Raw genomic sequence first — 72,089 nt, 5'->3', positions numbered from 1 at the left:
TCCGTCAACACCACCAGTGACGTAATTTCATTTTTAAGATTTCTAGTGGAATTTCAGGATCATGCTCTTGTTTTTTCTCTTTCGCCATGTCAAATTTTGCAAATTATCTATCCGTATGCTATTGGTATTCTCTCTGATAAAATCGTAAGAGCCATTGCCGAGCAATCATCTATTGAGGATTTCCATGCCCATTTGCTAGCTAACTTCATCCCGGCTAGGGCCAGGTCCTCCCTGATTCAGAAGTACTATTACCGTGTACAGCGCTTGGATGAAAACTTGGCTGATTTCATTCAGGATATCAAATTCTACACTAGGGTGTTTGCTCTTCACTTCCCTGAGGATCAAATTGTACAAGCTATTGTGGAAGGCATATCACCATCTTATAGATCATACTTGTGTTTTGCGGCATGCCCGCAAACTTTCTCTGAACTTGAAGCGTTGGCCGTCTCAGCGGAAGGAGTTAGATACGCCGATTCTTTGCGTGTAGCGAAAGAACCCCCGCCTTCCTTTAGTAACACTCGGCCTCCACCTCGCCGACCAGTCAATCCCCGTAAATGTTATGCTTGCGGGTCGCCTGAACATCTGCGGAATAAGTGTCCTCTGATCAAGTCAAGTGGGACAAGGAATGGAGCAGAGTCATCACAAGGCTGCTTTAAATGTGGGGCTTTCTCACATATCGCCAAGAATTGCCCAAACTCAAATAGCACCCCCTCCTGCTCAACTTCTGGTGCAAATTCCAGCTATTCCAATAATAAAAAGTGACTAGCGGCTTCGGCTGAGTCGACTAATTCTGCTTTCCAAGGCTCAGCCCCGGGCAAAAGGGTCGAGAATTCAGGGAATGAGCAATCTTCAAATTCTTTTTTTGAATGCCCCAGAGAGTGTCTTAGGATTGCGGCGGATACCCCCGCACCTGTTCCTTTTCTTAAGATTGAGTTAAATAACGAGCCTATAACAGCCCTCTTAGATTCAGGCAGTGTTTGCTCCATTATTTCGGCTGATTGGTATTCTAAATTGAAATCTGTTTGTAAACTCCCTGACTATGTCTCTTCTCCTGTTCAATACGTTTCGGCTAATTCATCTCCATTAGAAATTCTAGGTTCCTTACTGGTCAAAATTCGTGTTTTTAAGTTTACATGAAATGTTAAATTGTTTGTGGCCAAGCAATTGTCTTGCCCCATTATATTGGGAGCTGACTTTATTTCTCACACTGGTCTTGTGCTCGATCTCCGGTCTAGGTCGTGCACATTCAAATTTGCTTCTAGTTATAAAATCCCACTATTAAAGTGTAATTCTGTATCATGTTCATCTATTTCGCCTACCCAGGATGAGATGTTGTTAGACCTTAGACATCTACCTGAGGAGCAGGCTGATAGTATTCGCAAACTGTGTCAGTCGTTTCCCGAGGTGTTCTCTGATACTCTTGGTGTTACTGACCTTATTGAATACAAAATTGAGGTTACGGATTCGATTCCTGTCCGTTTTCCACCGTATAGGCTATCTCCACCTAAAATGAAGGCTCTGAAAGAAATCATCGATCAGATGTTGAAGGACGGTATTATTAGGCCCTCTAAGTCTGCGTATTCTTCGCCTATTTTTCTAGTCCCGAAACCCCAAGGAGGCTTCAGGCCTGTCATTGATTACAGGGCTCTCAATCGGAAGGTGGTGTTGCAATCTGTGCCCCTTCCCGACCTTCATTCTTGCTTTTCATGGTTTCGAAAGGCCAAGTTCTTCACTATCTTGGACTTGAATCAGGCCTATAATCAAATTCCCCTTGCCGAGGAGTCTAAACATCTTACAGCGTTTGCCACGGACTGGAACTTATACGAATACAACCGCGTGCCTTTCGGGCTCCCCAAGGGGGCAGCTGTGCTCACTAGGCTACTAGATAGGGTCTTCTCCGACATCAAATTTGAGTACTTATATCACTACTTAGATGATGTCGTCGTATTTTCCGAAACCTTTGAAGAACATCTAGATCATCTGCGAGAAGTTCTCAATCGCCTTCGTAAGGCTGGGTTAACTGTTAAGTTGTCCAAGGTTGCCTTTGCTAAGCCCTCTATGTCATTCCTAGGGCATATTGTGTCACCTGATGGTGTAGCAGTCGATCATTCTAGAACACAGGCCATCCGTGATTTTAAACCTCCCAAGGACATTAAAGGTATCGCCAGGTTCATTGGCATGGTGAATTTCTTCAGGAAGTTCATTCCTAATTTTGCTAATAGAGCGGCGCCCTTAAACCTTCTTCGTAGGAAAGGCATCAAATTCGAGTGGGGACCTTCTCAACAAGCCGCTTTTGAAGATCTGAAATTAGCTCTCTGTAATGCCCCTGTACTTGCTATGCCTGATTTCTCGAAGAAATTCATCGTCCAAACCGACGCATCGTCGTCAGCAGTAGCCGCAGTTCTTCTTCAAGAGACTGAACTAGGGAGGCGACCCATCGCCTATGCGTCTAGGACATTGTCAGCTCAAGAAGCAAAGTACTCCATATATGAGCTTGAAGGTTTGGCAGTCTTATTCGCCTTAGAAAAGTTCCGTCTCTATCTGGAACACGTCAAATTCGATCTGGAGACAGATAATCAAGCCTTAAGCTGGGTCTTAGGTAGGCCGCGTCGTACAGGTCGTATAGCCCGTTGGGCCATCCGTATTTCTGCCTTCCAATTCGATGTACGGCATATCAGAGGTACTGAAAATGTTGTTGCCGATGGACTCAGCCGTATGATTCATAACGACGTAGAGACCCACGAACCGGTCGACAGTTCATCACCTTCCGAGTCCATACTATCTGGTGTTAATGCCATCTTAACAGATGCTCCCATGCTTTTTAGGGATATTGAGAAATACCAACGTGAAGATCCGACGCTGGCTCCGATAATGGAAACCCTTTCTTCTGGGGAGCATGTCGTCCCTTATGTTCTGAGGAATGGTGTTTTATGTTGCCCTTCGAGGCATGACAAGATGATGAAAGTTGTCGTTCCAGCTGTTCTCGTGCCTATGATCTTCAAATACTATCATGAGACCCCATTGGGGGGGCATCTTGGAATCTTTAAAACCCGTGAAAAGATTCGTGAAAGGTTCATCTGGAAAGGTATGGACGGTGAAATTCGGGAACTTGTAAAAGCTTGTAAATCTTGTTTGATCAGTAAACCCACCATGTCCACTAAAGTAGGCCTTTTGTCTTCTCATCAAGCGTCGCGCCCCATGGAACGCCTGTATATCGATTATGTGGGACCCTTCCCCCAGTCAAAGGGTAATGCCAACAAGTTCATCTTTGTGTGTGTAGATGGTTTTACAAGATTTTCCTGGTTATTTCCGACTAAGCTGGCTACCGCTCAGTCCACCATTACTTGCCTAAATTCTATTTTTGCTTCTTTTGGTCCGTGCCAATATATTGTATCTGATAATGCTAAGGCTTTTACATCTAATCTGTTTCGTAAATTCTGTTTTGACTTGTCCATCTCTCATGTAACTACATCTGCTTATTACCCTCAACCATCTCTGGCTGAACGGGTTAACCGTAATCTCAGGTCCGCACTTATTGCCTATCATCATGAAGATCATTCTAGGTGGGACACGTCCCTGCATTGGTTAGCTTTTGCTTTGAATTCGGCGGTTCATGAATCTCACAAATTTACTCCAGCTTCTTTGATGTTTAAGTTTGTTCCCAACACGCCGCTCTCTAACCTCTGGTCTCTGAATGACATTCTGCCCGAGACAATAGATCCGGACAACATTAAAGATCTTTGGAAGAAGGCTAAAGCCAATCTTAAAGTGTCTCATGAAAAGGTTAGGGAAAGGTATGATCGTGGACGGAGACCCACCCCTTTGAAGGTAGGTGACCAGGTTATGGTCAAGAACTTTGTTCCCGCGGGCAAGCTTGCCCCCAGATTTCATGGGCCTTGTATCATTCTCGATTTTCTTACGCCGGTTACCTTATTGCTAAGTAATCCAGCCACCGAGAGGATATTTAGAGTTCACCTGTCCCAGGTGAAACCGGTGTAATTTCTGTGTTAACTTGCTTCATATTATTTTGAAAGGATATGAAGGTTATATTTTTTCTTTTTTTTGAGTTTCACTTTTAAGGCATTCTGCCCCTTCTGTAATATTTTGGTTTTAGATGTAAGCATGTTTGTGAAACCTGCCCCGACCCATTAAACTGCCATCCTGTCTTTGCCACGGCCTTTACCACGCTCCCGTCTCCTGCTCCACCTTACACTGTGGCTTCATAATAGTAAATGCCATGGATATCTACACGCCGCTGGCCCCTCAACCTCTCCACAAGCCTGTACCCTCAAAGGAAATGATTGTCCAACACAATTCTGCCGCCTAGCTTTAATGTTTCAGCGCCCCCGCAGCCGCGCAGCGCCGTGCAGCGACTGGGGAGGGGGATGGGCCCCCTCCTCTCCAGCGAGGACGACATGTGCACGGCGAGCCGGAACTCTCCTCCCGGCCAAGGCTGATGTGCGGCGCACGACCTGCTACATGCCCGCAGCCTGTATCTGTTCACCGCGGGCGCGGCGTACTTCAACACCTCTGCTCCCCTCATAGTGCGGGCGAGCGGTATCTCAGGGTACTTGAGGGGTCCGAGCGGCCTCCGTTGGACGCAAGCTGCAACGGCCGGTCCGGCCATTCGACTCAATCTACATCAACTACATGGACAGTCACCATAAGCAATAACTACAATTGGGAATTCAACTACAATATTTGGTGGACATTGCAAAATTTTTCTTCACCTTTAGGTATTAAAAGTTTATCTTCAGAAATTCAAATTCTACAAACATAAAGACTTTCATTCACCTGCAACAACAACATTTTGAAACTGAATTAAGAAATCTTGTAAATGCTTCTGCTATCTATCTTCGTATCAACATCATTACTTGGACTTTGTTTCAAACTGATTTCATGTGTCACCCCTGGAGGAACTTTTGGGGGGGGAGGTCTGTACCGGGCGGTACACCTCTACACCGTTTATTTAAAAGTTGCGCCAGTTGAAACTCCTCTTCTGGAGGAAGTCTGAACTTTATCTACACTATTAATCTACTAATTTCTCAGAAGATGTCACCACGTGGAAAATTTTGAGTTTTTGAACTGTGTCACTTTTGATGTGTTTTTGTTTCGCTTGAAGTAAGAAGTGTGAACTTTCTCTTCTAGAGGACACTACTGAAGAATTACAATAGTGCAACCTAGTGCGAAATCAAAGAACTATTTTGTTGGAGAAATTTTTATTTCAAGAGTTTGTTCTTTGTTAAATTTCTTTCTGTCATGGTTTAAGTTGGCTGTATACCCCTCTTTTTCCCCTTATTTTGGATCTAGCCAATCCCGAATTTCTTTAATTAATTTTCCACCAATAATGTGTTTCTTCTTCCTCTATGTAGGGGTTTCTTTTCCCTAGCCAATAAAAACTTTGAGGGAGGGTGTTTTATTTCCCCTAACGCCTAGAATCTTCCGCGAGAGTATTTAAACTGCTGATTTTAGGGTCTCCGGGCCACTTCTGTTCCATCTTTCAGTGTATTAAGTACATAGCAGGAGGCGGGAAGCGCCTCCTTCCTCGGCAGCGATCTACTACCAGGTAATGGCCTATTAATATCTTCTTTTCTTGCTAGGTCGGCAGTTTAACTCTCGCGGCGGGTTCGAAGCGTTTTCCATCATGTAACCTTTTCCTAAAATGTAACTACTCTTTTCTTCTATTCTCTTGTAAAGCTACATTATGGGATAGAGAGTGCTAACCCTCTCGAGTTCCCACTCACATCGTCTTGAGGTGAACTTATTTTTCTCAACCAATTCTCCCGTAATGTAATGTAAATTGCCTTTAAGTCACCTCTGTAGTATGGGATTAGCCCTTGTATTAACGGCCTAGTGCCAAGTAGGTCTTAAGCAAAGTGTATTAGGAGTGCAAGTTCGCCTCCTCTCAAGTTGTATTTTAGAGGTCATGTATTAATCTTTTCTCACCTAATAGACCTCAGTAGGTTGGGTATTTTACCCCTGTGTATATGTCCTTTGAGGACAACTTGAAAGTTGAGTTTGGTGTGGCCTGGGAGAGGCTTAACTTTAAGAGCGAGTGGCTCTTTTCTAAAACTGAGAGTTGTATGCCTCGAGGAGGCTTTGCTGTGTAATTTGGAGCAAGGGCTCCAGGGTTTGAGTGGGGTCTTCTGCCCCTTTTGTTGAAATTGGTATATCGTAAAGTTGAGCTAGTTGCTCAAGAATTGTGTTTTCAGGGCTCGAAGCCCAAATTCTTTAATCCCTGTAATTGTACATTTCAAGTTGTATTTTCGGCTACTAAGTACCTGTTCTATTTGTTGTTACCTAATTTTGAAAAGAAAATATAACCTTGTTAAATTTTAAAATTTAATTTCTCTTTAGTAGCTTGAGACCTATTCACCACCCAGCACCTTCTTTCATGCTTAACTACCACAAAAAACTCGGTAACATATATTATTGTCGTTCGGGTACTATTTGCCCTTCGGTAACATGAATCTGTTGCAGGAAGATTGCATAATAAAAATTAATTGGTATTAAACAAAACAATGAGGTACGTCAGCTTAGTCTCGGTAGATTTACTGGCACGCAAATGAAGTCCTGCGGGACTAAATTCCGGCACCTCGGCGTCTCCGAAAACAGGAAAAAGTAAATACTGGAACTTAAAACTAATAACATTATTAAAACCATGAGCGAATGGGAAATTAGATTAGGTCTACATGTAAAGAAACATTCAAGGAATCCATTTGGGGAAAGGAAAATGAAGATTTGAGGTGAAATGTCTTGCTTTTACGGCGTCCAATTAGGCGATTGGCAATGATGCCGGCTCAAACATTCACTGTAAATCGTCACTCAGAATGTCCCTGTCGAATCGTATGAGGTAATGGACAGCCCCATGTATGGGGATTATGAAAATTTAACACGGCCTACCTGGGGCATATTATGAGATATAAGTACAACCTACCAAAATTGATCATGCAGGGTGAAATAGATCGATGTTGGGGATGGTGGTTGAAGGAAACACTCTTGGCTGTAAAAGATGACGGGATTGGACAGGACTAGAATCGAATAGACTGATGAGGACAGCAGAACATCGTGCAGATTTCGCTGTGGCTGAGGTCAGCCTCTAGTAATGGACTACAAGAAGAACACTCCAGTCCTTGTGAATCACACTTCGTCTGTGACTGACTTGGAAGAAGTATTGTGGGTATTGTGCCCGTTGGTTTAGAAACACAATTCCCTCCTTTCTGGAGAATCTCCGTCTTTCGGGCACTATACGCGTTACACATGATATGGTCGAAGGCGCAACTCACCCAGAACCCGATGCACTGCCCAACGGGACCAGTGTTGCCAACTTAGCGGATTTTCCGCTAAATTTGGCGGAATTATAAGTCTGTCGGCGGAAAAATATATCATTTAGCGGACAGCGGATTTTTTGGCGGAATTCTAAATTTATTATAGCGGAATTTAGTGTTTCATCCATTTAACGTTTTTTTATTAAATTTGTACTCCAGTCTGTCTCCAAGGTATTCCGTATTTCTTGTCAGGAGCTAGCAGTCACATGAGGAAAAACATGTTATTTGGATTTGATGTTATGAGATCATGGTATCATAAATTTGTAATTTGTAGAGAAAGGTTACTTATCTCTTATTTGACGAATGACGACAGATAATGAACCTGTGAGCGTGTAGCATTTATATTTATGTTATGAAGGAAGACCGTTTAATGAATTGGCCTGTTCTGTGTGTATCCCTTAAGGTAGGGGATTCACCTAGTTTGCACCCGGCACTAAAACGCCTACAAATTTTAGCTCTCCGGCTTCGAGGCAGGGGGTTAATCCCAGTGAAACTCACAGATCAGGTGAGTGCAGACATTTACTTTTATTATTTATTTATTTATTTATTTATTTATTTATTTATTTATTTATTTATTTATTTATTTATTTATTTATTTATTTATTTATTTATTTATTTATTTATTTATTTATGTATTTATTTATTTTTACTGCTCATGTCCGGCTCCATGGCTAAATGGTTAACGTGCTGGCCTTTGGTCACGGAGGTCCCGGGTTCGATTACCGGCAGGGTCGAGAATTTTAACCTTAATTGGTTCATTTCGCTGGCACGGAGGCTGGGTGTATGTGTTGTCTTCATCATCATTTCGTCCTCATCACGACGCGCAGGTCGCCTGCGGGGGTCAAATCAAAAGACCTGCACGTGGCGAGCCGAACTTGTCCTCGGACACTCCCAGCACTAAAAGCCATACGCCATTTCATTTCATTTTTCATTGCTCATTATTTGAGATCGGATTTCTTGGCGGAATTATAGCGGATTTTTAGTAGTATTTAGTGGATCTTGAAAATATAAGTTGGCAACACTGAATGGGACACACCAGAATGTCGGGCTCTACTGCCAACACTTGTTGCGATCTATACTGACGACAGTCTTGATGGGACTGTGAAACACTACCTGTATCACGCATTCGCTGGAACGCAGCAACTAACGTTCACCTATTGGGTGTGTGGTGATCAGGAAAACGTTCTCTGTGCAGTTGGACGGCAGCTTCTAAATTACAATGTGTTTCACCGTAAATAAGAGGCATTTCCGAAAATTCTTTTGTAGAAAACTCAATTTCTTCAGTAATAAGATACCATAGTTTTACCGTGCTTGTAGTCCATAGGCGGGTGTAATCGGACTGAGCGAAATATTTCAACAGCGTATGCAAACAGAGCGAATTCCACTTGCCCACGTCACGTAACTCAACTCCAACTCAAGCTAATTTCGCTCAGTTCGTGTGTTTGTTGGGAAAACCAGTTTCTGTTCAGTCGCTCAGTTCGAGTGTTTGTTGGGAAAACCAGTTTCTGTTCAGTCGCTCAATTCGTGTGTTTGTTGGGAAAAACAGTTTCTGTTCAGTCGCTCAATTCGAGTGTTTGTTGGGAAAACCAGTTTCTGTTCAGTCGCTCAATTCGTGTGTTTGTTGGGAAAACCAGTTTCTGTTCAGTCGCTCAGTTCGTGTGTTTGTTGAGAAAACCAGTTTCTGTTCAGTCGCTCAGTTCGTGTGTTTGTTGAGAAAACCAGTTTCTGTTCAGTCGCTCAGTTCGTGCGTTTGTTGAGAAAACCAGTTTCTGTTCAGTCGCTCACTTCGAGTGTTTGTTGGGAAAACCAGTTTCTGTTCAGTCGCTCAGTTCGTGCGTTTGTTGGGAAAACCAGTTTCTGTTCAGTCGCTCACTTCGAGTGTTTGTTGGGAAAACCAGTTTCTGTTCAGTCGCTCAATTCGAGTGTTTATTGGGAAAAACAGTTTCTGTTCAGTCGCTCAGTTCGTGTGTTTGTTGGGAAAACCAGTTTCTGTTCAGTCGCTCAGTTCGAGTGTTTGTTGGGAAAACCAGTTTCTGTTCAGTCGCTCAATTCGAGTGTTTATTGGGAAAAACAGTTTCTGTTCAGTCGCTCAGTTCGTGTGTTTGTTGGGAAAACCAGTTTCTGTTCAGTCGCTCAGTTCGAGTGTTTGTTGGGAAAACCAGTTTCTGTTCAGTCGCTCAATTCGAGTGTTTGTTGGGAAAAACAGTTTCTGTTCAGTCGCTCAGTTCGAGTGTTTGTTGGGAAAAACAGTTTCTGTTCAGTCGCTCAATTCGAGTGTTTGTTGGGAAAACCAGTTTCTGTTCAGTCGCTCAGTTCGAGTGTTTGTTGGGAAAACCAGTTTCTGTTCAGTCGCTCAGTTCGAGTGTTTGAATTTAGCTGAGACAGGCAGAATTCGCTCAGTTAGTGTGCGCCGCCAAAGTATCCCGGCCCATTTGGGGATTTTAACCGTAATTGTTAATTTCCACAGCCACGGGGGCTGGATGTGTGTGTCGTCCTCAAATAGAAAAGGAAAAGAAAACAAGGACAAATGATAAAATAATAAAACTCAGTAAAAATCTTCTTTTTTAAGAGACAGACAACGTCCGTCATCAGTCTAGCAATAACCAATTCGTGAGCTTGTTACGATTCACTCTACTTCTCTGACTTCATCCAGGTGTGTTGTATTTCTTACAACAGGTCGCTAGGTCGCTTGACCTTGCGACTGGAATGACACACAGCATCCAGAAGCAAGCCACTGTACTGCTACAAGTACTCTTACCTACTGTAGTACTTTAAATACAAGTATTGTGTTGTACACCGTCATGCCCGTCTCATCCCAGTACCTACATATGTCCGAAAAGCTAAAATGGTTTACACGTGTTCCTCGCAAATATCATTCTCTGCTATCCCATACGATCGCATTACAATTTTCCATGTTTACCACCTCTTGATATTCCTCGACACTCGTTTCTTGTAACAGACCAGCGTAAAATGTAGGTCCCAAAGAAGTCTCAGTCTACTTCATAGTTTTGGCAGTAGAGAAGCTGCTGATATGTAGGTGGAGCCGAGTAGGGACTAATGTTGAGTAACATGTGCACTAAAGTCCCAAAATATGCATGCAAATATGCGCTAAAAAGTTGAGTTTGAATGCTTATTATTAGGGCCCGGATGTTTATGCAGTAATAGGGTAGAGTGCAAACTTACTGAAGCGAGTAGCAAGTAGAGTCTACCTGCACGACGGTAATGTTATATGGTTTGCATAAACATGAGGGGTTCGGCCCTTTATAACCCCTAATTACCGTCGTGCAGGTAGACTCTACTTGTTACTTGCTTCAGTAAGTTTGCATTCTACCCTATTACTGCATAAATATCCTGGCCCTACTTATTATTGTAGGAAACGAGGAAAACCATCAACATATCATTCAAGTTTTAATAATAATATTTGAATAGAAGATAATTAAACTAGATAAGACAAGGCATACCATGCCTGCAGAAAACTGTATGGTTCAAAACATGTATCGACGAATGTCAAACTAAAACCCTACAATGCAATAGTCAGACCACCTATCCTCTAGGCAGCAGTTTGTCTATCTCTAACTAAAAAAAGACTCCACTGAAAGCCTTCAAAGTATAAGAAAGATAGTTCCTGAGAAAGATAGTGAGACCAAAGATCCTATCAGGTGAAAGGCGATGGTACAAACTAAACTGTGAACTCTACCAACAAAAGAAACCGTCATAGATGCCATCAAAAGAAGATGGCTGGCTTCCTACGGATACCTGTATAGAAGGAATTCCTACAGGCTGTCCTATAAGAACATCAAAGTAGCCAGGAAGGGTAAACCACTGGATCCCTGTGGATTCAGCAGATGGAGAAGGATCTCTCAGAACTTAGTATTAATCACGCCACAATAATAACAGAAGAAACTATCGTTCAACTATCAAAACCAGACCCTTCCTAACATCTCTTACAAAGCAAACTACAATGCGACCAGAAAGTTGTCCGAGGAACACAAAAGAGATTTCAGCAAGAAAATTAAGAAAAGCTCAAGGTACCAACCAATTAGAAAACAGCAGGAAAACCTACCATTAAGAACAGCAGAAGCAGCAACCATTGAAAAGAACACAGCTAAAGCACAAGCACCATGGTCCTAAGGCGACCCCAACGAACTAAAAATGAATACGAAAGTTATTGGTTTTACGTCTCACTAATCACTTTTTACGGTTTCCGGAAATGCCTAGGTGCCAGAATTGAGTCCCGCAGGCGTTCTTTTATTCCCCAGTCAATCTACCGACACGAGGTCGATGTATTTGAGCACCTTCAAATACCACGGGACTCTGCCAGGATCGAACCTAGGATCAGAAAGTCAGCGCCTCGACCGTCTGAGCCACTCAGACCGGCTTTCAAGTTCTTAATCATAAAGATATGATCTCTGAGAACTCATATTTTCATGCCTGAATGTTATAGAAACTATGCGGTGACTGAGTAAATCCTGTGGCTGACAAACATGTTGGTAATGGCGTTCCTAGCTGAATGAGTTGTGCATGTAATATGTCTTGTGCTCTCTTGTCACGCACCGTATTTTCTACATGTAAAATAATGTGGTTTAAATCGGCGACGGATGGGGTGGTCATAAATACAGAGGGGTGAGTCCAACACTTTTCATTCTTTTTTTTTTTTTTTTGTTATTTGCTTTACGTCGCACCGAAACAAATAGGTCTTATGGCGACGATGGGAAAGGAAGGGGCTAGGAGGGGAAGGAAGCGGTCGTGGCCTTAATTAAGGTACAGCCCCAGCATTTGCCTGGTGTGAAAATGGGAAACCACGGAAACCCATCTTCAGGGCTGCCGACAGTGGGGTTCGAACCCACGATCTCCCGAATTCTGGATATTGGCCGCACTTAACCGACTGCAGCTATCGAGCTCGGTACTTTTTATTCTATAGGGATGACTGGGGTGGCTGCCCTGTCCTAGTATCATACCGATGATAGACGTCAGATGTCGTCGGCTGAGCTTGATATTGGCCTACCAAGTTTTATTGGGTATTGTGGGTTGAAAATCGACGTAGTGTCGTCCTTTAGAAGATTAGAATTGAAAGTGTAAGGTAAGGGTATATTGTGCCCGAAGGCAGGTCCGAAACTCCGCAGAGGTGTGCCTGAGCCGGAGTTTACGTACGGTAGGGTGGTCAGTTCTTTCTGCTCCTCCATTCTCACGGGATCCGATGTTTCAACATGGCTACGGCCGTTGGCAATTGAAAGTGAGGAAAAGACAAAACCAAGTCTCACGGCGCTAGAGCCCCGAAGGGCCATCGCCTACCAAGCGTCCGCTGCTCAGCCCAAGGGCCTAGTAAGCACATTGAATCCTCTCGGCCGCTATTCTTTGCTTCCTAGACTGGGCCGCTATCTCACCGTCAGATAGCACGTCAATAATCTAATCATGTAGGCTGAGTGGACCTAGTAGAACGAGCCCTCAGATCCAGGTAAAAATCCCTCACCTGGACTGGAATCGAACCCGGGTCCTGCGGGTAAGAGGCAGGCACGCTACCGCTACACCGCGGCAATAATAATAATAATAATAATCTTTGGAACAAGAAGCCAACAAGCCGGGTTCATGAAATCAAGAAAAATTTTGAAAGAAAGAAGAAGAAGCAACAAAGAGAGAGATTTTAAAAATAGTGTTAAAATGTAAGAATTCCAAGGTCGGAAATGGAAAGAAAACAGGCTCAAAATTATCCGAGCGGAGGAAGAGGAGACATAGTGAGAAGATGGAGTAATGGAGGAAGATGAATGAATAACGAAGGATGAACCATTGAAAATGGCACGTGGTCCCTAGAAGATCCTAACGGGGTAAGAAAAACAATACTGATCGAATTGGCCGTGCGGTTAGGGGAGCGCAGCTGTGAGCATACATTCGGGAGTTGGTGGGTTCGAACCCCAATGTTGGCAGCGCTGAAGATGGTTTTTCACGGTTTCCAATTTTCACACAGGCAAATACTGGGGCTGTACCTTAATTAAGGCCACGACCACTTCCTTCACCCTCCTAGCCCTTTCCTATCCCATCGTTGCCATAAGACCTGTCTGTGTGGGTGCAACGTAAAAACCACGGAAAATCATCTTCAGGGCAGCCAACAGTGGGGCTCGAGCCCACCATCACGGTAATGCAAAGCAACTTGTTACAAAAAAAAGGGGAATAAAAAATGTTTACGTCCCAACTTCTACTTTTATGTTTTTCGGAGATGAATGCATTATTTGCATAGTAGCTCAAGATACTAATGAGCGCACATGGTATTGCTGTACACTTTTCTTAGAAACAATTGAATCTGTATGTGTATTTCTTGTGGGTTTTAAAGTAATTATAATTAACTATGATAAAGTATTAAATACGAGGAGCACATAATATCATGCATTCATTCTCTCTTTGAGCAACTATACACACATAGGCCGTCAAGAAATTAATTTTGCCTATTTCACTTATTGCAAAGTAAACGTATTTAGCCGCGAAATGTGGGCGTGCGCGACAGATCTATGACGTAACAATCATGTTACCGGCCGGACAAGTCCCGCCTGGTGTCAGTAGCGCAGCAGCAGTGGCTCGAAATGGCGGTTCGTATTCTTTCTCCCACCACTGCGAGGTTCGGTCTGTGATAAAGTTTCTACGGAAATTGGGATGGGCCTTTTAAAACAAGAGTTGTGGAATGTTTAGTGCAGGTATTGTGCTGATCTATGGCAACGCTCACCAGCATAAGTTTCAGCACTCAGCAACTGTTCTACAAGTGTTCGGCTGGGAGGTGGTTGATCATCCACCGTACCGTCCTGATCTTGCTCTCAGTGATTTTCATCTTTTCTTGTACCTCAAGAAACTCCTGTCCTCCTATCAGAATTTTCACTTGGACGAAGAGTTGAAGACGAATATCATTCGCTGGATCCGTTCCCAGACGGGAGACTTCTACGTTATAGGCATACCCAAGTTGACAAGTGTCTCATTTCTGGTGGTTATTATGCCGAAAAATAGCTCCTACATTTCCGTCCCTGAGGCCAATAAAGTTTTCCATGTTACTATATTATCTTTTCTTTTACCGGTAATTAATTATTTCTTTCAAATATGAGGGTTTGTCATTCAAAAAGTAATACATTATTATCAGTAAAATATTTTTTTAAATAACTGTCGAAATAAATATTTTTTATTTATTTGGATCAGTCAAAATATTAGAGTTCTGAATGCTTTACGTATCTGAATATGCGAAGCTGTATGATTACTGTGGCATCTGCCGCATTTCAATCTTAGGGACGTCCTTGCTCACGAATTCTTTGAGGTAAACAACGTTTTATTTGAGTTACTGTAACTGTAACAAAAATAAGAAAAAATAAACACTTGAAGATCCTAAATTTATATAAGTATTCTCATTCAGTTCAACACAATCTTATGTATTGTTCATTTTTATAATATTTCGTAAGTTTTGTTTATTCATTGATGTGGTGTATTAGGACACAATACTTCTTTGAATTGTAAAAACAAAAGATTGTGTTCCATTGTTTTATTCTTTAAACTGACCACTGATGAAGGGAATGGTTGACTTCCCGAAACATGTATGGCTAAATAAATAGTTTTCTTTCATTAATAAGTGTATTGACAAGGCAGATTCAAATAAAACTATTTTAAATAGTTCTGTAATACATTACCATAGTAGTTTAATATTTTTCACGTTACTTTACGTAGCACCGGCACAGATAGGTCTTACGGCGACGACGGGAGAGAAAGGGGATACGAGTGGGAAGAAGCAACGAGTGACCTGGTGTGAAAATGAGAAACCACGGAAAACCATCTTCAGGGTTGCCGACTATCGGATCGAACCTACTATCTCCCTAATACTGGATACTGGCCGCACTTAATGTTTAAAGTTTACACCACTGCAGATGATTAGCAACTATAAAATAAAAGATGATTCATTTTTAATACACTACTGACCCCTAGCGAGTTCGCCTGCAAGGTGGAAGTAAATGTGCACTAGCAAAATCGTAGAGCAGATAATGTATAACAGGCAAGTAAAATTCTCCTTTGCACATATGCAATGCTGTGCACTTAAGGGTTAATATCTGGATGGCCCGTGTAGACGTAACAAGACAATTTATTTCATACATCACCGAGATGTCTATTTACTTATCCAGGAATGCAAAAAAGATCCGAGGAAGATTGGTATTTCAGACCAAGAAATTCATGACAGGAACGCATTCAGAAGATTGGTGAACAACTATCAAGGTTTCAAAATGGCATCAAACTGGGCTCAGAAGATACTGGCAGGAAGTCAAAGCGGGAACAAGAACAAGACCTATACACTAAAATGAAGTTGGTTGTTACCAAACAGTCCATAGAGGCTCATCTCGATGTATAAAAATAAAAATGAAAAATCATAGAAATATTTACCGTCAGCAAAAGTTCCCTCATGCTACAATCAGTATTTTCTTTCTGTCACTGCTTTGAACTTCATTATATTCGTAGGATTATGAATAGTTTTTTTTCGCGATGCAATATCCTACCCCAAGGAAACATTAAAAAACTGCGATAAAGCTTCTAAAGATAAAAGAACAGAGCCGGTGTAGGAATTATCTCATTAGCCGCAATCGTTTTCTTCATTTTATTTCACACAGTTCCCCCACCTCTTTGTTCCGCATATATTTTATGCGAGAAATGTTAAATGCTCTAGGAGAATGAACGGGTTTGTAATTGTATTGAACAATCTGCGTTGCTGAGATAAAAGAAAGGAAAAAATAACTTTAGAACTGTTTTCTTTTTTTAAGGTAAATTTTGTCGGTACAATGACATCTCCATCCCATTTTGTTCTCTTCTCCATTATAAGATGAAACAAAGGATATGAGATAAGTATATATCCTCCTGGGCTCTCCACAAGTTATTATATGGGAGTAAGAAGGCAAGTTCTTGACATTTTTATTGTTACATGAAGCAGTAATAAAAAAATCTAAATATTTCTTAGAGCTGAGTAGAATATACCGCACGCCGCACGCCACAAGCTGAAAAGTCGTTTTAGAATGTCTATTTTACTAAACACATCCTTATAGTCAGATATACAGAGTGTAGCAGAAGTATACCGACAGAAACATCAGGGATAATCTTCCTGTTATGCTAAGAACACGAGTATAATCGGATTGGCGGAGAATAGTTTTCTTTTTGAAGAATGAGGTTACCTTTTTACTTCCTAACGCGCGATTCAAATTGACGAACTCGCCGTATTTACTATGCTAAAGAGCCATACGCTATCTGTTGCTTTGTGTCAGAGGAGGAAAGGGAAGGGAGGGGAAGTGGAAAGTGGGATGTGGGAGACAGAGGTACTGCTCTGTACGAATGCACAAGTTTCTCATTCGTTTCGCATAGTCGCTTCCCAGCCCCAGAAGGCAGTGTACAGTTTGTTCTGGACAAATTTACTACTCCACGAACCTACTACGCTGGCGTAGCAGGGAGAGAGGTGATACTCCCACGTGGCGCGTCCAAGGAGGCGGATACGGGGATCCTAAACGGCTTGCCAGCGAACTTGAGCGAAATAAAATAGCTCTCGCGGACCAAACACACAACTCCCTGTGGGTAGTAGGAGACGCAGACTAAGAACACATCCACGGTGTTCCCTGCCTGTCGTCAGAGGCGACTGAAAGGGGTGACCAAGAGATGATGGAATTAGAACCACGCGACTACTTGTAATTAATACCATTACGCGGGGAACAGGATTGGTCGCCTTTAATTGCGAGTAGTACCACTATGTTAGGTACGCAATAGGTTCCGTTTGTGATTAGTAGCAACAGAGTGTGAATCAGGGTGGGATTTTCAGTATCCGTGAAAAGTACCGTAACATGCGGAACATCATGGGCTTGCGTTGCCTGTAGTTTGTACAAAAAAAAAAAATCCAAAGAAAAGCAGCTCGATTTGTTCTCGGTGATTTCCGACAATAGAGTAGCGTTACAAAAATGTTGCAAAGTTTGGGCTGGGAAGAATTGGGAGAAAGGAGACGAGCTGATGGACTACGTGTTATGTTCCGAGCTGTCCGTGGAGAGGTGGAGTGGAATGATACCAGTAGACGAATATGTTTGAGAGATATGTTTAAAAGTAGGAAATATCTGAAGATAAAGCTGGAATTCAAGAGGACAATTTGGGGCAAATATTCGTTTATAGGAAGGGGAGTTAGGGATTGGAATAACTTACCAAGGGAGATGTTCAATAAATTTCCCATTTCTTTGCAATCATTTAAGAAAAGGCTAGGAAAACAACAGATAGGGAATCTGCCACCTGGGCGACTGCCCTAAATGCAGATAAGGAGTTATTGATTGATAATTGAATTCAAAATCCAACTCTTCTCCATATGTTAGTACTAGACGTACTATTATTTTATAAATGCGGATTTGTGTGTGTGCTGAAACAACACTCTCGATTCCATTAGCTATTACTAAGCATAAAACTTGCTGAAATTAATCGGTTTTTACCGTTTAATCCAATTGTTTTCCTCTTTTTGATTTGATTTTGATTTTGGACTTTTAAATTGTCATTACATTTCGTACCATTAGAGGCCGATGACCTAGATGTTAGGCTCCAACAGGAAGGATCATCGTCATCATCATACAATGGGAACTATGTATAAAGAAAAGATGGACGTGTACCATCAATACAGGCAAATTTTCAGCCATACATCCTGAACAGAGTCCAAAGATCTCTAATACACCGTTGTGAACTATGCATCGAAGTAGGTGGGGGGGGGGGAGAATATTGAACACATGACCGGGCGAGTTGGCCGTGCGCGTAGAGGCGCGCGGCTGTGAGCTTGCATCCGGGAGATAGTAGGTTCGAATCCCACTATCGGCAGCCCTGAAGATGGTTTTCCGTGGTTTCCCATTTTCACACCAGGCAAATGCTGGGGCTGTACCTTAATTAAGGCCACGGCCGCTTCCTTCCAACTCCTAGGCCTTTCCTATCCCATCGTCGCCATAAGACCTATCTGTGTCGGTGCGACGAAAAGCCCCTAGCAAAAAAAAAAAAAATGAACACCCACTGTAATCAAACCATTGGGCGTATTGTTTCTTTCGTTTAGTATTTCATTCCATTTACAATGTTGTGAGTGAAGAAATACACAATCGTGGGACGACAGCATTCCATCATCGAGCATGTAAAATAATAATGTTCCTCCAACCAATAGACCTGAGAACAAACGATCTGGTGAATTCCTTGACTGACAAGTGTGTCTTAACTACAGTGTATTCTTGTACTGTGGATGTTGCATCTAAGAGACCGGGACAATCCGGTGTGAGACGAACGAGGAAACTTGTGCATACGCGTACAGCATTATCTCTGTCTCCATCCTACACCCCACTGCCCCTCCCTCCCCATCTCTTCCTTCGCGGAGCATTATCTCTGTCTCCATCATACACCCCACTTCCCCTCCATCCCCGTCTCTTCCCTCGCGGAGCATTATCTCTGTCTCCATCCTACACCACACTTCCTCTCCCTCCCTATCTCTTCCTTCACGGAACATTATCTCTGTCTCCATCATACATCCCACTTCCCCTCCATCCCCATCTCTTCACTTGCGGAACATTATCTATGTCTCCATCATACACCCCACTTCCCCTCCCTCTCCATCTCTTCCTTCGCGGAACATTATCTATGTCTCCATCATACACCCCACATCCCCTCCATCCCCATCTCTTCCTTCGCGGAGCATTATCTATGTCTCCATCATACACCCCACTTCCCCTCCCTACCCATCTATTCCCTCGTAGAGCATTATCTCTGTCTCCCTCATACACCCCACTTCCCCTCCCTCCCCATCTCTTCCCTCGTGGAGCATTATCTCTGTCTCCCTCATACACCCCACTTCCCCTCCCTCGCCATCTCTTCCCTCGCGGAGCATTATCTCTGTCTCCCTCATACACCCCACTTCCCCTCCCTCCCCATCTCTTCCCTCGTGGAGCATTATCTCTGTCTCCCTCATACACCCCACTTCCCCTCCCTACCCATCTATTCCCTCGTAGAGCATTATCTCTGTCTCCCTCATACACCCCACTTCCCCTCCCTCCCCATCTCTTCCCTCGTGGAGCATTATCTCTGTCTCCCTCATACACCCCACTTCCCCTCCCTCGCCATCTCTTCCCTCGCGGAGCATTATCTCTGTCTCCCTCATACACCCCACTTCCCCTCCCTCCCCATCTCTTCCCTCGTGGAGCATTATCTCTGTCTCCCTCATACTCCCCACTTCCCCTCCCTACCCATCTATTCCCTCGTAGAGCATTATCTCTGTCTCCCTCATACACCCCACTTCCCCTCCCTCCCCATCTCTTCCCTCGTGGAGCATTATCTCTGTCTCCCTCATACACCCCACTTCCCCTCCCTACCCATCTATTCCCTCGTAGAGCATTATCTCTGTCTCCCTCATACACCCCACTTCCCCTCCCTCCCCATCTCTTCCCTCGTGGAGCATTATCTCTGTCTCCCTCATACACCCCACTTCCCCTCCCTACCCATCTATTCCCTCGTAGAGCATTATCTCTGTCTCCCTCATACACCCCACTTCCCCTCCCTACCCATCTATTCCCTCGTAGAGCATTATCTCTGTCTCCCTCATACACCCCACTTCCCCTCCCTACCCATCTATTCCCTCGTAGAGCATTATCTCTGTCTCCCTCATACACCCCACTTCCCCTCCCTACCCATCTATTCCCTCGTAGAGCATTATCTCTGCCTCCATCATACACCCCACTTCCCCTCCCTCCCCATCTCTTCCCTCGCGGAGCATTATCTCTGTCTCCCTCATACACCCCACTTCCCCTCCCTCGCCATCTCTTCCCTCGCGGAGCATTATCTCTGTCTCCCTCATACACCCCATTTCCCCTCCCTACCCATCTATTCCCTCGTAGAGCATTATCTCTGTCTCCCTCATACACCCCACTTCCCCTCCCTCCCCATCTCTTCCCTCGTGGAGCATTATCTCTGCCTCCATCATACACCCCACTTCCCCTCCCTCCCCATCTCTTCCCTCGTAGAGCATTATCTCTGTCTCCCTCATACACCCCACTTCCCCTCCCTCCCCATCTATTCCCTCGCGGAGCATTATCTCTGTCTCATCATACGCCCCACTTCCCCTCCCTCCCCTTATCCTGTCTGAAGCACAGCAGCGGCTTGTTATCTGGCACGATAACGGCGAGTTTGCCAATGTGAATCGCGTGCCCCGAAGTAACAGAGTAACCTCATGTTCTTAAAATTTTTGTCAACCAATCCGATTGCGCCATCTTTTTTAACATAACGCGAAGAGCATCCCTGATTTTTTTTGTCGGTTTTGTTCTGATACACTCTGTATAGAATTCGGTTCATAGATATTTTTTCACACTTAACCTATCTCATTAGTGACCGCAGAAAATGGCATTTGGTGTCATTGTGTTTTGTTATGCAGGGCAGGTATTGCAAATTCAAGAATGGAAGATGCATTTCGGAAAATTTGGGTTTAAATTAAACCTGAAGAAAACGAATTACCTTGAATGGGGTGACCAAACTGATCCCAAGATCACAGTGTATGGAGTTAAACTTAATAAAGTGACCCAATTCAAATACCTAGGATCGTCACGCATCACCTTGGATAGCAGTACGATTCCCGATGTCGAGGCATGCGTCAGTTCACATGGATGAAATGGTACCTAGTTTCTGGAGTCTTGTGCGACAAGAAAATTCCATTGTATTTAACATCTAAAATCTACCACACAGTGATCAGACCGGTGACACTTTCTGGAACTTAATACTGGCCTACAACATCGAAGAATGAACAGGCAGCGTATCATGAATGGAAATGAAGCTGCGATTGTTGCAACAGCTTGACTCGACGATACCATATCAGGAACGATGGTGTGTGGAAGAAATTCAAGTTTGCCACTACCGCAGAGAAATGTGGTGGTATATTCTCCGTAGCAGTGAAACCTCAGTTGCCAAAGACTGACCTTCAACTGAACGTGGAGGGTCCCCGACCTCGAGGGTCACCTCAAACATGCTGGCTGGACCGGGTTAGAGATGACATATGGTTCACAAAATTCAGTCGCGCAGGATCGATTGATGTGGAGGACACATTGCAAGAAGGCAGACTCGATGTAAATGGGGAAAATGAAAAGAAGATTAATAGTAAAAATAATAATGTGGTTTCCAGGAGACTGGGGAAAAGGAAAGGGATGTCCTGTACGGAAGAGCAGAAGAATAAAGTTGGAGAAAGGATGAAAATATATTGACGGATGAATAGAGTAGCGCTAATCACAGAGAAAATGCGATGATATGGGCATGTGCTCCGTAGCAGTAAAACCTCAGCCTGCAAATGACTGCCCTTCAACTGAACGTGGAGGGCTAAAAGTATTGCGAAGATTATCAAACATGGTTCATAGACGGCCAAAATGAAAATAAAAGAAACAGATAAAAACAACTCCGCACAATAGACCAGACATAACATTAACAAACAAAAGGAATCAACACATATATCTCACTGACATAGCTATCCCGAATGACCACAATATGAACCAGAAATACAGGGAGAATTTCAATAAATATACTCCTCTGGCTGTGGAATTAACAAGTATCTGGAAAGAAGACAGAGTCATAATTCTCCTCTTTCCCATTGGACTCACACCGACATCATTTCCAGAAAACTTAATGATACTACAGCTCCCCATCTACACTCACAATGTGGCACAATAGGCTGCAAATTTGAAGCTTCCAACATCGTCAGAATATTCCTAAATGCTCAGTACGGACCATAAATAGAAAAGGCTGCAACCTCTATAACGAAGAGAATAATGAAGGCGTGTATTGGAAGTTATGTAAATTATGATTAAGCAGTATTTCATATATGTAAAATATCGAACTACGTGCTATATTGCAACTATATAGTTGTGAAATAATAATAATAATAATAATAATAATAATAATAATAATAATAATAATAGTAATAATAATAATAATAATAATAATAATAATAATAATAACAATAATTTCCGGTGGCTATTGGTAACCTTATCCAGCTCTCTCAAAGTGGACCCTCGGACAAGGGCGGGGTCGTCTGTCATGTATTAGAAACTGAGTGTTAATGTGGTGGAAGGTAGTGTTGTGTTAGGATGTGTGTTTCAGCAATATTGAGGTGAGCACAAACAACCAGTCCCTGAGGCAAGTGAATTAACTGTTTAAAATTAAAATACCTCGACCTGACCACTGCAACTAGATTACTTCGACAATACCGACCCCCCCCCAGTCCCAATGGCACTACAACCCTTGAAGGGCCTTGGCCTACCAAGCGACCGCTGCTCAGCCCGAAGGCCTGCAGATTACGAGGTGTCGTGTGGTGAACACGACGAATCCTCTCGGCCGTTATTCTTGGCTTTCTAGACCGGGGCCGCTATCTCACCCTCAGATCGCTCCTCAATTCTAATCACGTAGGCTGAGTGGACCTCGAACCAGCCCTCAGGTCCAGGTAAAAAAGCCTGATCTGGCCGGGGTCTCCGGATAAGAGGCAAGAACGCTACGCCTACATCACGGGGCCGACTCGACAATACGGATCACATGGAGCGAATTCTACGTCCAAACTTTCCTATGACCGTGACACTGCCCTCTACTGAATGGCTGGCTCTGTTTCTAGAAAATAGAACTCAGAGAATTAGAGTAGGTGAAGCTTTATCTGTCCCTGTAAAAATTAAGAGGGGAATTCCTCAAGGCAGTATTATTGGACCTTTATGTTTTCTTATATATATCAATGATATGTGTAAAGAAGTGGAATCAGAGATAAGGCTCTTTACAGATGATGTTATTCTGTGCAGAGTAATATATATGTTACAAGATTGTGAGCAACTGCAAAATGACCTCGATAATGTTGTAAGATGGACAGTGGGCAATGGTATGATGATAAACGGGGATAAAAGTCAGGTTGTGAGTTTCACAAATACGAAAAGTCCTCTCAGTTTTAATTACTGCGTTGATGGGGTGAAAGTTCCCTTTGGGGATCATTGTAAATACCTAGGTATAAATATAAGGAAAGATCTTCATTGGGGTAATCGAATAAATATGATTGTAAATAAAGGGTACAGATCTCTGCACATGGTTATGAGGGTATTTAGGGGCTGTAGTAAGGATGTAAAGGAGAGAGCATATTTGTCTCTGGTGAGACCTCAACTAGAGTATGGTTCCAGTGTATGGGACCCTTACCAGGATTGCTTGATTCAGGAACTGAAAAAAATCCAAAGAAAAGCAGCTCGATTTGTTCTGGGCGATTTCCGGCAAAAGAGTAGCGTTACAAAAATGTTGCAAAGTTTGGGCTGGGAAGACTTGGGAGAAAGGAGACGAGTTGCTCGACTAAGTGGTATGTTCCGAGCTGTCAGTGGAGAGATGGCGTGGGAGGACATCAGTAGACGAATAAGTTTGGATGGTGTCTTTAAAAGTAGGGAAGATCACAATATGAAGATGAAGTTGGAATTCAAGAGGAAAAATTGGGGCAAATATTCGTTTATAGGAAGAAGAGTTAGGGATTGGAATAACTTACCAAGGGAGATGTTCAATAAATTTCCAATTTCTTTGCAATCTTTTAAGAAAAGGCTAGGAAAACAACAGATAGGGAATCTGCCACCTGGGCGACTGCCCTAAATGCAGATCAGGAGTTATTCATTGATAATTGAATTCAAAATCCAACTCTTCTCCATATGTTAGTACTAGACGTACTATTATTTTATAAATGCGGATTTGTGTGTGTGCTGAAACAACACTCTCGATTCCATTAGCTATTACTAAGCATAAAACTTGCTGAAATTAATCGGTTTTTACCGTTTTATCCAATTGTTTTTCCTCTTTTTCCTGCAATGCTTTAAATTATTCTACACTGTCAACAGCCAAGTGTCCTAAGGACGAAGACCATAAAACAATTTTAAAAAATTAATCTGGTCAGTATCGCTCTTTGTTTTCTGTTTTTGTAGGATATCACCACACCATGGCAGGTAAATTAATCTGCTTTTTGAAAGTATCAACATGGGATTTAAATACCATGGTATGATTAGTTAATATTTTAAATTGTGCTATTAAGTATATTACTCCTCTTCTAAAAAAATGTGCCGGTATATATATAATTTTTAAAAAGTGCATTCAAATGAATGTAGCGCCATAAGGCTTAGTGTAATCTTCTTCTTCTTCTTCTTCCTCTTAATCCGTTTACCCTCCAGGGTTGTTTTTTTCCTCTGATTCAGCGAGGGATCTCACCTCTACCGCCTCAAGGGCAGTGTGCTGGAGCTTCAGACTCTGGGTAGGGGATACAACTGGGGAGGATGACCAGTATCTCGCCCAGGCGGCCTAACCTGCTATGCTGAACAGGAACCTTGGTGGGGGATGGGAAGACTGGAAGGGATAGACAACGAGGAGGGAAGGAAGCGGCCGTGTCCTTATGTTAGGTACCATCCCGGCATTTGCCTGGATGAGAATTGGGAAACCACGGCAAACCACTTCCAGGATGGCCGAGGTGGGAATCGAACCCGCCTCTACTCAGTTGACCTCCCGAGGCTGAGTGGACCCCGTTCCAGACCTCCTACCACTTTTCAAATTTTTTGGCAGAGCCGGGAAACGAACCCGGGATTTCGGGGGTGGCAGCTAATCACACTGACCACTATACCACAGAGAGAAAGAGAAATGTTATGTAAACGCTATAGCAAACCGTACTCAATTATATGGACTGAGATGAAAATGAAAATGAAAATTTGACAGGATTTCTTCAGCACCATCACTACAATATCATCCCTAAGACAGCAATAGTAAGCCGCATCTCTTCCTAAAATCTTCATAACCAGGCGAGTTGGCCGTGGTGTTAGGAGCGCGCAGCTGTGAGCTCGCATCCGGGAGATAGTGTATTCGAACCCCACTGTCGGCAGCCCTGAAGATGATTATCCGTGGTTTCCCATTTTCACACCAGGCAAATGCTGCGGCTGTTCCTTAATTAAGGCCACGGCCGCTTCCTTCCCATTCCTAGGCCTTTCCTCTCCCATCGTCGCCATAAACATATGCGTCGGTGCGACGTAAAACAAATAGCAAAAAAAAATCTTCTTAAAACCTTGGTGTGGTACCTCGACAGAACAAAAACATCGATTGGTTCAAAGTTTTCTTTGAAGAAATTTTCTACGGATTCATATATACTCTTATTTTGTTAAAGTACCTCTGTATCATTTCAGTTTCCAAACCCAAGTCTTATTGTGGGATCCATTAACCTAATCGTATCTACTACATTTATAAAATCTTTCTGATTCTTATGATCATTAATCTCATTTCCCATTCTTGTCCTGTGGTTTTCATAGCTTTTGTTTTGGTTTCCATTTACTAGTTATTTCTTGCACCTAATTGTACATACTGCAATAATGTTATAGCTCTGTCAGCTGTTGCTATGTGATTTGTCCCTTTTAATTGAGCTTTAGCTCTCAGGGACCTTGTGTTCAGTTAATAGTCAATAAATAGTTAAATAGTACATTTGCACTGCTGTGCTGTCAATGTGTCCTCCCCCCCCCCCCTTACTGATTTCCCTTTGGATTCTGCGGGCACTAACTATTTTATAGACAATTTCTAAACCTACAATTACATCAATGGCAAAGATGAAACCTCAAAACAAAATATTTAACATTACTTGTTGTAACGTGGAAATCCTTTGCAGAAGAATATAACAGAGTGAATCCTGTATATTAGGGTATGATATACTTTCAAAGAAGAGATAAAGCTTAGTTTTAACATTACGTTATCTGCAGTATCAAAGTTCAGCTACTTTCCGCAGTGAAATGTTACGAACAAGTTCGTTCCTTTGTATTTCCTCTCCGCATCTCTATACTCATTATTCTCATGGAAGAATATCTGAGCCTTGAGATATTACAAGTAGAATACCATCAACTAAGTACTGCTTTAAACTACATGCTATGCAGTAAAATAATGTGGTCACCAAAACTGGTTGTAAATACAGGTGATAGCTAAATTTTATGTAGAGTAAGTCCGTGTAATTTGGACCTGTGTGTAATTTGGACCGATAATACTTTTGGTATTTGAAATTTTGGTCACTGAGGGAAGATCACCAAGACAGCGGAGGGTAGCTTTCTTCCTGGAAGTTTTTTAACTAATGGACTTCAGGTTGAAAGGGGAAGAGGAGAGCAATCTTAATACTTTTTTTTTGCTAGGGGCTTTACGTCGCACCGACACAGATAGGTCTTATGGCGACGATGGGTTAGGAAAGGCCTAGGAGTTAGAAGAAAGCGGCCGTGGCCTTAATTAAGGTACAGCCCCAGCATTTGCCTGGTGTGAAAATGGGAAACCACGGAAAACCATCTTCAGGGCTGCCGATAGTGGGACTCGAACCTACTATCTCCCGGATGCAAAATCTTAATACTAACATTCCTTGTAATCGAAACAGACTTACAACCTATTAGGTCGTGTTATGTATATTTAGTACGTGTTGAAGCGATGTTAAATACAGAACAAATATGGCTAACCGGATACCAGTGGGATCCGAACCCACAATCTCCCGATTTCGCGTCGGTTGCTCTACCAATTGAGCTATGGTGGTCTAGGCCATTTTTGTTCTGTTGGAAAGGATTTAAGCTATAGGTCTGGCACTGCTGCTAGCACACTGTAGAGTGCGTTTAAGTCGCCCGTTGAGGGCCAAGTCAATGAATATTGAATTTCCACGACCGCATTGTAATTGAAACCGACTTTCAACCTATTCCTTGTAAGCTTATTTTGTACTTTGAAGTAGTTATTTCAGCCAAGAGGGTGTTTAGCTTTTACGAGTACCGATGAAATATCTAGGTAAGTTTTAACATGTTTCATTCATAAATGTTAAATACTTTGCATATTATGTAGTTCTTTTTCCGGGTTGAACCGTGTTGTAGTTTTCTGTATATTACGTACAGTTTGCAGGCGTTTCGAATACTTTTCAGTATTCTTTGTCAAGGCGACTGAAATACCCTCACAATACCCTTACTGGATCTATATAGATTAAGACATACAACATAAACACGCAGGTCGAACCTTCTATTACATAACAGCGCGGGCAAGTCGCACTACCTGGCTGTGACACATACTTTCCAGAATTCTCACGAGACAGCCAGGGGGCTTACGTCAGCCAGAAAGGGTAGGATATACAAGGCCAAGGTCAGGAACCACTCTCGTGGTGTGATTGCTGCTTGGCAGACTGATTACCTCGGATCGAGGAGGGGTATTTTAAATGCCTTGACAAAGAATACCGCAATGTATTCGAAACGTCGGCAAACTGTTCGTTATGTGCAGAAAACAACAACACGGTTAGACCCGGAAAAACAACTAAATAATTCTACACACCGTGGAAGATTCACTTCTAAGAATTTGCATGTTATTTTAATTTTCGTTTCTGTCGTCTGTGGACCACGTTTGACAATCCTTGCAGTATTTTTGGACTTGACTGCCTGTGCTCCCTTGCAGTATATATTCATCCTTTCTTTCTCCTTCTGCTCTTCCGTACTGGACCTCCCTTTCCTTACTAGGTTTTCCCCAGTCTCCTGGAAACCATGGTATTTTTGGACGAGTTGTCTAAATAGATTTATGTCCGTGATGTAATCTTCCGGAATCCCTATCTTAGTCAAGCGCAACCTCACGTCTCAGAAACATTTCACCTCTTTCTTGTTCTTTATGAGGAAATCAAAGATTCTCTTCGTCATTGTGTTACTGCCCATCCTCAACAAGTGTCCATAGAACTGTAACCTTCTCTTTCTCATCAGTTCAACCACACCTTCAGTTCTTTGATGCAGATCTTTGTTAGATTTTAATCTCCTCTCCACATTTTTAACATTTGGGCCTGAATTTTTCTTAATCCTTGTTGGTGCTCAGTCATCCTCTTCTGTGGTCAGGTACAGGATCCTGCTGAATCTATGACTGGTCAGTCAGTCAGTCAGTCAGTCAGTCAGTCAGTCCTTAGTAGCATTTTCGTATCTCCCTTCCGGATATGTTCAAGTCCACCTGTTCCAAACACGTCCAATGTTTCCGCAGCATACAGGTACTCAGGTTTAACAACGGTGACTAGGTTTCTCAATTTAGCCCAATAAGATACAACCTTTGCATCTTATTTAATTTTTATTACATCCTTGCATATCGTGTACTTTCTACTGACCAAGAGAGTGTAACTTGGACCGTTCAAACGATTATAAAAATAAGAACTTATTTTTTTAAAGCTGGATCAGCCGTGAAAGGGCAGCCTGCCTGCCTCTTACACGGACCCCCGGGTTCGATTTCCGGCCAGGTCAGGCATTTTTACTTGGATCTGAGGGTTGGTTCTACGTCCAGTCAGCCTACGTGATTACAGTTGAGGAACTATTTGATGGCATTGTATGTGGCAAGTGTTATGACGATTGGATTCAGTGCAATAATTGCAAAAATCGGGTTCATGAAAAGGGCTCGTGAAAACTGCGCCAAAATTCAGGAAAATTTGTTTCATCATTGTTCGACATGTGAAAAGTAACAACCACAATTCCTAGTGTTGTATTTTTTTGCTTAGTATTGCATAATAAATACATCAGATAATTTATAAGTGTTTATATATACCAGTCCAAATTACACGATCATCTGTTCTAAGTTACAGTACATGCTGTGGGTCCAAATAACACGATAACAAATTTCAGAATAAATATTACTTTAAAACAAATCCTACAGATAATATAAACATTTATTTTCACTAAATAATTTCATGTACGCCTCTGTGGTGTAGTGGTTAGTGTGATTATCTGCCACCCTCGGGAGACCCGAGTTCGATTCCCGGCTCTGCCACGAAATTTGAACAGTGGTATGAGGGCTGGAACGGGGTCCACTCAGACTCGGGAGGTGAACTGAGTAGAGGAGGGTTCGATTCCCACCTCAGCCATCGTCGAAGTGGTTTTCCACTTCTCCTCCAGGTAAATGCCGGGATGGTTCCTAACTTAAGGCCACGGCCTCTTCCTTCCCTCTTCCTTGTCTATCCTTTCCAATCTTCCCATCCGTGTCAATAATTGATTCACTTTCCTTGTAAATTACTGAACTGGGTAAAAGTCACCACTGGCCATCAACGTGTTGCTTTTTATTCATAATTGTCCGGAGAATTCTTCTATCCACTTTCTGCAGTTTATCTGTTATTGCTTGGGTATTAAATTTGAATAATGTTTCATTTGCATACGTTGCTTCTGGTTTGATGACGGAGTTATAATGGCGAAATTCATTAATAATAATAATAATAATAATAATAATAATAATAATAATAATAATAATAATAATAATAATAATAATAATAGTGCATGGCATTTGCATAGGCTTGGTGGTGAACTAATGAGGATAAAATGAATGGCCAAGACGTTGTAAACACCCAATCCCAAAGCCAAAGGTATTAAGAGTACGAAGGTGTAAATACTGAGAATTGAACCGGGACCATCGGACTAAAGGCAAGCATTCTATCCATTTAGGCACAAAGCCAGATTTTAACTTGATGAACCTTAGGATACCACCTCCACTGATCAGGTGTTGATTATTGACAGTAACAGAAGCCAGGGCAGTAGCATGTGAAACAGCCTTGACAACACAGCAGGATACTTCGTTGGCTGTTGACTGCACCTCAAAACGCTTAAAGGCTTGACGTTCACAAAGAAATTAGCAAAAAAGGGGTAATCTAAGTCTAGTGGTAGCCCACGTCTTGATCCCAACATACGCCACTGCTCGAAAATATGACTTCTTAACAAATCTTACCACCCTTGTGTTGTAAGTATTAGACGGTGAAAGGAGGAGCATAAAATAAGTCGAGGAAGAAAGGTAGAAGCGGAGAGCTAGCTATATAATTACAGCCAATAGTGAGAGCATCGCAGTGTGCTAACATTTTCAATTACCAATGTCGAGCTTTCGTATCTGTTATCGTATCGCCCAACCTCCTGGCCATTTGCTGGCAGCTAACGCTAGAGTGCAAGCGAGACAGGGGAATAGATTTCTAGTAAAGAGAAGCGAACGTCAGAGAGAAAGGGAGATTGTAATAAAAGAAATAAAAAATATAATAGATATATTTTTATTGCAGCAAATTAAGGGGTTATGTTGATAGCGTGAAATTACAATAATCAAACTGTGTATAAGCGGGGAATGGGAGACAGGGGTGAAGAGGAGATGGAGGGAACATTGTTTGAGAAGGGGATAAATTTAACCCTTCTGGATTAATTCCACGTTATTGGTAGCTGGCCATTTATATCGACCCTCTTCTGTATTATTTTTCAACTTCTAGCTAATCATCGTTCCTCCACGGCACGTAATTTGAGTAAATATTGTTTTCTCTTATGCAGAACGATATTATTTCTATTTTACCACAGGTAGGTGGTGTGAAATTCCCTGCGGGTGGTGGACCTACATGTAGAACACACCCGCGGTATCCCCTGCCTGTCGTGAGAGGTGACTAAAAGGGGCGACCAAGGGATGATTGAATTAGAACCATGAAACTACTTTTGATTCGTACCATCACCACGGGTTGCCTATACTTGCGAGTAGTACCACGAAATTAGGTACGAGATAGGTTTGTGATTCGTAGCAGTAAAGAGGCTGACCTGGGGGTTTCCAGTACCCGTGCGTCGTACCCATGTGAGCAACACCGCGGGTCTAGGCGTTGCCTGTGAGTTGTACCGCTATATGAGCGACACCGTCGGTCTGCGTTGCCTGTGATTGGTGCCCACTATGTGAGGAACACGACGGGAATACCGGCGCCCGTGATTAGTACACCTAGGTGAGGAGCCTCATCGGTTTGCATTGGGTGTGAGTGGCGCCATTGTGTGCGAAACACCATAGGTCTGCGTTCCTTGTACAAAGTACAATACTTGTGAGTAGTACCATCTTGTGTGGAACACCATGAGTCTTCGCTACTTTTGATTAGTACCCCAATATGACAAATACCATGGTTCTACTTTACTCGCGACATGTACCTTAGACATGGATTTTGCACCCCCTTTAGACATCAAGCATCATTGTGCTTTATAAGTTGTCCCTTGGTCAGTAATACTATTATTTACGATCTTTTTTGAATCTGATCCTCTGTTTTTTTTTTGTTTCTTGTTGGGTTCATGTCCATCCATTCATTCTTCATGACATTTTTTATTTTATTTTGGTCAGTGGATGAATTTGTACTTTTTGTTATTTCATTTCGTACCATTAGGGTCCGATGACCTCGATGTTCGGCCCCTTTAAACAACAAGCATCATCATCATCAGCAGGTGCTGTAAATATTTTCCTCATGCTTTAGCCTCATCACTTCGCAATGTAAGGTCAGATTTCGGCATGCCGTTACATATTCCGATACGGAACGTGTAGGTTTAATTTCCAGTAAGAGGAGAAGTGGTGTTAGCTTAACCTTCTCGTGGCTGATAACAAGACGCCAGGGTAAATAGGCTCTATACTTATGTGAGTATTATTTCATTAAAACATGTATGATGTTCTTTAGGACAATCTGAATCAATTAGAATGTCCAGGAAATTTTAATTTTTCTATAAATTACTTTTAATTCAGAATTTGATGAAAATTCACATTTTAATTCAAATAAATGATAATGAAAAGTTAAGGTGATTCAAAAAGCAATTAATTCTGACTGTTAAAGGAACCTATAAGGCTATAAACACAGAGTTCCAGGTCATGAATTTTAGTTGACCTGCCAAGGTGCATAGTTTTAGTGAAGCAGTAAATAGTTATAGCAAATTATAAATGATAAATAGCAACATATTACGCAAAACACACCATTTATATACATCGTTCGAAAAATCAGGATTTGATAAGCTGTTTTACATGATTATACTGGGCTGAGTGGTTCAGACTGTTAAGGCGCTGGGCTTTGCTGGTTAGTTAGTAATGTTTATTTTACCTGGCAAGATTAGGGCCTTCAGGACTTCTCTTCCATTTAACCACGCAGTGAAATATACGTATATTACTTTGCATTACTTTACAATACTTACATTTAATAAAGTTTAAATTAATAATAATACAAGAATGATGAGTGACGAGATAAAATGAAGATGATCCTGGCTAAGTCTGCTGGTATTTAAAGGTGCTGAAATACCTCATCCTCGTGTCATTAGATTTACTGCCACGTAAATGAACTCCTGTGGGATTAAATTCCGGCACCTCAACGTCTCCGAAGACTGTAGTAGTAGTCAGTGGGACGGAAAACCAATACCATTATTATTATTATTATTATTATTATTATTATTATTATTATTATTATTATTATTATTAACGTGTTTGTGCCAAGCTTTGAAATTACTCAATTTGTGACTGGTCATGGCAAATTTGGTTACTATTTTTATCGATTCAGTGTTAATCGTCCTGATGGCTACGTGCGTGTTTGCACATCCTCACAAACGGTGGATCACCTTTTGTTTGAATGTGCTGCATTTGAAAGAAGAAGGCATGACATGAACTCTCATTTGAATTATTGCAACATTGCATTATCAAAACCCCTGTATCATTTGTTTAAGAAGCCGTGCTGTTACAAATATTTTATTAACTTCATCCACTTCATTTTCCGTCGATTAGATACATGAATTATTTTTCATTGTAAAACTGAAGATGTATTTTAACTACAACCCTAGTATACTATGTAAAGTAGGGTTCCAAACTGCTTTGGATATTCAATATTATTATTATTATTATTATTATTATTATTATTATTATTATTATTATTATTATTATTATTATTATTAGTTTTAGCAAGTTATTTATGTTCTTATCAGCTTGTTTTTCTTCTCTTTAACATATTCATTCTTCGAAGGGTCCATTTCCCCTTCCGGACAATTCACTGAGTTGTGATATTTGTGTTTCATGTAACGTCACGTAAGCTCACAATCTTCCATAGGATGTGTGTATTAGTTGTCCCAATGATATGTATGTGTCTATCAACGTACATATGCGAGTACCCTTTGTGGGTGGAAGACGCAGAAGAAGAATACAGCCGCGGTATCTCCTGCCTGCCATAAAAGGCGAATAATAGGTGGCGAACAAGGGATGATACTTTTTGAACCAGAGGCAATCTGCGATTAGTACTACTACATGTACCTGGTTGTGATGACTATTAGAGCAATAAGCCGGGCTGAGTGGCTCAGATGGTTAAGGCACTGGCCTTCTAAACTCAACTTGATAGGTTCGATCCTGGCTCAGTCCGGTGGTATTTGAAGGTGCCTCGTGTCAGAATATCAAGCGAAATGACGTGAAGTCGCAGGGCATTCGTTTCCTTCTCCTCAAAGCAAAAATCATTACCATTATCACCATTACTCAACTTAAACCTAATCATTCTTAATATAGGTATACCCTGTTTCCTCTGCTTCACTTATCTCTGCTAGATGGGATTAGTGAATATTCCCAATACATAAATACGCTAGGTCTACTCTTAGAAGGAACCTATCCTATTTCAAGGTCCGGTAATCAGAATGTTTTGACATCACTGCAAACGCCAGCCAACATCTAGTTTGCATTCGCAATATTAACTGTTAGGCTGATGACAGACGGAGCGGTTTTTGCCGAGTCGGCAGCCGAGTCGGCCGCCGAGTCGGCGCATGTTTCTATTGTATCAGATGGGATGAAACAGACACAGCGGTGCTCGCCGACAGGCGGCAGATTTGCCGACTCGGCCTGTCGTTTAGCTGGCGGTGCAGCGAGCGTTTTGAAGACTTTGTGCGCGCTCTAGCTCCATTGATTTAATACATTCAGCTGAATCAGGGCCGACTTGATGCGTCGCTCTAGCGATAGATCCAGTCGGCCGTGGCTGAATTTACGCGGCGATTGCATCATTGGTAGGTATTCCTGTATTAGATATCATGAGGTATCTTTGAAATTCAATAATATACACGTAAAAGGACATATAGAGTAAGTAGACTGTTGGAATAAGAACAATAATTTATTTTTATATGTTAGCTAACTTCCTCACCTAACGTCGCCCCCGCTAATGTGTTTTGTCCACTGCCAGCTCGATACGCACTCGATGACTGCTTATAAGCAGTCATTTTAGGTGCAGATTGAGCAGGCAGTGGTTTCGTCACAGTCGGCAAAAACCGCTCTGTGTATCAATCACAGGCGGCTGCCGACTCGGCAAAAACCGCTCCGTGTGTCATCAGCCTTAATGGTAATTATGTTCTAACGAGAAAAATAGAAAGTTTACCTTTGCGAAAAGCAACCAGCTCTGATTAAGGAAATGATCTACAGTATAAGAGAAGGCTGCCACACTTCATTGTCAGAGTTCATTGAATGATGAAAACAGATTTTTACATCGCACCATGAACAGGGGAGGAATAACGAGTCAAGTTACGGATCACAGAAGTTCACTTGATCTATGCCACAATAAGTACGTGGACTGGCGCCTAGGGAGCAGACAGCCACGCAATACGGCGTATTCTTCCTTTGCGCCATAAATTATATCTCAAAATAGTCACCGTTGGCTGTTATACACGCCTGCCAATGTTAGTACGGCTGTTGAAATGTTGGAAACACTACTGGCAGACATTGACTGAAAGATCTTGTACGTCTATTCTTGTTGCATTGATGATATCGCCGGTGGAATTAAATTTACGTCCAGGTACCTTTACTTTCCTTGAAAGAGAAAGAAGTCGCATGGAGCGAGATCCGATGCCAGTTCCTTTGGACAAGCACATGTTAAATTTGAGGGGCGTTGTCGTGAATCAACAGCCAGTTTATCTTAATCCAGAGCTCAGGTTGCGTGCGAAGAATTGTATCACGTAGACGACGAAGGACCTCCCTGTAACTGTTATTGTTTATCGTCGCTCCCTGTGGGACTAATTCCCCGAGCACAATTTCCTTTGAGTCATAAAACCTGTTCATTGACCACCTTCTATTTTCTTCTGTCATAGAAATTTCGGATTCATGTTTTGAAAATTTGGCTAACGGATTTGCCTACTTTGTGGACAGAACTTGACCTTTATCCATTTCTCAGACTGCGACAGTCTCGCCTTCACCGCTCGCATTCAACTCGTCTTCACAACAGAAACCGTAGTTCTGCTTGCACTGTATGAACGAAACTGCCTTTTCCCGTGTCGAGCAAAAAACTGTCACAGCACCATTCCTTGATGGATCCTATCTACTCTACTGCGCTTCATGGAAGCTGTGTTGCAAATCTTCGAACTTAATTACTTTAAGAAAATTGAAAGCGAAATGTTTTGTTGTGTTAAAACATTCAGGGCGATCACTTCTTGTCTGTGGTTGGTGCCAAAATTCTTCAAGTTTCTCTCATTTTTGTAGTAATTAATATTATTGCCATTATTAAAGTTAATCAGTTAATTAAACAACTTTCATTGGTATTTAGTAGTCCTCATGGCCAGATGTTTCATTCCAGCCTTGTGTCAATGCAATACCTTAATATGTGTGTACCCCTGTTATGTTATGTGATCCTCTCAGACTGATTCTGATGGTCCCGTCAACTTCCGCCTCGAACGCTAGCGCTGTACCGCGTCCGGGGAGCCATCTGGTGACGAACGAACGTACCATTTCCACTTCTATTGGGTAACGTCTAAATTCAAACCTCATTGTTTTAGAAGCCTTTCTCGTAGATAGTCGAGATTTTCTTCTGACGACGAAGAGCAAAGTTCTCTGCGAAACGTAAAGAATTTAAACTTTTTTCTTGACACGGCATAAGCCCAAAAGCCTATATCATGTGTATACGCACGGGCCGTGAAAGCATCAATGGCAAAATGGGTATCGTTGTTCAAATTTTGGAAGTCTTCCCATTATAATTATAATAATGGCGTGTGGCCTCCGATGAGGCCTGGTGCAGGTCTTTCGAGTTGACGCCGTAGAGGCGACCTGTGCGTCTGTGAGGATGGACCCTACCTATGAGGAATTCTAATGATGAAGACGGCACATAAATCCAGTCCCCGAACCATCAAAAGTAACTTAATAATTTTGAAATCCCCAACCCGACCGGGAATCGAACCCGGGAACCTCTGGACCAAAGGCCAGCACGCTAACAATCTACCTATGTATCCGGACTAGTATTTCCACTAAAAATAGGTATCGTTGCTCATCATTTTGAAAGCATTCTACATAACACTGATTTCATCACATTCGGATTGCACACTTTGGGTAGTGAGTCATATTACACCACTACTGCTTCGATGAGAGTAGGCTTTAATTCTAGGACATACGTCATCACGTAGTTGCTCTAGGAAGCCGGTGTTAATTGCTCCGATCGGGACGGCTGTTTGTCACGTGACAAGAGAGCAGCGGACAGGCGGGTTGCATACCATGCCTGTACTACACCTTTGCGCCACTGGCCAGCAGTACATACTACATCATGCACTTCCCCTACTTCTTCCCCTCCTTATTTGCTAAGCTGCTCTCATTCCTCGAGAGCGGGGAGCAAACTGGCTCCGAAGGCATTTCGCTCTTGTTTGACGATGCCTCTTCTAGAATACCGCAATATAATATCATGAAACTCCCTCAATTCTTATGTCACTTGGACGGGAAGGATCTTAATAGACATAGGCTTCGTTCACAACAAACACCGCTGGTAAGAAGCAAATACCTGTGTGACTCAGGCTTTGATCTGGAACAAATTGAGGGAAGAGTGAAGACGTAATGATTAAAAAAACACTGAAACGTATTGTGGGGAAACCACCTGTTCATCATGTACATCACAGACTTAGTATTACTACAAGCAGGAGCCGCACAAACCATGATAAATGCCCTGACAATCTTCAATTAGGGTAGGGAGTTCTCTTCAGAATTTCATTGCAAGAAAGACAGATAAACTATTCGTCTTATTGTCCATGAGTGCTCTTTGAGATCATATCAAGGATGCTTTATGGCAGGCCATTCTAATCCAGCGTTTGAGAGCCTAGGGAGCCCTTACCCAGACCCTTGTCTGCTCAGGGCTGACCTTTACTTCTCCTTCTCGTATGGTTCGCGGCGATGTAATAACGCAAACGCAGCTTCCTGACCGTACAATTTTAGCTAACATTACTAATCATTTGAGTGGTTCAAATGATTCTTTGCATGGCAAAAGTGTGTTGACTGTTACTTCGTGATATTAAGATGGAATTTTCACTTTTCAAAAAACAATTACAGAAGAAAGATTCCGAAGAATTTCCATGTTTAAAACCACGACTTGTCAGATTGTAAAATTTATAGTTACTAAGAGGCCAGCTCTTTTCCACTTACTCACTATTTCCCTCCTTCGGCGTTGCTCTCAGTCCTTACCGCCCACGGCAGGTTTAAAGTTCTAAGATGAAATATTTCACACAGCAATTTTCGCAGGCGCAACGATGATATACAGGGTGTATCCGTGATGATGTTACAAAGTTTTGGGGATGATGGAGGACCTCAAAAGGATCAATTTGAGGTAAAGAACCGTAGTCCGGAAACGTTCGAGGCAAACTTTAATAATAATCAAAGTTATTCTTCCTCCCCGCCTAAATAGAGCAGTGTACACAGTGGTACTCATAGATGTACTACCCACGTTCCTGGAGCACATCCCACTTTCCCTTCGTCAACCGATGTTGATACAAAATGACGGAACGCCACCTCATTTTGGACTGAGGGTTCGTGAACACCTGGATAAGACATTCCCTGCAAAGTGGATAGGAAGAGATGGTCCTCTTTCGTGGCCTGCTCGTTCACCTGATCTCACCCCACTTCATTTCTCCTTGTGGGGCCATGTGAAAATCCTTGTGTATGAAACACCTGTCGAGACTGAAGAAGATCTCTTGGCAAGAATTCTCGCTGCCTGCGACGTTGTTCAAACGACACCGGGGATATTCGAACGAGTACGACAGAACTTCGTGCGACGATGCCATGTCTGCATTGACGCAAGGGGACAGTTTGTGGAACTTGTGCAGGATGTTTCTGGGCAGATTGGTGACAGTCTTAGTGACAGTTGGAAACGTGTACATCATGTTTGTAGTGCGAAGGCCTACAGATATAACTTTAAAAAATCCGAGCCACACGGAGCAACAGCCCCGAAGAGCCATGGCCTACCAAGCGACCGCTGCTCATCCCGAAGGTCTGCAGATTACGAGATGTCGTGTGGTTGGCACGCAGAATCCTCTCGGCTATTATTCTTGGCTTTCTAGACCAGGACCGCTGTCTCACTATCAGAAAACTCCTCAATTGTAATCACGTAGGCTGAGTGGAGCTCGAACCAGCCCTCAGATGCAGATAAAAATACCCTACCTGTCCGGGAATCGAACCCGGGACCTGCGGGTACAATTAAAACTTACTTTAATTATTTATTTGTAAAGAGCAATTACTTCCCAAGAAATCTCGGTCGACACCGGGACAAAGTTTAATGCGAAAGTAAATATTCTCAAACTAAAATTAAAAACCTAACACTAATTCTAAATCTACAAGGGATTTATTAAAATATCAATACATGTCACAATAATGAAATCTACAAAGAATTCACTCCACACATGTAGTACAAATCCTGAAATTAAACATTCAAGGAAGTACCCGAACAGAGCTGGGTAGTACAGCTGGTTAGCTATACATTTCCATTGATATTTGTGTGTAATTGCGACAGTAACTAGTATTCCTATGTGTAATGTGACATACCATATATGGGATAAATCTCTCTCTCTATATAGAAAGCTAACGTACATGTTTCACAAAACTCAAGCTCTTAAACCAGAGGGAGTTAAAAGGTGCGATCTGTAGCAAAATCTGCCGAATCATCTCAATCGTAGACGAAAATTCTTGCGTTTCTTGGGACGATGGGACAGGGAAGGGCTAGGAGTGGGAGGGAATTAAGGTACATCCCCAGCATTTGCCTGGTGTGAAAATGGGAAACCACGGAAAACCATTTTCAGGGCTGCCGACAGTGGGGTTCGAACCTACTATCTCCAGAATACTGGATACCGGCCGCACTTAAGCGACTGCAGCTATCGAGTTCGGTCTTGGAAAGTTAACCGAAATATATTTATTTTCAAAATCTATCATGAGATCAAGAAATCATTAAATGATCACTCCAATAAATGCAGGCGAGCGCTTACCGTAACCCGCAATACATTCTCTACTTAGCAGGTTGCTAGGCGACTAAAACTTCGATTAATATTCTGATATTTATGTGATTTCATCCTAAGTAATGTTATTGCAGGCAACCATGTTTCATTACTACCTGTCAAGCCAGAGAATATATTATACTTCCTGCGATCACGGAAGAGTACTATTTCATGCTAGATAGTCTTTTTATTCTCTAAACCTTCCCAGCTTCCAAATATATTCAAGAGATGGCAGAGCGTTCCTAATAACTTACATGCTGCTAAGAGAAAAAAAGTCTACGTACAAACAGACCCCATCATGACATACGCCTTAGACATTATATAGGAGCACCTATAATCTAGCTACACTAGAATGAATGCTATGTATCTTAAAAAAGTTCTCTGCCAGGCAAGAAACGCTAATTCGTGACTAAGCTCACAAGACAACCGTTCTATATAGAACTGCTATTAAAATTTCCATTGCCTTCTCTGACACAATATCAGGCTTTACACCAAGAATTGCAGGATTAAGAAAAGCGAATGTATGGATAGATTTTTACCAATCAGGCGGCATGATGGCGTCAGTGTCACTACGACAGGCATATCAAGATGAATTATCTGACCTATTTATAACGAGTGCTGTGGACCAGCAAGGGTCCTCTATTATATACGAATATCATATTAATTTTTATTACAAATGCTGCCTATGTCACGACCCATTGTTTTGCAGTGGCCTTAGCAATGTTTACCAAGCCATCTTTATAGATGATGCAGCCTTGGATGGCTTCGAGCGTTTTGTGAAAGCTGCTTTTCAGTGCATCCCTGATCTGCATTATCCTCCGTGTAGTCTAGACTGTAATAAGAGCAGACTGTGGTATGATGTTGGTGAGTGCAGGTAGACTATGAACCGCAGCGTATTGAAGCGAACCAGTAATGATACGCATGGTTTGTCCTGGCTACACATCAACTGATCAGCTGTGGAAGCCTGTTCAACCAAACATTGGAGCATTATTCAGTTGAGGTATTAACAGAGGATAAGGCTATGGCTCGTGAATATCATCGTCATCTGCATCCCAAGATTTTCTGATCCAGTAGTTTTTAACCTCTTCCAGCGAAGATTCAGAGCCAATTAGGTGCTCAACTTTCACCATCCATGGCCGTATTTTAAAATTAAGCACTGTTACAATAGTTAGAGCATAGAACGCAGTTATATTATATTATATTATATTATATTATATTATATTATATTATATTATATTATATTATATTATATTATATTATATTATATTATATTATATTATATTATATTATATTATATTATATTATATTATATTATATTATATTATATTATATTATATTATATTATATTATATTATATTATATTATATTATATTATATTATATTATATTATATTATATTATATTGTATTATATTATATTATATTATATCTGATTTTATTGTATGTTGGTTTTGTTCTTGTTTGTGGTTTTTGTTTTCGTTTTGCCCGTCTGTGGACCATGTTTCACAGTCTTTGAAGTATTTTTAGCCTTCTCTTCCTTCACTCTCTACCTGTATCTTTTCATCCTTTCTCCAACTTCCTTCTTCTGCTCTTCCGTATACGACCTCTCTTTCCCCTCTAGCGTTTCTCCAGTCTACTGGAAACCATGGAACTTTTTGACGAGTTGTCTAAATTGATTTCTGCCCAGTATATAATCTTCTGGAACCCACATCTTCGTCAAGCCAACCTCATTTCTCGAAACCATTTCATCTCTATTATTATTATTTAGCTCTTTCTTCCTCTTCCGAAAGAATTCAAAGATTCTCTTCGTCAGTATGTTACTGTCCATCCTCAACAAGTGTCCATAGAACTTGAACCTTCTCTATCTCATCGGTTCAACCACTCCTTCTGGTTTTTAATACAAATCTTTGTTAGGTTTGAGTCTCCCCTCCCCATTTTTAACATTTGTGTCCAGAAATTTTCTTAGCATTTTCTTTCTCTCTTCCGGATATCTTCTAGTCAACCTTCTAATATATTATAAAACTAAACCAAACCCTATGGCGCAAAAGCCCCGACGGGCCCTAGCTTGCCAAGCGACCGCTGCTCAGCCCGAAGGCCTGCAGATTATAAGGTGTCGTGTGGTCAGCACGACGAATCCCCTCGGCCGTTATTCCAGGCTTTCTCTACCGGGTATGTGATGTGATGTGATGTGATGTGATGTGATGTGATGTGATGTGATGTGATGTGATGTGATGTGATGTGATGTGATGTGATGTGATGTGATGTGATGTGATGTGATGTGATGTGATGTGATGTGATGTGATGTGATGTGATGTGACGTGATGTTAGGTTCCAACTAAAAATCCACCGCTGCTCACGCAAACGGTCATATCTCACAATGCTATTCCTATCCATTATTTTCCTTAAGACTGGTCACGCCTCGCAGCCACGTATGGATTTGCAGTCCATCAGAACAACATTCGTTGTGTTCATTTTCGTATGCTAACGTGTAAAGGAATATGAGCCTGAAGTACGCTATACTGTAAGAGTGTGTAAATAAGTCGTGCAAAGATACATTCCTAGAGTGCGGTACGGTAAGATTCATTTTCCTTTACACGTAAGCATAGAGAAATGAACACAACGAATATTGTTCTGATGGACTAAATATCCATATGTACCTGGGAGAGGTGACCAGTCTTAAGGAAAATAATGGGTAGGAAGAGCATTGTGAGATATGACCTTTTGCCCGAACAGCAACGAATTATAAAATAATCTCAACATATGAAAGGCATGACTAATAACCAGGGAACACATTTCTGTGGAAATATATATCTATTAAATATGATTTGTATTATCTTTACGAATAATGGCATGTGGAGTTGAAAAATGCTGTGCTTGTTTTCCATATTATTCCATATTTTGAAGTTCAGCACACATGTTCCATATTCTTAGTCATTTAGCTCAATATTTCGACTTAAAAAAATTAAATTAATAGACCTTTCAACAATCGAGGAACAAATTAACAATAAACTTTAACATTTTAACTTGTGAAGCTCAGCAATCGACAGTGTGCCACTGGTTTCCCGGTTGTATCGTAATTCAGGCATTCCCTTTTATTGCTTCATGGGACTCTATTAAAAAAGTTCTGCATACCATTTACTCTGAAGTTCCACCCTCAACTAAAACTGAAAAAAAAACAGAAGTATGTGACACAATGTAAGGAATGACTTAAGTTACACTCAGCATACTTTGTCATGCATCACAAAAACACTCAAAGGACTTGCATCTGCCATTTCCCGAAAATTTCGAAAATTTGAATAATATTTTGATAAACGTGCTCACTTTCTTATTCTTTTTACTACTGATTTTCCCACACCTGTGGAGTCTCGCGTACGAACTGCGTCGCACATGTGGATTTGGCCCTGTTTTACGGCCGGATACCCTTCCTGACGCCAACCCTATATGGAGGGATGTAATCACTATTGCCTGTTACTGTGGTGGTTGGTAGTGTAGTGTGCTGTGTTAATATGAAGAGGAGAGTGATGGAACTGACACAAATACCCCGTCCCCGAGCCAGAAGAATTAATCAGAAGCGATTAAAATTCCCAACCTGGCCGGAAATGGAATTCGAGACCCTCTGAACCGAAGGCCAGTTCACTGACCGTTCAGCCAACGAGTCAGACAAACGTGCTCACTTACTTTCGGCTTCCGAAATTGGAGTAGTGCTTAGAAACCGTGAGTGCAAGTGATGGTGTAAATTATTTCACAAAGGAAAAAGTGTGGCGCTATTTTTTTTTATCAAAGGCTTCTTTCTGTCTAATCTGTAATGCTTGAAGATCTTCTTTGGTGTTTCTAAACCAAGGCATCGTGTTTTTAGGTTTTGAAGCAAATAGGAGAAAGATCTGTTTGGGCAACCTGTTTCCGTTCATTCGTTTGAGGGGACCATCAAATAGTGCCCGTCTTTCGCGGAACGTGTCTGTGATTTTCTCTGTTTTGTTATAGCCTTCCGTATTGAATCTTTTTTGGTGGATGCCATTCTTGTAGTTGGATCCCATAATTCCCCTAATTATTTTGCGCACCTATTTATTTATTTATTTATTTATTTATTTATTTATTTATTTATTTATTTATTTATTTATTTATTTATTTAGCTATTTATTTATTCATTTATTCTTCTTTCTTCTTTATACCCAATCAAAGAGAGTGTTTGAACTTGTTCGTTAGCTTGATGGTTTTCGCCTTCTTATCCTCCCAAAATCTCTTCATGAATGCACTGTGTTGTATCTTGAGTTCTGTAGAACAATTCCTAACAGTTTTCTTGATAGGTTTCTCCACGAATTTTTGCTTAGCTGCTATTGTACTAAAGGGTCCACCGTGATTTATTTATTTATTTATTTATTTATTTATTTATTTATTTATTTATTTATTTATTTATTTATTTATTTATTTATTTATTTATTTATTTATTTATTTATTTATTTTACGTCTCATGTTGACGCGGGAATTGGTAAGGGCTAGGAGGGCAAAGATGGCGGCCTTGACCTTAATTCAGGTACAGCGCCAGCGTTTGCTTTGTATGAAAATGAGAAACCACGGAAACTGTCTTTAGGGCTGCCTATGGTGCGAGCCTATTATCTCCCAAATGTAAACTCACAGGTACGCGCTGGTACCGGGTACCGCGTGGCTAACTCGCTCGGTTCATGGTCATGCCGAGGAATATTCGCATACAGAAATAATACAGTTTTGGAGATGTGATGGTGCTTCAGTTATGGATAAATAATGAGTTTTTTATATTAAAAAGTAACTACTCTATAAGTTAACTACTTGTGTCTAAACCCGTTAATGATCAATTTAGTGGAGTCAATCATGTGTGTGTATAGTGTTTCTTGCTTAATATTAAGGATAAATTGTATAGTGGAATTAACGGGTGTAGTTGCCCTGCAGGACTATACACTTTGCCTAGGAACACATGTTTTCACTATATTATCTTGTTACTTCTCTGGAGACTAATAAGTGTTCTGAGCTTACTCCGTGACGTGAGTGGAGGCGCCTTCCACCGCAACCGCCTGCTTCCTTTGTTGAAGCCTTTGTAGAGAAGAGAGACCTATCCCGGCTTTAATACTGGTTGGTTGAGAAGTGGCGTGTTGGTAGGGGGGGGGGGGTGAGAAGAGGGAGAGGGTTGCTCCAAAGAAGCTCTACTATATAAGGTACTAATGGTATCGTCCTGACGCCAGTAGACGCCCCCCAGGCCGGCGCCAGCTGACCGTGAGAGACAAGACAGAAACTAATTAGCTAAGTTTGGAGACGGCCTTACCTCATTACGATGTCAGTAATCTCATCACAATAAATGAGCACGATCTGAAATATTAACAACACTGGTCTTATTCAGGTTTGAACGGCTTGGGACTTCCTCCTAAGAGGTCTTAGGTTCGTGGCGCAACGTTAGCACCTCATTAAGAATGCCAGGAATTCCATCAGTAGAATTTTTCTGCAGTAAGAGGTTAGAATACGAACGCATCTTTTGACAGACAGCAGGTGTTGTCTTGTCCGCTTTACGGTCATGTTTGGAGAAATGCATAAATTGCAGGCTTACATGTATTGCCTGTATCTCTAACGTTTATGGAAAACTAGCCGTATTACCCGGCGCTGCCCGGGCATTTTATTGATTGATTAATTCAGATAATTTATTACCTGTTAATTACGTGTGAAGCATTATTTTTTAGATTTCCTTATTGTGACGTTGACTGATATTTTAAGAAATATTTTATTTTTAAGAATTATTCTTTTGTGTTTAATTTCATGTTTTATTAATAAATTATTTTGATTCTCGTTAATTAAACTAATCTCGATCAGTTCTTACATTTTCTTCATCACCACTTATCACCATGCCTATACAGCTGAACTGATACTTAGGTGGCATCCAGAGTGTCACAGTACATCGGAGAGGTCACGGGAAGTATGAATTCGACGCTAATATTGGTCGTTTTCGATTATTATTGTATGTCATTCCCTCCCTAGGACTGTTAGCGGTGTCTTTCCCCTCCAGTGTATTTTATTTATTTATTTATTTATTTATTTATTTATTTATTTATTTATTTATTTATTTTATTTATTTATTTATTAATCTGCTTACCCTCCAGGGTTGGTTTTTCTCTCGGACTCAGCGAGGGATTCCACCTCTACCGCCTCAAGGACAGTGTCCTGAAGCTTCAGACTCTGGGTCGGGATACAACTGGGGAGGATGACCAGTACCTCGCCCAGGCGGCCTCACCTGCTATGCTGAACAGGGGCCTTACGGGAGGATGGGAGCATTGGAAGGGATAGACAAGGAAGAGGGAAGGAAGCGGCCGTGGCCTTAAGTTAGGTACCATCCCGGCATTTGCCTGGGGGAGAAGTGGGAAACCACGGAAAAGCACTTCCAGGGTGGCTGAGGTGGGAATCGAACCCATCTCTACTCAGTTGACCTCCCGAGGCTGAGTGGACCCCGTTCCAGCCCTCGTACCACTTTTCAAATTTCGTGGCAGAGCCGGAAACAGAACCCGAGCCTCCGGGGGTGACAGCTAATCACACTAACCACTACACCACAGAGGCGGACTGTACCTTTTCGAGATAGTTATTCGTATTTGGACGAAGTTTGGTTGAGAACTATTCCGGAAGGTGCTGTACACACAAAACCTAAAATTTCGGCCATTTTGGTCCTTTTCACTTTCACACTTTTACTTTTAAGATTTCTATTAGCCACTTGAAGTTATTTTTTATATTTTCTTAATTTTGACTCTGATTGGTAGTTTATGAACACTTGTCTACATTTAGAAATGTTGTCATGTGTATAGTTTTACGTTTCAGTTTGAGATTGTTTTGCTTCCCATTAAAGTATTTCCTTTCGGCAGCCCAGATTTTCAGTGAAGGGAAAGTAGTTGATGCTTTAAAAATAAAAAGTAAATTATAATGTAATGTATTTAAACGTTGCATTAGGGATGTAATTATTGGGCGAGTTGGCCGTGCGGTTAGGGGCGCGCAGCTGCGTGCTCGCATCCGGGAGATAGTGGGTTTGAATCCCAGTGTCGGCAGCCCTGAATATGGTTTTCCGTGTTTTCCCATTTTCACACCAGGCAAATGCTGGGGCTGAACCTTAATTAAAGCCACGGCCCTTCCTTCCCTTCCTAGGCCTTTACTATCCCTTCGTCACCATAAGACGTATCTGTGTCGGTGTGACGTAAAGCAAAGAAAAAATATGTAATTTACAGGATTCCAACTGTCACTGGAACTGTCACCAATCAGCCGAGGGACCCCGAAAACTGTGTAATCAACACTCACCCTGGTCAATTTGCAAAGTTTGTTTTTCACCCCTTCTGAATCACCATGCCGATGGGTGTTGAACTTGGAATTAAACGACATCCAGAGTGTCACTATTCATCTCAGTGACCCCGAAAACTATGGATTCGAGAGTAATATTCGTTTTTTCGAATATTTTAATGTCATCCCCTCAGCTGGGGGTGCTATGGGTATCTTACCCTAGATAAGTTTTTTACCAGTATAGAAAGTCATATGTTCACCAAGTTTAATTGACGGCACTGCTGGAATATAACACGTACATCCATCACCTCGGCCATTAATAGTCACCCCTTCTCAACCTCCAATCCGACTAGGCATGAACTGTGACTTAAGCGGCATCCAGAGTGTCACGGTGTTAGGGGAGTCCTGTCCCCGCAACCATTTTTTCAGATAATGTGCCATACCGTCGCCGCTGTTTCAGAACCTTAAAAACGTCCTACTCTAGGATTGGGTAAATATGTCATGGAAATATACATTCCTAGAGTATGGTACCGTAAGGTTAATTTTCCTTTAAACACTCGGATTTTGTTCTTCACGTTGTGAGGCTTGAAATGCGTTTTTTCCCTCTTCCTTGTACGACAAATTCTAAATTTCACCTATAATAGCCTTTTCTTTTTTTTTTTTTTTGCTATTTGCTTTACATCGCCCTGACACAGATAGGTCTCATGGCGACGATGGGAGAGAAAAGGCCGAGGAGGTGTGGAAAGGAAACGGCCGTGGCCTTAAATAAGGTACAGCCTCAGCATTTGCGTGGAGTGAAAATGGGAAACCACGGAAAACCATCTTCAGGACTGCTGACAGTGGGATTCGAACCCCCACTATCTCCCGGATACAAACTCACAGCTGCGCGTCCCTAAACGAATGGCCAACTCGCCCGGTATTAGCCAAAGTTAATGTGCAAAAGGGCCTAAACATAGGCAATGGAGACGACTGTTAAAATTTCTTGTAGATTTCTACACAGAATAACTTAAAAAATATCGCCAATTAACAATGCACTGAATAGTTTTGAGACCACAAACAAGGTATATCTTATTAGACAAAAGATCATAGAACACATAGCTCGAAGGAGAAAGTATAACGTTCGTCATTATTGCTAATGTCGGAGAAGTAAAATAACATAGCGTCGTGAGAGACTGATCTTTCGGGTTGTGGGTTAACATTTCAAATGGTGCTCACCCGGCCGGGAATCGAACCCGGGACCCTCTGAACCGAAGGCCAGTACGCTGACCGTTCAGCCAACGAGCCGGGCATTTCTCTTAGATAATTGGTGTTTGTTATATTCCTAAAGGGTAAGTGTGCAAAATTTTGTTCAGATTGGAGGAGCGTTATGGAGTTGTACCACGGACAGACAGACAGACAGACAGACAGACAGACAGACAGACAGACAGACAGACAGACAGACAGACAGACAGACAGACAGATATTCTGTTTTATATAATTATAAATATTACATTGCAGACTCGTTGTGCGGGCTACTAGCTTCAGGAAATTCGCATTTTAACGTGTTGCTATACAAAAATCCAGGCTCTAGCCACCAAGGTATAAACATTAATATCGTCATCATGCCTGTTTTTTTAATGACATAAGAGTAGCTCTTAACAAATGTCAGGGATCGTTTGTAGGCGTTTTCAGCTCGTATGTTGGTACGTCACAATTTGGTGAGCACCATTTGAAATGTTAACCCACAACCCGAAAGATCAGTCTCTCACGACGCTATGTTATTTTACTTCTCCGACATTAGCAATAATGACGAACGTTATACTTTCTCCTTCGAGCTATGTGTTCTATGATCTTTTGTCTAATAAGCTATACCATGTTTGTGGTCTCAAATCTATTCAGTGCATTGTTAATTGGCGTTAATTTTAAGTTATTCTGTGCTAAGCTTGTCCGTCTTACAGACTGGAATATCGCGTAACGCAGTACGTTATCATTGCAAAATAGCTGTTAGGTCAATTTGAGGTTGATTTCTCTTAGATGAAATGTCGTATGGCTTTTAATGCCGGGATATCCCAGGACGGGTTCGGCTCGCCAGGTGCAGGTCTTTATACTTTATACCCGTAGGCGACCTGCGCGTCGTGGTGAAGATAAAATGATGATGAAGACAACACATACATCCAGCCCCCGTGCCATTGGAATTGACCAGTTAAGGTTAAAATCCTCAACCCGGCCGGGAATCGAACCCGGGACCCTCTGAACCTTAACGGCCGGGTTCCGCAGCGGTCGGCCGAGAGCAGGCATTCAATTAATTTCATTTTATTCAATCATTCATCAATGAATGTTCTCTCCCCATTTGGTGGCTATCCGTGACTGGGTGAGAAGTGTGTTTATTCATTAATTCATTCGTGTAGTGCATTCAAAATATATATGGTAATTGTAGGATAATTCGATAAAGACTTATGCTACAAAAGTAAGCACTAATACAAATTAGAGAGTGCAAGATATATGTTTGTCCTAGACTGTATAACTCTGTTGACATCTACGACAAAAATAAATAAATAAATAAATAAATAAATAAATAAATAAATAAATAAATAAATAAATAAATAAATAAATAAATAAATAAATAAAACTGAAGGCCAAGGAATGGAAGATTTTGATAAAGATCTTAGGTCCCATCAAAGACAATGCGGATTACAGAAGACGGTATAACGACGAACTATATATACACGTAGAGAAGATTACCGATACCATCCGGAAAAGAAGAATTACCTTTTATGGGCACGTCGCGTAAATGCAGGAAACAAAACTGACCAAACGCATCATTACCTTCTTTCATTAGAGGAAAACCGAAGGGGCTTGTATCATTGAGATGGATAGAGACCTTGAAGAAATGGGAATCACACGTAATGACATCCAGGAGCGTGTCCCACTTAAGATGAAACGTCAACCGTTCCAGAGTTTCCGAGACAGGACAAAATTAAAAAGAGGAGAGGCTTGGACGCAGAAGAGGAAAGAACGCCACCGAGAACGCATGCGTAAGTATTGGGTAGACATCAAAGCCAGAAGAAGGCAGTTGAAATGACGTGGTCCAAAGTTGGCCGATACGACATGAATGAATTAAATAAACTATCAAGAACTACAATAAAAAATTGGCTGAAAAAATTAATACGTTTAATTGTTATGCTTAATGTAGGAATAGATACATATTAATAAGAAAAAGATCTCATACATCAAACACATTTTCGGTTACAATGAATGACTACACCCTACCCAGCTTCAGGGGATCCGAAACTGTGGAATGGGAGTATTCTATTCTATTACATTCCGCAGATATAGAAAATGCTTTACCTGTACTGCAACGACACCAAATATTGTTGATTTTAACGCGAGATTGGAAGAATGGACGAAAGAAGATAACGATGAGGTGGCAGTGAATAACCCTTCGGAGCCAGCTGCAAACTCAAACTAGAAAAATATCTCCACAAGTTATTATTCGAGGTCTCCCTGCCTCTGCTAAAGCCTTGGGTAATCTTGAACTTCAAGTTCGTAATTCTGACCATTTTTATGTATTAGTTAATACATTTAGAGAGCATGAATGTATTGCAGAATGCGTTTCTATGGTTTAAAATATGTTAGCATGAGCTAAACATGGCTACACAAGTCCGGTCTCTGAGACCGATCTCACTGTAAGTGTTATTTAGAGAGATCTTTCGGGTAGAGGGCCTTCGTAGACTCCTCAGATATGAGGTATAACCAGGTAATGTTTCCTGACTTCTCACAACTTCATTACTCATCACATTCAATAATATCTGTGTGAACTATTAAGCACAGTCGCCCTGCTAGATCTGAGCAGCATAGAACATCCCGTACGAGATTTAATTTCTAGTCACGTTCAAATCGCTTCACTGCCAATAAACTTGTTCCCATCGACAGGACAAGTAATAGCACTTCTTTTTCTTGCTCATCTTAGGGTTTAGTGAGTCATATCTTCGATATAAATCCTTGAATCTTCAATACATTGCGTTCTGAATAACCTTATAATCTGTTATCACTATAATAAAGAATTTCTCAAATGCTCAGAGCTGTTATAATACGATACCTATACTGTTTTATGCATAATTAAATTCCCAGTGACACTACCCGGAATTTCTCTACTGTTTGCTCACGGAGTCATTCTCTGATATACTGCTTTAATTTTTGCGAAATCTGACTCAGCACTATTGCTATCTCGTAGTACCTTTTTTCTTTATTCAACGAACGTCTTTACGCTGTCATTATTCTTTACAAAATACGAGATCGCCTCAAGATTAGTGTAAGACACGGACATGGAGATTTAAGTGGGAACCTACACCTTTGAACATAGAAAAATGGGGTGTATTTAACTTTTTTCCTTCAGCAATGAAAACGAACACTGAAAGGAAACTTAGTATGACAAACACATTATTTCTTACAAATATGCCTGCATATGTAGAAATCATGTAAACTTATGCCATTATATATAATTAATTATTCAAAATGGCGGTATAGCATAGCCATTGGTTTTCCGTTTCACTGATAATTTCCAAATACATGAATATTATTCTATGATATACTCTTTATTAAAATTAGTAATGTTATACCTACAACATGTGCTAAAATGAGTGAAATCCATCAAGTATAATATTTTCATTACGTTGTTTTCAAGTAATCAATTTGTCCATTAACCTTCATTTGAAAATATATTTTTAAAACTTAACCGATGAAGATAACTCAATAATTTTAAAATATATTCTTGTGCTTTGTGAAATATACATGCATGCAAAATTTCATCTTAATATCTTAAAAACTCTCAGAGTTATCAGGGAAAACAAGAGTTGGTGGGAAACAAGCAACAAACTTGCCGATAAGAGCTTGCTTGGGTGACAGGTCTTCACGGTTTTGGTCGTAACTCCGGAAGTATTGGAGATAATAACAAAATTTTGCACTGTTATAAAGAGAAAAATTACATTTAAAATGAAAAAGTAAACTGAAAAATCGTATTTTTCGTCGGTCAAAGGCGTTGGTTCCCCCTCAAAATTGTTCAGTGTGTAGCGATGAATGACATTAACAGGGGCATAGTTCAAAAGCACAGAAAGCCTTTGTCACCAGGTGTCGTTTTGCAGTTACCAAGACAGAGATCTCCGAGACGTATTAGTACGTTCAAAGGCCATATGACACGTGTTGTAACGAGCGTACCGGTACGTGAGCAGTGATTAAAAGGTTAAATCCAAGTAAGTGCGCTTGAAATAGTGAGACACCTGTGCAAATTGCGAAATGTGAAATACCTTCGTTGCGCCTGCGAAGAAAGCTATGCGAGTCGGATGTGAAGGAGATACTGACCCGCAACACATACGTCATCAAGAGCGAGAATTTTTTAAAGTTGGAAACACAATAGTGCACCTTAAATGACACAAACTTACCGGCAAAAGTTCTAAGCTGAAATATTTCACATAGCCGTCTCTCAGCGCAGTGACTTTTCCTCCTTCTCCTCCTCCTCCTCATCATCATCGACTCCTTCCACTTGTTTGAAGCTTTAGTGACTCATCTATAGCTAAATTAATTGGGGAGCGATTTTTTCAAATGCTAAATAAATAAATGGCGTATGGCCTCCGGAGAGGTCTGGTGCAGGTCTTTTTCTAGTAGAGGCCTATTAGGCGACCTGAATGTCTGTGAAGATGAGAGCCCTACCTAGGATGGTTTCTAATGTTGAGTACGCCACACACACCGAGCCCCCAAGCCTTTGGAATTAACCAATTAAGGTTAAAATACCCGACCCGGTCGAGATCTGAACCGAAGGCCAGTACTCTGAACATTCAGTCAATGAGTCGTATTTTCAAAAGCTGACAACTGCATGAAAAGTAGTTTGAAATATTTCAGTTTCTTTACAAAAAAGCATTACCCTTTGCAATGGCATTTCTGTATTTCATATGTTACGAAGGCCTGGGCAAAATATTTCAAGATAAAGTATGTTGTAATTTAGGCAAGAACTGTAGTATTTAAGTCTGCCACGAGCAATCCTATGATCTTTAGACACCAGTGTATTAGCTGACACATAATTAACACTGAACACCTGTTGTACAGTGAGAACTACTTCGGATGAGCTATTTAAATGGACATATGATTATGACTCCGTGTGCATTTCTATGCACATGCTATTATGATAATTTGGTATGACTATTATTGTCCGACACAGCCCTTGTCATGCAGACTCTCCGATGATTGTGGGTGGCATCTGCCTTGTATAAGAATATTTGTGTCATTTACATTTTTCCATCCCACGTCCGAGTTAACTAACACATTTCCCACCATTCCAATCACGAGTTAATTTTGATTTCAAATGTTACATTCTCTTGATTCGAAAACTGAGAAAAATAAAAAAATCAGCTTGATTTGTTGTGCGTCATTTCCGACAAAAGAGTTGAGTTTCGAAAATATTGCAAACATTGAATTGGAAGACTTTGGAGAAAGGAGACCAGCTGCTCGACTGAATAGTATGTTCCGAGCTTTCACTGTTGTGGAATGACATCAGTGGACGAATGAGTTTGAGAGCTGTTTTTAAAGGCAGGAAGGATTACAATATGAAGATAAAGTTGGAATTCTAGAGGACAAATTGGGCCGGGCTGAGAAGCTCAGACGGTTGAGGCCCTGGCCTACTGACCCGAACTTGACAGGTTCGATCTGGTTCAGTCTTGGTGGTATTTGAAGGTGCTCAAATACGTCCACATCCTGTCGGTATATTTATTGGTACTCCTGCTGGACAAAATTCCGGCGTCTCGGCATCTCCAAAAACTATCAAAAATAGTTAGTTGGACGTAAAAACAATAAAATTATTATTTATTAGGACACAGTGGGGAAATATTCATTTATAGGAAGAGTAGTTAGGGACTGGAGTAACATGTCAAGGGAGTCGTTCAATAAACTTCCAAATTGTTAGCAATTATTTAAGAAAAGTCTAGGTAGGGATTTCACATCGGGGCGACTGCCCTAAATGCAGCTCAGTGGTGATTGATTGATTGATTGATTGATTGATTGATTGGTTGATTGATGATTGATTGATTGATTGATTGATTGATTGATTGATTGATTGATTGATTGATTGATTGATTGATTGATTGAACACAATTCTCTGGTTTAGTCCGACGCTGGAGTTTCGTTGTTCAATACGAGATGACAGATCTGACAGTGTCCTGTAAATAATAATGGCGTATGGCATCTGGAGACGTCCAGTCCATCTCTTTCTAGTGTACGCCCATGGGCGGCCTGCGTGTCCGTGAGGATTGGGTGCTACCTACAATAAAGTCTAATAATGAAGATGGCACAAACACCCAGTCCACGAGCCTGATAATTTTACTATTGAAGGTAATTTTACTACGACCGGGTGAGTTGGCCGTGCGGTTACGGGCGTGCGCCTCTGAGCTTGCATCCGAGAGATAGTGGCTTCGAACCCCATTGTCGTCAGCTCTGAAGACGGTTTTCCTTGCTTTCCTATTTTCACACCAGGAAAATGCTGGGGCTGTACCTTAATGAAGGCCACGGCCGCTTCCTTCCCACTCCTAGGCCTTTCCTATCCAATCGTCGCCATAAGACCTATCTGTGTCGGCGCGACGTAAAGCAAAGTATCAAGAAAATATATTTTCCGTGGTTTCCCATTTTCATACCATCTATATTCTGGGACTGTTCCTTAATTGAAGCCATTGCCACTTCCATTTCAGACATAGCCTTTGTCTTATCCCTTCGTCGCAATTAGTCCTGTCTGTGTCGGTGCAACTTCAGGAACAAATACAAATAGATATTCCATTTGGTAACATATTGGAAATTATTTTATTAAATCTCAATGGAATTTTCAGCTAAATAGAAGTCAATATCGTTATGACTTGCAAAATGAGGAATCTTAGTAAGAGAATTTCTCATGAAATATGTCAACGAAAATGTATCGTCATGCCTCACGGCTACCAAAACACAGGGTAGAATAGTGAGTTGTATTTACTTGACTATCTCCACTAAACCTGCAGTAAATCTTAAGAAATTGATATGAAGATAAAAATAATGGCATTGTTCTTCAGTAAATTTCACTTGGACAATTCTCGTTTCCAAACTTCTTTCCCTATGTGAACCTCTTTCGAGCTCTGCTATGTTATATATTTCTACTTCGTTGTTGGGCGTAAAAAGGTGGATGTAGACTGTTAGCGAGTGAGAGAAATAAAAGTAAAAGAAACCAGAGTACGGTTCATCCAATTTCTTAGCGGGTGATCGTCAAACTCGCTCCGAAAAATACAAGATGCTCACTTGCCACACTTTCGTCTGCACGTAATGAAGCGTCCGTGAACGGAGAACTGTCGTTAATTCTGAGGGCTGGAAAGAAGACAAGAGCCGCATAACACAGCCATAGAAAACAGCGAGAAAGATGGTCACACTTTTACTTCGATATTAGAGAACGACCTTAACCTCATGTACAGGATGGTCGAGAAGTCCCCGTACCTCTGTAACTGTTTAGTATCAAACGTTATTTAGGTTACGTTACTTACGAATTAAGTGTCCAAAATACCTGTATGTTCCTCATCATGATATAAACACAGTTCTATACGCTCCCATGTTCTTCTTCACATATTTCTGACCATGTCCGGTGTTATAGCACGCAATGCATCCTCAACAGCATTGCGCATTTCTTCGTTTGTAGCATAACGGCATGCGCCTTAATGACTCCCCATAACGAGTTGTCAGGTTTGGTGGACTTTGTGTCCATTTCAAACGAGCTAGTGTTGCTAGTGAACCATGACCTATCCAACGTCCTGGGAAATGCTCGTTTAGAAACTCGCCCACTGCAAGAGCGTAGTGAGCAGGCGCTGCGTCTCTTCTGCAACCATATGCGTTCTATGAGGACTCTTTCCTCAATCTGGGGCATTAACCATGTTTGTAATATGTGTAAATAATTTGTGCCATTACAGTCCCTTCAAAAAAGTGCGACCCAATCAGATGCTGCGATGTCATCGCTGTCCATATCATTACGTGAGGCGGGTTCCTTTCCAACTCAACTATGTAATGAGGATTCTCTTTGGACCACACGACAACATTTCTAGCACGTGACCTGCGATAAATATCACATTCATCTGAAAACATAACCTTGGAACAGCCCACTGCATTTGGGAATGTAGTTAACAAAGCACGGCAGGCTAAGACGCACTCATTCCGATCGCTATCCGATAACTTGTTTACGAACGTCGGTCGAAAAGGTCTGAACTTAATGTCTTTTTTAATGTAATCTCGCATTGTTGTCCTCGGTATACCGAGTTCCAAAGCACGTTTACGCACCGACTTCATAGGAGATTGTTCAATCGAAGCACAAGCCCCAGCATATGTTTCTTCTCAAATCATTTTCGTTCCACTCCGCTGCCTGTCTTTAACACTGCTCCAGGGAAAAGGATGTCTGTTCCAATCTAAAAGTGTTGCTTTTTGCCGTGGAGACTTATTAAATCTTTACCTGGAATGCTCCCATAATTTGTCTCATTGTCTGCCCTGTGTGTTGTCGTTCGTGCACACCCACACACTTGCAACTAACCGCTCCTCAGTAGTGTAAATCTCACCGCTCACATCTGTCGTGGCTTCTTACTAACACTCGACTGCGACAATATATATTCCAACACTTGATTTCAACAATTAATAAGAAGTAATATAGCTGCCAACCTGCATAAATAACATTTGATACTAAACAGTTACAGTGGTACGGGGACTTCTCGCTCACCCTGCATATACAGAGTGGTCGGAAACAATGTGAACAGAATATATGAGCATTAGCGCATTGGTCATGTTAATAAGTAATTTGAAAATGTTACGTCGATATCTCTCGCCGTTTTCTTGTTATCAGCTGATTTATTTAACCAGTCAGTTCACCGAGCTTGATAGCTGCTGTCGCCTAAGTGCGGCCAGTATCCAGTATTCGGGAGATAGTGGGTTCGAACCCCACTGTCGGCAGCCCTGAAGATGGTTTTCCGTAGTTTCACATTTTCACAGCAGGCAAATACTGGGGCTGTACTTTAATTAAGGCCACGGCCGCTTCCTTCTCAGTCCTAGCCCTTTCCTGTCCCATCGTCGCCGTAAGATCTATCTGTGTCGGTGCGACGTAAAGCCGATAGCAAAAAAAAAAAAATAACCAATCAGATCGCTTCACGGGCGACTTCAGATAGGCTTTGGGAGGCGGTGTTGCTAAATCTACTCGTGGCTTAAGGCTGGCTTGAGAACGCCACTAGAAGGAATAAACTTCTCCAGGGGAGGAACTTGAGGTGATAGGCTCGGCCCATAGCAAACACGCTACGGTGGCATTGGCTGGAACGCACTGTGTGGTACTGATTAATGCTCATTTTTCGGCATGACTCTCAAGGCCAACCAAACCACGTACAGATTTACCAACACTGCCTCGTAAAGCCCATTTGAATTCGCCAGTGAAGCGATGTGATTGGCTGATAAAATAAAAAAGGGGGGAGATAGCAATTTTGTTCTTGTTTTTTTTTTGCTATTTGCTTTACGTCGCACCGACACAGATATGTCTTACGGCTAGATGGGATAGGAAAGGCCTAGAAATTGGAAGGAAGCGGCCGTGGCCTTAATTAAGGTACAGCCCCGGCATTTGCCTGGTGTGAAAATGGAAAACCACGGAAAACCATCTTCAGAGCTGCCAACAGTGGGGCTCGAACCCACCATCTCCCGATTACCAGATACTGGCCGCACTTAAGCGACTGCAGCTATCGAGCTCGGTAATTATTTTTTAAAATATTTGTTTTCAAATTACTTAGTAATATAACCAACGCTCTAAAGCTCATATACTGTGTTCATGTTGTTTCCGACAATCCTGTAAGTTATACATAGTGTCCTTAGAAAAGATTCCAGTATTTACCGAGAAGTCAGCACACAACCACCCAGGGAAAAAAAGTCCTATAAGCACTGGTCGAAAACTCAATACCTTCGGAGTTACGGTCGGCTATCACTACTATCAACGATCATGATGTTCCAATAATTAATCGAGGGCCGTATGCAACTAAAAAAATGGAAATACGTTCCTACCTAAACATTGGTCGTAAGCCTACTAGCGTGTTGTGTTATGATCTTATTATATAGGAGGGGCATATCTTGCACTCCGAGCAATTTGTGACGACATAAATACGAAACCATTGTACGTAGACTTTTGATACAGTGCATCATGCATGTGCATTTATTTTGTATCAAGCAAGAACGAAACAGCTGTATCATGCGATCAGTCATAATCATTATAATCACCTTCTTCTTCCTCTTCTTGCTTTATGTCGCACCGGCACAGATAAGTATTATTGAGACGCTGGGATAGGAAAGGCCTAGGAGTTCGAAGGAAGTGGTCGTGGCATTAATTAAGGTACAGCCCCAGCATTTGCCTGGTGTGAAAATGTGAAACCATGGAAAACCATCTTCAGGGCTGCCGACAGTGGGATTACATTCCACTCTCTCCCGGATGCAAGCTCACAGCCGCGCGCCTCTAACCGCACAGCTAACTCGCCCGGTCTTCTTCTTCTTCTTCCTCTCAACCCTAAGGTAACATGCATATCTTGAAAGCGTTTCTTTTCTTATGGCTAACAACTTCGACTGGTTGTCTTAATGCTGTCTATGCTGTCTATAAAATGTACTCTTGGTCTTCCATTGCCAGCACCACATCTCAAATGTTCTGAATTTCCATGCTTCCGCCTAGACCAAAGAATTACTATGGTATGAGAGAAGTTACCAGAGGGTACACATCATCGCTACTTGGTTGCAGAAGTGCCTGCTTGTGTCGATTTTTCCTTCAACTATCATCAGAACACAATTTCGCAATCATTTTTATATCATGTGAGTCAAACATTCCTAGACTACGAAATTTTTCAAAACCGTTTTTATGCACTAAGTTAGGTCTAACACAATTTGCAACTTAATTTCGGTTTTTATTTCAGTAATGGTAATGTCTTCTTTACTACAACAACGACTGCTCGCCTCAACTATGAGATTATAGGATGGGTATAGCATCTTTTGCATTTGTCGACATGCGTATGACTTCATACCGTATTTTAGCAGTTTTTCAGATGTGTATAAATGTAAGGCCAACTTACTTTTCTTTCTACGTTTGGCTCTAATTCCACATTCATCGAAATCTTTTGATGGACGTCAAGTCGTTTAACTGGTGTCAAATGTCATGTGCGATGTGCTGTAACGTTTGCTAGGAAAATCCATGTTTTCAGTAATTAATATTACTCCTTCACCCGTCCAAATTCTTCTTCTCCAAGAAATGTCTCTTACGGGAGGCTTTCTTCAACTCTTTACTGAATGAAACGAGAAATGATTTTGCAAAACGTCTCAATTCCCCTTTCATATTAGAGGAACATATTTCTAATTGGCATTTATTATTTATTGTTTATTATTTGTTATTTATTATTATAAACGTATTGCTTTACTGCTGAATACTATCACCTTTCAGTGTCTCCAACAGTTATCTTCGCGTCATGACGCAACAGAGAGAGAAATGAACACGGACATGAGGGTAGCAGGTTCAAGCAGACAAAATCATCTATATATATATATATAATCCCTAATTCTGTCTGCCATTCACAGCGATATTGGGAAAGCAAGAAGGTTTCAACAGCTGAAATGGGTACCAGTTATAGATTATTACGTCTTCTTAACAAGAAAAATACACTGAACCTCTCACGAGCACAAATTTTCGTACTTTTTAAAGAAAAATACGTTTGTATCAGTGAAGTCGTTGTCACAAATTCACCATGATGACGTAGGTAGACAGCTATATCTATCGGCATGATGTCGAGCTGCGCACATCCTGGCTTCTGTTGCCTTCCACAGATATATGTGAGAGACTTAAGCTGGTACAAGTTATGGATTACAAGAACAATGCAGGGATGACAACAATCAGATTGTTGGCTGGCAGGGTAGGGGAGGTGGTGTTATAGAATATCCAATTATTAGAATGAGTTCCAAAAGCCTCGTTTATATTCTAAACCTCCCCACAGTGTCGATATGGAGTGGGGGCATACGACGCTGTTGATGGTGATTAATTTTGGACAGTTGTATGTAGCTTTCTCAAGAGTAAGCAGATCCATAGATAGTAAAGTACAACTCTGAGCTACAAATGCACTCAATATGGTTTGTAAGGGAATACTACAATACTTGTTTTGATTCAATTCGAATGCCATACAAAACCTGGAACGTGAAACTTTCATTCATAAGATATAGGCCTTTATGAATAGTCCATTTAGAATTTCCATTTACTTTACAGATAGTAATTTCAACTGTCGAAGACATGCTTATCGACTAGTATCACATATATTCTACTACTACTACTACTACTACTACTACTACTACTACTACTACTACTACTACTACTACTACTACTACTACTACTACTACTACTACTACTACTACTAATAAAATATTTTCATTCCTCCCCTGAAGGGGAAGGCGGGCCTTCTCAGCCCTGGAGATTTGGTATCGTGGCCGACACTAAGAACTGTTCCGACAATCGCCTTAGTGCAGGAGAATGGAAAACCGCGGAAAACCATTCCCAGGACAGCCGATTGTTAGGGCCAGCTGTGAGGTCCAGCCCTGTCCCGTCTGCCAAATGCGTAGAACCATGGTAAAGCCGTGGCCACCCCTCCTCTGCTCGGTTGGCCGATCAGAGTGCAGAGCTGTTGGACCACGGACCAGCCGTGGCCACTTATGGGCCGATACCCACTCTGCATCTACCGATCCATTTATTCTGTGGATTGCATACTTTTGGTAAAGGTGAGAGTGTCGCACAGAAACACATAGGACAATTTTGGCAGCCTTGTATGTGTCACATATAATTCTGAATCACTCAAGTTTTACGATCCCGTCCCATCTGAGCCTGATGTCCCGTAAACAGCATGTAATAAGGTAAAAATATACACTTACAGAAAACACATACTTTCCTTTAAAAATCCATTATAAAATCCACCTTCAAATCTGTTTACACTGAAAGAAAACCACTCAATTCCAATGCATTCAGTTACATTAGAGACAGTGGGAAATTGAAAACATTTGAAAGCCAACCAACATCAACCCAATTATAGTTAATGGATTAGACGTCGTAAAGTACTTTTAGTAACACTGCTTTATGTTGACATGTAATTAAAGACTATTTCAAAACATGTTTCTTGAGTAAAGTCGCAATAGATTTATTTCTGAACGAAGGGCACAATGGTGACCATTCATCAAAGATGCCGGGAACATAAAATTATTTCCTTATTATTATTCTAATTATAATAATTATTAGTAATACTTTTCCTTATCTAGAAATTAATATGCATTCCAAAAAGTATAATTTGGTTTTGAAATAAGTAGTCGTGCACATAAATGTTAAATTTCTAAATGTAATATTTTTTTTTAAGTTAATGAATGTCTTCGAGCATTAAAATTCTATTTATTACGCGCGTCATGACAATATTTTGAAAGGCGACAATCTCAGTTGGTCGAACGTGTAATTGGCCGGTGGCATCTGTAAAAGTTAGCATAGCTTCTTGAGTCTATCAACCAAGGGAGAGAGAGAGAGAGAAAGAGAGAGTTCAGCGTACCGGCGAGCAGGGAGTATCGATTGAGGTCGAGGGCTTTAGTCGATATACTGTACGAGCGTGACAGGGAGATAGGATCCCCTAGCACGTGCATTGGCTCGCTACTTACCTTCCTGTCTCCAAACGACATCATCTTTTTATTCATCTTTATCTTCATCATTATTATTAGTAAACCCACACCAACCTCCATCAACGTACCGTACACTTTAGTGTCTGGACTAAGATAAAACTCGAAGCACAATCCTCTGTAGTATCGAGCGAGTTGACTGCGCGGTTTGGGGCACGTAGCTGTGAGCTTATATTCGAAAGGCGGTGGGGTAGAAAACCTAGTCGGCGGTTCTGAATAAGTTTTCTCCGTGGTTTCCCACTTTCAGATCAGACAAATTCTAGGTTAGAACGAGTACCTTATTTTGTTTTTGTTTTTGCTACTTGCTTTATGTCGCACCGACACAGATAGGTCTTATGGCGACGATGGGACAGGAAGAGGCTAGGAGTTGGAAGCGGCCGTGGCCTTAATTAAGGTACATAGCCAGCATGTGCCTGGCGTGAAAATGGGAAACCATGGAAAACCATTTTCAGGGCTACCGACAGTGGGGTTCGAACCCACTATCTCCTGAATACCGGATACTGGAGTACCTTAAATAAGGACACGGTCGCTTCCTTCCCTGTCCTATACCATCGTTGACATAGGACCGACCCGAGTCGGCGAGACAGAAAGCCAATAGCAAAAATTAAAAGAAAACAGTGTTACCTGACTATAATTCAGGTGGCAAACGAACAGTCACACATTTGATCTTGACGTTGTACACGAGATTTTTTATATTTCCTATTCAATTAATGTAGGAGAGACAAATTCCATTCCTGCACCTAATTTCGTCCCCCTAGGGATATCCAGCTTGCACTGTAGATACCTAATGTTTATCCGCGCGCGCGCACACGTAGCCTCAGCCTGTTGTCTTATTGCGAGAGTTGGTTGTGTGCACTACGTTTAGGATTCATTTTGCGTGTTGAACTGAGTCAGTGCAGCATTCACACTAACCCGCGGTTACTCGCATGGTGAGCGCAGTGTTCAACTCCGTAGTATATTGCTTTCTGTTGGAATTGTATGAGACCTCTACTTCTGAAACTCCCTGTACCTAACAAACAGATTGTTGGGAAGAGGATGTGGCAGTTATTTTCATTATCTTTGAAAAACAAGACCCTCAAATCCATTATTAAGCGCGACACTGCATGTTCGGTGAGCGGTGCACTCAATAGCGAGTAACAGTACACTTAAAGACCTAGCGAGTAATGCCGGGTTAAGAGCCTGTTATTCTTAAAGTGAGGACTGGTATGTGTATGAAATACTGGACTTCATTTCAGTCATGTGGTGTAGTTCCTGGCGTGTAATAGCTACATGAGGTGGTTGGCGTGAGTTACTCTAACGGCCATTATAATACATCAGGGAATGTTCGTAATTTCGTCCCCCATCATATTTTTTATTAATGAAATTTATTTTCAGATGGGAAAAGGCAAGCTGTGGTATAAAGAGTCTATATAAAAGACTCTTAATGTAGTGAGGGACAGTAAAATGGATTACAAACGGGAAAGTAAAGTGTTTAACATCCCCATAAATTTTGTGGGGTACGAAATTATGAACTCAATTTTGGTAGTTTAGTTTTTGCATTGTTTATGTTTGTCGAATATGGACTAAAGTGCGTTATAACAGTTTCATTGTATCTTTCCCGTAAGTGGAGAATATATATACACCAATTTCTAGCTTTGTCCATAACATTTCTGAATTTCGAATAGTCCAAATCTGCAAAGGGGACGAAATAAGGCCACCCTACCTTATATGTTACATTTCTCTAAATTACGGGGCTTAGTGGCTTACATGGTAGAGCACAAGGTGACAGGTTCGATACCGTCTCAGCCTAGTGGTATTTGAATGTGCTCCTAAGGGTCAAAATTCTCGCACTACTCGTCTCAGAGCCCCAGACGTAGTTAGTATGGTGTAACACAAATATTCCTCCTTTTATTAATTGATGTTTATTATATAAGTGAAAAATTATTTTCTCACTCATAATAGGAATTAAAGTTTGAAAAGGCCATTCCTATAACTTTCGTTCTTGCTGCTGATGGTCGTGGTGGTGGTATAATTACACGGCAAACAAGGGAACTGTCTACAGTAAAGGGACAGTTTTGATACAGGAAAAAAAAAAAAGAACCGAACATAACCAGGCTTGGCCGTATATTTAAAACTCGGTTGTAGTATACAGTACTGCTTCACAACATTATTTGGTGATTTGCCTACATAGCCGGGCGTCAGACTACTTCATTTAACCCGCCAGTGAACGGGTCACAATATGTTACGTGAGTGTACGGTTTGGATCTCTCAGGCCCATTCCGAAATATGATTTGAATACTTATTTAAGGTTATATTATTCTCGTCTTTCTTATTCGACTATAAATGCAGCATTATAATTGTATTATCAAAAAACCTTCAGGCAAGCAACCCAGTGTTGAAAATATCCTAGGGATATGAACTACGAATTTTAGGTAAATAAAATATAATAAAGTATGGCAATATATTATTTATTTATTTCTAAAACTGCACAATCCTATTCTTAATCATCGTTATTTGGTCGATCAGATTAGCAGTTTGCCTTTACCAACCACTTCCAACGCTTATGTGAGTCAATGCATTGTTTCACTTAAGCACCACTACGAGCGCTAATGTGAATCAAGGCAGAGTTTCACTTAAGCCCTTAAAACTATATTCGGTGTGGAAATTTTTCAAAAAATAAAAGAAATGCCTGAAGGTATTGAAGCAGAAAGCACATTACAGAAAGAATTATTGAAATAAGTTAATATGACTATGATTAGAACCATAAAGAAAACAAGTAAAGTAACAAACGATTTTAGGCTGATTTTCTGGAACTGCATTTAGGCCGGAAGTGATTTTCTGGAACTGCATTTATGCTGGAAGTGATTTTCTCGAACTGCATTTAGGCCGGAAGTGATTTTCTGGAACTGCATTTAGGCCGGAAGTGATTTTCTGGAACTGCATTTATGCTGGAAGTGATTTTCTAAATTGGTTTTTTAGTTTGATAAAGATATCCAATACTCAGAATTTGAAACCTTTTCGGCTTTATGCCTTCTATTTTCGGCACATATGAGGAAATTGCTTAATTTTACGATTTTCTTGTATGAGGACCCCTTCGTTTTCTGCTAATAAAGGTTTTCAACAAAGAACCAACAAATTAAACCACCATTATATTCTTTCACAAGGCATTTCTTTATACGTTGCCGGGCTGAGTGGCTCAGACGGTTAAGGCGCTGGCCTTCTGACCCCAACTTGGCAGGTGGTATTTGAAGGTACTCATATACGACAGCCTCGTGTCGGTAGATTTACTGGCACGTGAAAGAACTCCTACGGGACTAAATTCCGGCACGTCGGCGTCTCCGGAGACCGTAAAAGTCGTTAGCGGGACTTAAAGCAAATAACATTATTATTATTCTTTATACGTTAATACTATATTTAACTCAAATTTATCAACTCAAAATGTTTAAGAATTTGATATTCAGAAAAATAATTAGAAATTGCGTTTAGATATATATTGATTTATCACTGAATCACAATCAGCTTCTTCTTCTTCTTCTTCTGCTTCCTTCTCCTTTTCTTCATCATTCTCTGAGTCATTATTATCATTCGTAATAAATAAATCCGGGCCTGCTCCAGAATCTGCATCGGTGAGAATATCTTATGGTGGTTCCTCCAAAGTGCGGGAACTTGTTTCATATCAAGGTAATTAATTCTTTCCCTAGACCTAGGAAATAACAAAAGATCATAACAACGTGCCTGTAACATACCCTACCTTTCACCGTTACATACTCTGAATTCGCTAGGAGAACGAAAACACACAATAATATCTGCTTCATGCACGCACTTTGAAAACTAAAGACAGGAGCAAATGGAGAAAAATTTTACATTACTGCAGGGGTTGAGTTTGACAGTCCCGCAGAGCACTAAAATATCCCATAGATCACGAGCGAAGGCAAACACTTCGTCACAAGTCTGTCGCGTTACTAAACATGTTTACACAGGAAAGTAGCGGAAATCACAAGGAACCAACTACTGTCATCCGTGTGAAAATCGAGGAGACAGACCCACATGGATCACACAGACCCACACCGTGCACTGTCAGGTTAATCTAGTCTTCATTCTCTGTCATTCAGAACAACAGCACTGACCTAATGCTACTCAGCAGGAGAATATGCCTGTCCTGTGTGGTATAACTCAGCCCATGCAAAACGAGAGTTGCTGGATTATTGCAAGTTGTTTGAGGCCAACTCCTATCAATAAAGTGAACTAACTCGCTGAGATTTCTCCATCTGATATCATAAGAGAAGTGGCTGCCAACAATGAAGGGAGAAGATAATTTACTATGACCTCACCCCCACTCTACGGATATCAACGTGCTGAAAGGAGATTAATATCCGGAAAGAGCTTCCTAACAACTCCTTGCAACACAAAGAAGTGGCCAATCTGGATGTCCCTGAATAGACTGCGAGATGAAGGTGCTTTATGTGGACCGTTGTGCCCATACAGATGTACAATGAGTGATTTGACTCGAGCTAATTCAAGTGCTCTCAAAATGGCTAAGTTTTGGGCCGGAACTGTTTGAAGTCACTCGATGAACACATATTTGTGTACTTGTGTACATTTCATGCTTCGTTTTCCTAAGTTTTTATGTTTCATATTTTATACCTCTGACACGAGTAAATAAATAAATAAATAAATAAATAAATAAATAAATAAAAATAGGTAAATAGTGAAAGGATGAAATAATATTGGAAATAATGGAAGAGAAAACAACAAAGTATCAAGAACTGAATTGAAATTGGCACGTGCTTCTTAGCAGCCCTCATCGGAAAGGAGAAGAAGATAAATAGTGCTGTAATATGTAATTATGGGTATGTTGTTACCACATACTTTCTTTTCCGTATGAAATTCTTTCTCATAAATGATATCGGACTAATCGATTTTGAAATCTATTTGTCTGCCCTGATGTAGTAGAAATATTAATAAAGTATTGAGCACAATGAATGTAGGAATAAAGAAGAATTGTATTTTTGTTCTCTGATATATGTGAAAGGCTGCTTGTAATCTAGGCCATAGTTTATATTTCAGAACCAGTTATCGTGTATCATATAAAGAAGTGATGAAAAGAGACGGTGTTATATATATATGTGAAGTTTACCACAAGTTGATTGATCCTGCTTTCAATCTTGGGGGGGGGGGGGGGGAGAGGCAGTAGTGTAAGGAGAAACAAGCAAAAACGAGGAACGAGAATACAAATTCAACAAGGATGGAGAGGAAGAAGGCACCGTCACGCTAGACGTCAAGGGAGATTTATATAAGAGAAGTGGGATGTTCGAGAGAAAGTTATTGTCCGGATCCAATATTGAAACAGGTGTATCGTGAGCTGACATCGCACATACAGCTCCTCGCATTATTTTAAAGACAATTTCCCGTTAGGGAATAATGGTTTAAACTACCAGATGTATCTGTATTTTATTGCTTGTCGGTTTGTCAAGATGATAAGTAAAGTGATTTTTTTTTCTGTGATTTATAAATCTTTGCGAGATATTTACGTAGAGCATGTCAGTAAAATAAATACTGGTGACAGGCGGGACTGTATAACCGTCCCCCACCACCCTCCCACAAGAGTTGCTGATATGCGGGTCTGTATATCAGTTTTCCTTAAGCTGTCTTACTAACGTTCTACACTGGAGCTGCAACGTTTAAACATGCAGCTTAGATAATAATAATAATAATAATAATAATAATAATAATAATAATAATAATAATAATAATAATAATAATAATAATAATAATAATAATAATGTTTCATTCACCAGCTATCGAGCGATTTGGCTGCCTAGTGTGGTCATGGAGCTGTATACTTGAATTCGGAGGACTGTGAGTTCAAAATCCACCGCCGGCCCCCGTAAGTATGATTTTCAGAGGTACCGATATTCATACCTGGAAATTATCTGGGTCTAGCTGTAGTAAAACTACAATGGCTACACTTACGGACCAAATCCTATTGTAACGTTGCATTGCGAATGGAAATTTATTTATTTATTTAGTTATTTAGTTATTTAGTTATTTAGTTATTTATTTATTCATTTATTTATTTATTTATTTATTTATTTATTTATTTATTTATTTATTTATTTATTTATTTATTTATTTATTTATTTATTTATTTATTTATTTATTTATTTATTTATTTATTTATTTATTTATTTATTTATTTATTTATTTATTTATTTATTTATTTTGCACGGTCGCAGGTAGATCTTATGGTGACGATGAGATTGGGGAAGGCCAGGAGTGGGAAGAAAGTGACCATGGCCTTAATTAAGGTAAAGCATTTGCTTGGAGTGAAAATTGGAAACCAAGAAACGCCACCTTCAGGGCTTCTGACTGAGGAATTTGAACCCACCAACTCCCGGATGCAAGCTCGCAGCTACGCGAACCTAACAGCAAGGCTAACTCGCTTAGTAAATGCATCGTTTTATGTCCTTCAAGGTACCTGTATATACTATTCTAATACTGCAGGCCTTCATACAGCAGGCTGCCAAAGAAGATCGTCTCAGAAACTCATGAAGTGTATGAGCCTACTCATTGGAAACTAATGACCGATGACAGTTATTAATAGAAAATCAAAAATATTATTGGGGAATCATATGAAAAGCAATATAACAAATTAAAGAACAATTGCAGTTGCATATGGCGACGATGGGATAGGAAAGGGCTAAGAGTAGAAAACCATATTCAGGGCTGCCAACTGTGGGGTTCGAACCCACTATCTTCCGAATGTAAGCTCACAGCTGTGCAACCTAACCGCACGGCCAATTGCTCGGTAAAAACTAAAGAACAATTGAGTACATTGCATTAATTCATAACTTTCTGAATAGGAAGAAAATCACAAATCGTAATTAAGGATAGGAAAAAATGAAAATTACAAGAGAGGTAGAAAAAGGTGTCACAAGTTCCGTAAAATACGAGGCTTGAGTCATAACTCATGGCGAATATTTTTTCTTCATACTTGTACATACTTCATATGTCTTGGAAAGCATGACAGTCATAGTACAAGGACACAGCACGAGATGGACGTACGTTCGACAGTTACCACGCATTAGTTGGTCGGTATGACTGCAGTAGTGAGTCAGACTCGGTGCAGAATGGAAGTGACGGGGCACGACCAGCGTGCGTCCTCAAACTGGCCGTTCGCCGCGGATGTAACGAGAGTTCGTGGAAGCTGTGGGGAATGATGCTTTTCCGTACCGATCCGTTGCGAGATGGGCAGCAGCATGTCAAAATGGACGTGAAAAAGTAAGTGACGTGCAAGGTATGGGAGACATGTTAGAGTCCGAAAGGATATGTTACGTGCAGTAAATACTCAGTGCCTGGACGGGCACTTAAGATGGACAGTACTTCAGTTACGTGCCGAAACAGGCACTGAAAGACGAACCATCCACAGAACTTTCGGGAAGGTCTTCATCTGCGTAAAATAGCATCACAGTGGGTGCCACTTCCACTCACCGACGTGCAAAATTGGATACGGCATACCATATATGCTCTTACCACATGGCATGCTCCGTTAGGAAGGCGAACAAATGCTGGAGGGAATGGTGACCTTGGATGAATTTTGGGCCCGGGAGTATGAACCAGATCTCAAACGTCAGTCTGCAGAATGGTGACATGCAGGATCACGATGAAGGCAGAATTTCCGGTAAAACCCTTCCCCTGTAGCATTGATGGCCAAGCTGACTTACATCAGATGCGTGATTTCGTGTTACTCCGCTCAGAACGGCACAACGGTGTTAGCAACGTACTACAGAACCTCCCTGCAGGAACAGTTACGTAGTTCCATCAGGGAGAAACTCTCGGACATGCTCAGGGATGTCATCCTTCCGCATGAAGCAGAGGCTGTACGGAAGCAGCTTCAGCACTGGGGATGTGAAGTGCTGTAACACCCGCCATACTCACCGGATCTGTCTCCGTACGATTTTCGACCCCATCTCCAAAGTGAAAGAACAATTGCGTGGGAGACGCTGTCAAACGTGAGATTGTGAAATTCACGCTTGGTGTGGCGACTTGTATCTGACTGGTTGGCAACTTGTTTTGGTGAATCTAGGGAACTTCTCTGTGGTCATACCGGAAAGGTTACTTTAATCCCTGGTAATAAACAGTAGAGAACTGGTGCTGCTCCACAGTATTCGTTATAAATAGGTCAGATAACTTGGCTTGATGTACCTGTTATCATGCAGTGTGTTTGGTATGAATCTATCCATATATATTCGCTTTTTTATCCTGCAGTTCTTGAGGTAAAACTTGATATTGTGTCGCAGAAGGCAATGGCAGTTTCTCTATATAGAACGGTTGTCTTGTGAGCTCATAGGTTAGTACCCAAGGAGCGTTGTTTTCTTGCCAGGCAGAGAACATTTTTAAGATGCATGTCCTTCACTCTTTCTCGTGTAGCTAGGTTATCCTTCGATAGGTGTTCCCAGATAATGTTGAAGGCGTATGTCATGATAGGGTCTGTTTGTACGTAGACTTTTTTTCTCAGTAGCATGTAAGTTACTAGGAACGCTCTGCCATCTATTGAATATGTTTGGAATCTGGGAAGGGTTAGAGAATCAAAGAGTATCTAGCAGGGAATAATATTCTTCCATGATCAGAGGACGTGTATACTATCTGGCTTGACAGGTAGTAATCAAACATGGCTGCATCCAGTGACATAAATAAGGATGAAAATCACATATATCACAATATTAATGAAAGTATTAGTCGCTTGGCAACCTGCTAAGTACGGAATATATTGCGAGTTAGAGTTAGCCTGCGCCTGCAATTATTGGAGTGATCATTTACTGATTTGATTTTATGATTACTCGAGGTTGGTTGAACTTAGAGACCTACCAATGTCTCGCGATTCACCAGCAGGTAATTACGGAGAGAATAAAATAAAAATGAAACAAATCGGTCCAGTAGAACGGATGGACGGATTTGTCAAGGCTGTTTTTATTACACTATTTTAATATATAGATTATGTAGCAGAAGGATGTCTTGGCTGACGGATTCCTCGGTTTATATCCAACTCCTCGTGAACCTAATTGCAATTATTCATACATTCCACAGCGACTTACGCTCTAAAGTCCCATATGTATATTTCAAATTGTCTGCTAGATCGCGCATTCGTGCGGAAAGGAAAGTTGTTATGACACATCTCCCATCTTTCTTATATTACACATTTATCTGTTTTGCGTAAGTTACAAATAGAATTAATTCCTGACTAATTATGCTTCTATGTGGGATTTATCAATTATCACGTTCACCTGGAATTATTTTTAAACAGATGAAGATACCAAGAAAATGTTTATAAGACAGGGTAGCACGGACAACCACATAGAACCGATCTATGGATTGGTGACCCAAAAAACTAAGAACATGTACGGATAGGTGATTTAATTTAATAGTGTATATATCGTATAGTAATTATAAATATGTCATTAAAACTCTTTAATAAACGTGCTCGTTAAATCATAACTCGAATAATGAGTTTATCGCAGCTGTACAACCTCCTATGCTGTATTGTATTTTATACAACCTCCTAGGTAGTTATTAGGAAGTTCATACAACTATGTATATAAATTTTTCCATAAAGTGTGTAATATAATTAAAACGATGAGACCATTCAGGTGCACTTTCGACCAAAATGGACATTTATATATACAGATTAATACTTTGTTTCCTCTGCAATCCACTGAGTTATTAAAACATTAAAATATTTCATAGTAAGGTAGTATGGGAGAGAGGACTTTTTAATAAAGTACAATCATTAATTCACTCAGTCATGAATGTTGGTGGTGCCTGTCCGTGACTTGGTCAGGAGAGTGTTTATTCATTTATTTATGCACGAACATGATTCAATCATGAAATCATTCATTAAATTCAATTAATTCACTTAGAAAATCTCTCCCAAGTTGGTGGTTACCCGTGTCTAGGAGAGAGGGTAATTTATATATATGTATTGTACCGGGAAATGATTAGGGATCTGGGCATGAGAATCTTTACGTAGGGGTGGACGGCTCTTATGGAGCAGGTACAGAGAGGCGTACGCAGAGCAAAATAATAGTTGGGCTTAAAGCTCAATTTATTCACTATCATGTATTTATGGGCAATGTTTCCTACTATATTAATTCTGCTCCTTTTCACGAAATATTTGTTTCGTTGGCAAATTATTTAAACATTAAAGCAAGTTATTTTAGAGAATTTTCGTAATGCAATATTTGCCTGATTTCAAAACATGATATCCACAAAGGATTGCCTTTATCTTGAGGTTTTGAAAATAATTTGTTTTTACGAAAGTCACCATAAACTAATTGAAATTAATGTCTTTCACCAGAAGATCAAATTCAAAATTCCAAATACTGAATTGTTTCCCTACAGTCCTTTTAAATAATAAATTTCACTTGTTTCCTAAAGTCTTTTTAAATAATGAATATTACTTTAAAATACACACTCTTTCACTTTCAAAGTTTGTGAAGTTCTCCCTAAAAGTTTTTATACGCATGAATTTTTTTTACACTTCGAAAATAACGCAAACTGGAATTTAGTAAAAGTCTAGTTTCCCATGAGCGTTGTAATAATTGTTCGTAAAGCTGCTAAACGAAGTCACTGATTTTACTATTCCACTTGGCAAGAAGAAAGTTTGTTTTGTGGAATTTTATGCACCTGTTTTTACTGGAACTCAGGACTGGAATGCAGACAGCTGCTGGTCAGCGAACAGCAAGTTGTCACCATAGGCAGCCGGTGTCCTGAAGTCAT

Source organism: Anabrus simplex, chromosome 11 (assembly GCF_040414725.1).
Source record: "Anabrus simplex isolate iqAnaSimp1 chromosome 11, ASM4041472v1, whole genome shotgun sequence".
NCBI classification, from domain to species: Eukaryota; Metazoa; Arthropoda; class Insecta; order Orthoptera; family Tettigoniidae; genus Anabrus; species Anabrus simplex.
This window is presented reverse-complemented; position numbering follows the sequence as displayed.